The sequence below is a fragment of the Neovison vison genome, chromosome 4 (assembly GCF_020171115.1).
Source record: "Neovison vison isolate M4711 chromosome 4, ASM_NN_V1, whole genome shotgun sequence".
In the NCBI taxonomy this organism is placed as follows: domain Eukaryota; kingdom Metazoa; phylum Chordata; class Mammalia; order Carnivora; family Mustelidae; genus Neogale; species Neogale vison.
In genome coordinates, this window is record NC_058094.1 from 36,351,697 (window position 1) to 36,423,785 (window position 72,089).

The 72,089-nt window shown below is 40.5% G+C and overlaps 1 protein-coding gene across 1 annotated transcript; it reads left to right on the forward strand.

Moving 5' to 3' along the window:
* The first annotated feature begins 18,254 nt into the window (after window positions 1–18,254).
* YWHAZ (tyrosine 3-monooxygenase/tryptophan 5-monooxygenase activation protein zeta) lies at window positions 18,255–49,415 on the forward strand. Its single transcript, XM_044245201.1, has 6 exons — window positions 18,255–18,716; window positions 21,664–21,968; window positions 44,177–44,300; window positions 44,961–45,124; window positions 45,203–45,298; window positions 48,567–49,415. The coding sequence occupies exons 2-6, from the start codon at window positions 21,675–21,677 to the stop codon at window positions 48,624–48,626; spliced, it is 738 nt and encodes a 245-aa protein (XP_044101136.1). The 5' UTR covers window positions 18,255–18,716; window positions 21,664–21,674; the 3' UTR covers window positions 48,627–49,415.
* The last annotated feature ends 22,674 nt before the right edge of the window (window positions 49,416–72,089 follow it).

The window sequence follows — 72,089 nt, forward strand, 5'->3', positions numbered from 1 at the left end:
ACCTGCTTTTACAAAGAAGAAATAACTATCAGCACTGTCATTTTGAAATTCAAAAACAGACTCTTTAAGGAAGCAACATGCCCAGATCACCTGCGATGATACAAGGATATTGGGTGGCAAAGGACTTGTTGCTTCTTTGGAGCTTCTAAGTCCCTCTGCTCTCTGGGCAGCTCAGTGCGGCAGGAGAGAAGGAGGGCAATAGCTTAGTGTCCTTCATGATACATCCTGAGCACCTCCTTCAACTTCTCCTTGCGCACTTAATGTTTGAGCCTTCCAAAATGACAGTGTTGAATTGGTGTCCCCATTTAAAATGGACAGTTTCACATCAAGCTGCCATTAGTCTACATATGGCTGGCTTGGGCTGTGGACCTATCCCCTGGCCAGCCCCATCAGCTGCAGCGAAAGAGCACGGTTAGTCACTCAGCATAGAAGGCACAAGCCATGACAACTTGTACAGAAAATGATCACGCTACTTTGAGTAAAAGGCAGGTGTGCTTATGCTGGGAAGAGGTTATTTCCCAAGCAAACTGGGTCTCTTGGTGGTAGGGATGTCCTAGCCTTCAGGGTTATCTGCAACCTCTTGCCTGTGTATCTGACCAATCGTCAAGACTTCTCAGGACTTCTCTGTCAGATTGTTCCATTCTTCCCCTCTCAGAGCAGACAGACAAGCCTTGCTCAGAGCCCGGTGCAGGAAATGACTTGCTGTCCAGCTGTGGGGAGTGTGACTGTCCAATAGCCTCCAGCAGTCGGCTGTTTCAGGCTCTGCCTCAGCTTCTCAGGTCAAAGTATACTCTTCTTGGGAGGCTCCCACGCCAGTAACTGAACAAGATGGTGATGCAAACACCTAGCCATTTCCCCTCAGCTCAAGATTCCTCTAGCAAGCTATTGCTGTGACGGGGCTCCTCATGGGGCTAGCCAACTTGGTCAAATCTGATGGCCTTCTGACTGCACTGCCTGCCCAGCTCTGCTTCCTCCCCTACTCCTTGGTAGGCCTTTTCTTCTCAGTAAACCTTTTGTAGGTACTTCTCTTTCTCAGCCTCTACTTCCCGGAGAATCTCTCTTCCCTCAACCCTGAGGGTTTGTCAGATCCCATAGCAGGTTGTGGTGTCATTTGAAAAAGTCTCCCAAGATCCTGGACCCATCCCAGTGATTCTCATATTTCCAACTGGGAATGGTGGAAAGTACTGCTGACTTTTTCCTTGAGAGGAGGGGTGTCAAGGAAAACACAACTGATGTGTTCAAAACTTGAATAATCATCATGTGAAAACAATGAAAAATGGGTACAAATCATTAGGCTTGGGTTCCATGTCAGAATTTTTTTCTTTTTTCTTTTCTTTCTTTCACTTAAAAAAAAAAATAGCAGAAATATTCAGCAGCAATCAAATTAGTGACTGTCTAAGATGGGAAACTCCAAGCAGTCGGCTATTCAAAAGGCTGTATTTATTGAGTGAGCAATTGGGCCTTATGAATTCTAAAGTCTAGGTTCTATGATTCAAATGAGAATTCAACTTTCTTCACCTGCTGCAGGTGATACAAAAAAGAAAACTGTCCTTGACTCTAATAATTCACAATCTAATTAGCAGGACCCTGTCTCAAGCAGATCTCATTTAAAGTTATTCTATAGAAATAGAACTGTTTACAATACCATCTATTCTATACCAAATCTGTGTACTCCACCAATATGTAAAGTCATAAAAACATACTTAAAAACTAGAATTGAGCTACACACAACCACATACACACACATATTAGAAGCAGAGACCCCTTGCTCCTGTAATTTCCTCCCTCTACTACAGGTTTGGAACTTTGACCTCCAGGTCATGAAATAAGAACCATCTATTTCTTTGAGCTTTTGTCCAGGTAGGATTCAGACTAAAATGGAAAAGGGGAACCATCACGAGGTTGTATTGCAGGAGATTTTAATTTTGAAATAAAATAAAATGATTTTGAAAAAAATTGTAGTTCAAAATTAAGATTTTAAGAAGTGCAAAGGTGAAAAAGAAAAGAGATAAGCAGAAGTTATAAGATAAGGGACGCCTGGGTGGCGCAGTTGGTTGGGCGACTGCCTTCGGCTCAGGGCGTGATCCTGGAGTCCCGGGATCGAGTCCCACATCAGGCTCCCAGCTCCATGGGGAGTCTGCTTCGCTCTCTGACCTTCTCCTCGCTCATGCTCTCTCTCACACTCTCTCTCTCAAATAAATAAATAAAATCTTTAAAAAAATTAAAAAAAAATAAAAAAAAAGAAGTTATAAGATAATACTCAAACTCGTTTGTTGCTTTTCAATATGCTAATTAAAAATTAATATTGGTAAATAGCAATATTCATCCTTTACACTAATCCTTAGGAATTTTTTGATATTTTTTAATTGAATGGAATATCAATTGGAAGAAATCAGCTTCTAGATATTAGGCCTAAAGGGGAGAAAACCTAGGTATGCTTACCAGATCACATACTGTTCAAGTTTATACATATGAGTTTCAAAAAAATGTATAGGATAATATATATGTTGATATCTGCAAACATAGTTGATGGCAGGTTTAAGGCAAGGTGAGTTTTAGGATAGTTCAAGCTTAGAAGCACAAATAAAGATGGGAGGCAGGAGACCGTACTGCCTAAAATCCTAGTGCTTAAAAAACCAGTGTCAGAATCTGGCTTTGTTTGGATTCCTGCTTTGCCTCTTCCTAACTGAAGAATCTTGAGGGAGTTACTTTAATTTTGTGTGTCTCTGTTTTCTGTGAAATGAGAATAAAGAAACCTATTTCACATTAGTTATAAAGTACTTGGCACATAGCTTGCCACATGGTAAGTGGCCAATTAATAAAAATGACCTATAAAAAATGCAACATTAAAATAAAAACCTAATCACCTAATGATGACTTCTAATGTTTAAGTAGTTAAGCTATAGACTAGGAAGACTGAAATATGAAAATAATAGTTATTACTGATAGACCCTCTACTGTGAGCCAAGCATATTAGCAGATATTTTGCTTACAAAATACTAATTTTCATGTTATTCTGATATGATTATCTCCATTTTATAGATGAAGAAACCAAGGATCAGAAGTTCAGAGAGGGGGCAAGGTCCTCTACACCCCAATCTCTCTACTATGCCAATTGCCTCTAAGAATTGTGATGCAATCAAATCAATCTATAAATAAAATTATGAAAATTTTAAAAAGATTTTTATTTATTTATTTGACAGACAGAGAGAGATCACAAGTAGGCAGAGAGGGAGGCAGAGAGAGAGGGGGAAGCAGGCTCCCCGCTGAGTGGAGAGCCCGATGCAAGCGTTGATCCCAGGACCCTGAGATCATGACCTGAGCCGAAGGCAGAGGCTTTAACCCAATGAACCACCCAGAGACCCCAAAATTATGATATTTTAAACAATATAACTAATTGCAGACTTCCACATCATTCCTGTCAGATGTCACACAACATTTGTGGGAATATTTCCAATGGTGGGAAGCTTACTATCTTTGAGGTGGCACATTTCGCTACCAAAGGGCTTGATGCCTACAGAATTCTCCTTTATTTTAGTGAAATATGCTGTAATGGTTGATTGATAGCAGTGAAAGTAGAGGAATTGCCCTCTGTTGTAGTCGGTATGTTAACACGTTTTACAGTGTGATTAACTTGTATTGGCATCATAGATCTTGTAGTGCCTGGTGGACCCTGGTCTCAAGTCTACTGCCAGTTTTTAATCTACTGGATTGAAATGAAAAGCAAGATGCGAGAGCCCACTGTCCTCCCTCCCTCCCAAGTGCCTTACTTTCTGGATTTGTGGCACTTACTGCCGTTTCTAGAAGAGGCATGCATCAAGGCACATTTTTTGCAAAATAGAGAAGCTTTTCAAAGTTAGAAGAAGGAATGATTACCTTTGGGAGGGGTTGGAAAAATTACTAAGAAGAGTTACTCACTAAAATCCTAAAACACTGGCTTAAATAAGTTAATTCCTTCAACATGTAGTTAGCAGTTTGACCACCAAAATATCATGTTTATTTTAAGTCATCAACGAATGAGCAATAAGCACTATATGTTTTTCAGTTATCGATTATATACCCTTCTTTAAACAACTTAGTACTGTACATGGAAATCCAAATATATATACCAGATAAATTACAATACTTTACTCTCTCTCTCTCTCTTTTTTAATGAGGGGCAACATTTTGTTTTTTGTAAGACCTAAGATCTTTAGAACCTGGGAAGAAGTACTTCAAGATTCCTTTGAAGGTACGCTTCCTCAAAACACTTACTTGGTGTTTTTTAGACACATAACCAGTAAGACAAAAAAAAAAAAATTAAAAATGAGGAAAAATAAGAAGTTACACAAATGGCAAGTAAATACTTGAAAAAATGCCCAACATCATTTGTCATTAGGGAAATGCATTTTAAAACCACAAGGAGATAGCACTACACACCCAGTAGAGTGGCTATTATCAGAGATTGATAGTATTAAGTGCTGACAGGACACAGAACAATTGGAGCTCTTATATATTGCTTGTGGGGATATAAAATAGTACAGCCACTTTGGAAAACAGTATGGCAGTTTCTTTTTTTTTTCTTCTTTTTTAAGATTTTATTTATTCATTTGACAGACAGAGATCACAAGTAGGCAGAGAGGCAGGCAGAGAGAGAGGAAAGGAAGCAGGCTCCCTGCTGAGCAGAGAGCCCAGTGCGGGGGCTCAATCCTCATGACCTAAGCTGAAGGCAAAGGCTTTAACCCACTGAGCTACCCAGGCGCCCAGTATGGTAGTTTCTAATAAGATCAAACATATACTTACCACAATCCCTCAATCCCATTCTTAGATATTTATCCAAAAGAAAAAAAGCATATGTCCATGTAAAAACTGGTATGTGTTCACAGCAGCTTTATTCATAATAGCCAAAAACAAAAGCAATAACGAACAAAAAAAATAGCTGAATGTCCAATATCCAGTGAATGGATAAAGACCTTTAGTATGTCCATACATGGGATACTGTTCAGTAATAAAAAGAATGAACTATATAGACCAGCGCTAATAATGCCCAACTGATTTTTGGCAAAACTGCTAAAGAAATTCAATGGAAGGGGGTGCCTGGGTGACTCAGTGGGTTGAGCCTTTGCCTTCCGCTCAGGTTACGATCTCAGCGTTCTGGGATTGAGCCCCGCATTGGGCTCTCTGCTCAGTGGGGAGCCTGCTTCCCTCTCTCTCTGCCTGTCTCTCTGCCTACTTGTGATCTCTGTCTGCCAAATAAGTAAATAAAATCTTAAAAAAAAAAAAAAAGAAATTCAATGGAAGAAGGACAGACTTTCCAAAAAACGGTTCTAGATCAATTGGACATCTATAGTCAAAAAAAAAAAAGACCTCAACTTTGAGTCATAGCATCCATGATAAGTATACAGAATAGATAACCATTTTAGGGCTACTTATACCATTATTGGTAAGGATTAGGTATGACTTAAATGATATAAACCCCAAATTAATAGGGACTTAATGACATAAGGGTCTAGTCATTAACAACTAAAATGTGGATTAGGGCTAGTACCCCAATTCTCATAAGTTGTGAGAGCCCCAAGCCACTTGTGCTTTGATGTTCCCTTTCCTTAGAATTCCAGCTTGAACCATCCCTGGGTTCTGATCATTAGGAAAGAGAAGGGACAAAGCAGTGGTCATCCTTTTCCTTTATGGACACTTGCCAAGAGTCTCATGTGAAATCTCTCCTTCCACTTCTTGGCCATCAATTAATTTACAAGGCCCACCTTGGTGAATGGGCTGTGAGAAATATGATATTTATTTCAGGTAACACTATGCCCAGATGTATATTAGAAACTGCATTGCTATTACTAAGAAAAAAGGAGGAAGGTATATTGGAGAAAACTTTCAGACTCTCCCACAGGCTACATTTACATTTTCTTCTTCAAAGGTTCTCAAGCCTCTATCATCTTGAAAGCTCTGAACAAGAAATACACTTTTTCTATAAAAGTCTAAACCCAACACTTACTAACTGAAGTATCATTCATTCAATAAACATGGAAAAAACACAGAAATACTTTCCTTTTTCAAGAATCTGTGCTAGTCCAGGACCAACAAAAACTAAGAATTTGAGATCACCAAACCAGCCCTACAAGAAATATTGAAAGGGGTCCTCTAAGCAAAGAGAGAGTCTAAAAGTAACATAGATCAGAAAGGAACGGAGACAATATACACAAACAGTCACCTTACAGGCAATACAATGGCACTAAATTCATATTCAATAGTTACCCTGAATGTAAATGGGCTAAATGCCTCCAATCAAAAGACACAGGGTATCAGATTGGATAAAAAAACAAGACCCATCGATATGCTGTCTGTAAGAGACTCATTTTGGACCCAAAGTGAGGGGGTGGAAAACCATTTACCATGCTAATGTACATCCAAAAAAAGCTGGGGTAGCAATCCTTATATCAAACTAATTAGATTTTTAAATAGCATCCTTTCTTGATTAAAACTCTTCACAGGGTAGGCATAGAGGGTACATATCTCAATATCATAAAAGCCATCTATGAAAACACACAGCGAATATCATTCTCAATGGGGAAAAACTGAGAGCTTTTCCCCTAAGGTCAGGAACATGGCAGGGATGTCCACTATTACCACTGCTATTCAACATAGTACTAGAAGTCCTAGCCTCAACAATCAGACAACAAAAAGAAACAAAAGTCATCGGAATTGGCAAAGAAATCAAACTCTCACTCTTTGCAGATGATATGATACTTTATGTGGAAAACCAAAAAGACTTCACACCAAAACCGCTAGAACGCATATAAAAATTCAGTAAAGTGGCAGGATATAAAACTAATGCACAGAAATTGGTTCATTTCTATACAGCAACAACAAGACAGAAGAAAGAGAAATTAAGGAGTCAATCCCATTTACAACTGCACCCAAAACCATAAGATACCTAGGAATAAATATAACCAAAGAGGCAAAAAATTTGTACCCAGAACACTATAGACTACTCATGAAAGAAATTAAGGAAGGCAAAGAAATGGAAAAAACGTTCCTTGCTCATGGGTTGGAAGAACAAATAATGTGAAAATGTCTATGCTACCTAGAGCAATCTACACATTTAATGCAATCCTTATCAAAATACCATCACCTTTATTTCAAAGAAATGGAACAAATAATCCTAAAATTTATATGGAACCAGAAAAGACCCTGAGTAGCCTGAGGAATGTTGAAAACAAAGGTGGAGGCATCACAATTCCAGACTTCAAGCTCTATTATAAAGCTGTAATCATCAAGACAGTATGGTATTGATACAAAAACAGACACATAGATCAATGGAACAGAATAGAGAGCCCAGAAGTAGACCCTCAACTCTATGTTCAACTAGTCTTCAACAAAATAGGAAAGAATGTCCTATGGGGAAAAGAGTCTCTTCAACAAATGGTGCTGGGGAAAATTGGACAGCCATATGCAGAAGAATGAAACTGGGCCATTTCCTTACACCACACACAAAAATAGATGCAAAATGGATGAAAGACCTCAATGTGAGATAGGAATCCATCAAAATCCTTGAGGAGAACACAGGCAGCAACCTCTTCGACCTCACTCGCAGCAACTTCTTCCTACACACATCACCAAAGGCAAGGGAAGAAGGGCAAAAATGAACTTTTGGGACTTCATCACAATAAAAAGGTTCTGCACAGCAAAGGCAACAGTCCACAAAACCAAAAGACAACCGACAAAATGGGAGAAGATATTTGCAAATGACATATAAGATAAAGGGCTAGTATCCAAAATCTATAAAGAACTTATCAAACTCAATCCTCAAAGAACAAATAATCCAATCAGGAAATGGGCAGAAGACATGAACAGACATTTTCTGCAAGAAGACATCCAAATGGCCAAACAGACACATGAAAAAGTGCTCAACATCACTCGGCATCAAGGAAATACAGATCAAAACTTCAGTGAGATACCACCTCACACCAGCCAGAATGGCTAAAATTAACAATTCAGGAAATGACAAATGTTGGCAAGGATGCAGAGAGAGGAGAACCCCCTCCTACACTGTTGGTTGGAATCCAGGCTGATGCAGCCACTCTGGAAAACAGTATAGAGGTTCCCCATAAAGTTGAAAATAGAGCTACCCTATGACCCAGCAATTGCACCACTGGGTATTTACCCCAAAGATACAAATATAGTGATTGAAAGGGGCACATGCACCCCAATGTTTATAGCAGCAATGTCCACAACAGTCAATAGCCAATAGCCAGAATAGCTACTGTGTTTAATCCCTACCTTCTTGTAGCCAAATTATGTAAAGAATCTGGATGTCCATCAGGAGATGAATGGAAAAAGAAGATGTGGTATATGTATACAATGGAATATTATGCAGCCATCAAAAAATAAAATCTTGCCATTTGCAATGATGTGGTTGGAACTAAAGGGTATTATGCTAAGCAAAATAAGTCAATCAGAGAAAGATAATTATTATATAATCTCGCTGTTATGTGGAGAAACAAGGCAGAGGATCATAGGGAAAGAGCTAAAAAAATGAAACAAGATGAAACCAGAGAGGGATACAAACCATAAGAGACTCTTAATCTCAGGAAACAAATTGAGGGTTGCTGGAGTGCAGGAGGGTGGAAGGGATGGGGTGTCTGGTGATGGACATTGGGGAGGATATGTGCTATGGTGAGTGCTATGAAATGTGTAAGCCTGATGATTCACAGACCGTACCCCTGGGGCAAATAATACATTATATATTAATAAATTTTAAAAAAATCATTGCTTTGTGACAAAAAAAAATCAATGGAAGAATAAAAAGAATAAATGTGGTCTTTCCAGAACCCAGATCCATCGATGGTGTTCTGTTTTCCCAAAGATGATGAAAGTGATCCATGGTCATCTTGCACATTTCACTGATATTCCAGAATCTCCTGGTTCCAATAATATTTACTTGCCCTTCTAGAAAGTCCTTTGAGAATTTTCAGCAAAGGAGAACAGTAGGATATCATAGTCAAAGCCTCATAATAGAACATGCTCTGCTTTCTGGCTATGCAGAAGACATCAGGTGTTTTCCCTGTGTTTAACATTCCCTTTATTCTTGGTCAAGTGCAACACCCACTTCTCCCTGACCTCTGACTCTCAATTTACTCTAATAAAACAATCAAGACTTTTTTTTTTTAATCCCTACCCTCTTATAGCCACAGATGCTGCCTAGCTGATATATTTATATATTTTAACTTATTTATGCTGCTCGTATGCATAAGCTCTTGCTGCCTGTGCTGCTGTGATAGGAAGAGTCACCAAAGGAAGGTGACCTCTTCTTATAAACTGCTAAGATAGATCTTTTAACAAATGGTGGTTTAGAGAAATAGTTGTATGCCTGTGTCCTTTCCTTTCACTGATCACTTACTAATTCAAAAGTGCCTCTAGTTGTTATTTATCCTTTTTTTAATTGTTCAAGCCTGAAGTTTACAACTATGTATTAGCCTGACTGAAAAAAATCAATGTTTAACAAATAAGTGAGGCATTAACTGTATGAAAGTTAGTCATGTCAAAAACACACATCTGACTCACCCAGAATAACCATCTTACGTCCTAGAGAGGGGGTCTGATATAAATTTCTTATCAAGTTGCTGAAATATTGAAATATTTCAGGGATTCCTGAGGATTTCATGGCCAAGAAAGTGTGTGAACTCCTAAAAATAATTTCAAGTCGAGAGCAATTGCCCAGAGGAAGACCAGGAAAACTAGAAAACAGAAATTCTGCTCTTAGGTCCAGGAAAAATTTTATATCAGGGCCTGGGAAAACTGCCAGAAATTCACTTTGCCCTTGATTCCTTTTCCAGATGCCTGTTTTACTAGAGGGGGGATTTTTTTTTTTTTTAAGTGCCTTCTGATATGTATGCATTCTTATTGTATTTTAAATCCTTAATGAATTCCAAATGTTCCCTTTGCTTATTCTTGGGTACTCCGAGACTGAAATACATGCCAGAAAGGAACAAATTCTTTTTCTGACCTCCTACTCCATGATTGCCACTGATCACTTCTGAATTGTAAATTATGCACTTTTGAAACTGTGAGCTCCCAGCTGCCTTTACCTTCCTCAAGCCATTGTCACCTCGTGACAAGCTTGACTGGACAAGCAGGTATGGTAGTACCTGTCTTTTTTTCTTTTTTCTTTTTTTTTTTTTTTTTTTGGTACATATAAGTGCCTCTCATATGAAATGACTCCTGAATTTAGACAAAATTCCTGGTATGTATTATAAACCAGTACCTTCATCTCAGATTACCACTAATCTCAGTGGTGACTTCCAAAAGCTGTTCTAATCCTTAACATCAAATTAAAGTCTTTACCTTTGATTTTACAAAATATAAAACTATGATACCTTAAAAAATTTAACAGGTCAAGAGAATTAGAAGACAAGCCACATACAAGAGAAAATATTTACAAAAGACATATATGATAAAGGACTGCTATACAAAAATATACAAAGAGCTCTTAAAACTCAACAATGAGAAAACAAAAAACCAGATTGAAAAGTGGACCAAAGACTTCACAGACACCTCACCAAAGAAGATCTACAGATGACAAATAGGTAGATAAGATGTTCCATATCATATCTCATCGGGGAAATGCAAATTCAAACGGTGAGGAAAAATAACACCAATAACAACGAGGAGCTGCCACTACATACCTATTAGAATGGCCAAAATCCAGAACCCTGACAACACCAAATGCTGACAAGGATGTGGAGCAACAGGGACTCTCATTCACTGCTGGTGGGAATGCAAGATAATACAGTATCTGTGGAGGACAGTTTGGCAGTTTCATATGAAACCAAAACATACTTTCATTATACAATCCAGCAATCGTGTTCCTTAGTATTTCTCCAAAGCAGATGAGCTTTATTTATAATTGGCAAAAACCTAGAAACAAATAAATAAACTGGTAGTCCAGACAATGGAACATTATTCAGCACTAAAACGAAATAAAAAGCTAGGAAGGAAAGCTATGAAAAGACATGGAGGAATATGAAATGCATATTACTAAGGGAAGAAGTCAATGAGCAAAGGTTAGATACTCCATTACTGCAACTCTATGACATCCTGGAAAAGACAAAACTATGGAGACAATATAAAGATCAGTGGTTGACATGGATACAAAGGAGAGATGAACAGGTGGAACAAAAGATTTTTGTATGATACTATACGGTATGTGTGTATGTATGTATGAGATGATTTGCATGATACTGTAATGGTGGATACATGTCATCATACCTTTGTCCAAACCCACAGAAAGTACAACGCCAAAAGTGAACCTTGATGTAAAATTTGGACTTCAGGTTCACAATGATTTGTGAATTTATTTTGACAAAATAAACCATTCAATATTAACAAATCAATTCTAGGAATTTTAACAGATATACTACTCTGGTGCAAAATGAAAACCAGGGAGGCTGTGCATGAGTTGGGCTATGGGTGAGTATATGGGAAATCTCTGTGCCTTCCTCTCGATAGTGCTGTGAATGTAAAACTGCAATAAAAAATAAGTTCTAGGGGTGCCTGGGTGGCTCAGTGGGTTAAAGCCTCTGCCTTCGGCTCAGGTCGTGATCCCGGGGTCCTGGGATTGAGCCCCACATCGGGCTCTCTGCTCAGAAGGGAGCCTGCTTCTTCCTCTCTCTCTCTGCCTGCCTCTGCCTACTTGGGATCTGTCTGTCCAATAAATAAATAAATAAATCTTAAAAAAAATAAATTCTATAAAATATATGTTAAAAATATATATACATATGTTTAGAAACACAATTTAACTGAATAGATTTTAAAGATCCAGTTGGCTTTATTCAATAATTCATGAATTGGGTAGCATCCTATCTGGCATATACAAAGAACTCTACAAAATGAAAGACTTTTATAGGCAGAGGGGGCAGGGCAAAACAAAAGGGGGTTAGAAGCAAAGAGTGGGTTGTTTCAGGCAAGGTCACCTTCTTTTTGGGGATGGCAGGGGTCTATCAGGTGGATTACCTCTGGAGTACTGACCAGGAAATTCCAGACTCACTGGTTGAGATTGCATTCCTGGGAAAAGGTGAAAATACAATTATATTAGGGATTAAGTCTTGGTTCAGCGACGTGGGCTTAGTACAAGTGACTCCATTTGGGGCCTGTTGTGTCTTTCAAAAATATATATATATAAAAGTGTGTGTGTGTGTGTGTGTGTGTGTGTGTGTGTGTGCATGTATACATACAATTGACTGGAGACGTGAGGGTTAAGATAATAAAAATGGTGTCAAGCTAAATTCATCTTCCCATTAAAATATCATGAAGGAGTTTTTTGAAAAATAAGAGTCGGCTATTTATAAGAGGAGTTTTCACTTACAGTTTGGAGGAGGCTAAATCTAGAAACTTTATCATGGATAATTTATCCTTTGAAAAAGAAGAGTAAGCGTTCCTGACTGACTCAGTAGGTAGAGCATGGGGCGCTTCATCTCAGGGTTGTGAGTTCATGCCCCACATTCGGTGTGAAGCTTACTTAAATTCAAAAAATTTTTTTGAAAAAAGGAGAGCGAAGTTGTTAGGTAGAAGTTAAGCCTTCAAACTGTTACTCAGTCGGAGTCTACAACCCACCAAAGGTGGCAGCAAGAAAGGACAGAGGGCTAGGGAGGCAGGGGAGGCAGGTTACAGAATGTGATGCCTAGGCCCCAGAAATAAGGAGCTTCAGATAAAGCAGCCTGTGGAAGCCCACTGAGAGCCCACAGTATTCATCCTTGCAGTTTTTACATTTATCAAGGCTGATTAAAAAAGAACCACGGAGAGGCTCTGATTCTTGACAATGCAAATTCTCATCGCAGACAACTGGACGGTGAGTCAGGACAAGATCTTGTTACAGTGGCTGCTCAGCAGGTGATAAATGTAAATGCCTGCTGGATTCCAGAATTTGGCCAAGGGAGCATGTACTGGCACGCTCCTGCAGCTTCAGACCCAACAGTTTTCAAGAGTATGGTAAAGAGAAGCAGAGGAAATTTCATCTATCTGTTGGCCAACTCAGATTGGAAGGCACTTCCCTCCTTGACATGTAATAGGAAAACAATCATCACCACAACATAAGAACTACCAAAAATTCTACAGTTCAAGGAAACACATCGCTATCTGAAGATTCCAATGAAGGGCACATATTTGAAAATGACTTACTGTAGGTAAAGAATACTCTAGAAACTGTCTGTGTCCTTAATAGAATGCAAGGAGCCATGATGTCTATCAAATAGTGACCCATCAATTAAGAATGCAAGGAAACTAAAAATTTCACTGGGAAATTAAAAATTTCATTGGAGGCCAGAAAGCAAAATAGACTCTGTTGATAATCAAGTCAGTAATTCATAGGAATTAGTGTGAGTTTTTTCAGGGAATCTTCCTCACCTTTCTATGGACAGTTGGTGCTTACAGCTCAGATTTCCCCACACACACATAGCTGTTACTTCACCGTCCTTCACTGTAATTGCATTTAATGTCTGTGTCTGTCCAAGACTGTGAGCTCTTTCAGGGAGGGACCATGATCTACACATTCTCATCCCCAGTGAGCAACATAACCCCTAACCAGTGGGACCTCTTTAATGAAGTGCTTAATGAATTTATGAAATGAGAGCTCACAGTTGGCTTGGTTTTGGCTTATGTCTTTGACTTTTAAATCATTGTGCAAAAAAACCCATCTATGACCAAAGTATCATAGAACATAGGGCCAGAGTCTGGCCTGTGAGGCTAGAATTTAAAAGGTATGGGCTGAAAAAAATACAATTTTTTTTTTTTAGAAAAACAAAGCTAAAGTAACAGACAAAGGAATGAGGATGGCATCAAGAGTAAATTGTTTTAAATTTCATTTTCATTCCAGTATAATTAACATGTGGTATTAAATTAGTTTTGGTTGTACAATATAGTGATTGAGCAATTCTATATAGTACTAGTGCTCATTAAGGTAAGTGTAATCTTGGGGCACCCAGCTGGCTCAGTCAGTAGGGGCACATGACTCTTAATCTCAGGATCATGAGTTTGATTCCCACAGTAGGCATAGAGATTACTAAAAAATTTTAATTAAAAAGATAAAATAAGTTTATCCCTCAATAAAGTCTAAAATGATCTATATATTGACCATATATATATTATATATATGTGCCCACTCTCCTCTAAAGCCTCGCAATCCTCTCCATTCAGTTGGCAGAAAGAGGTCTATTCAGGGACTGAACAGAGGTTCAAATGGGAAGATTTTATGGGACAGGCCTACAAGTGCAGTGTGTCGCTTTGGTCATACACCATTAGTCAGCGCTCACTCACATGGCCACACCAAACAGCAAGAGAGACCCGGGCAATGGAGTCCAACTGTGGCTCTGAGATAGCACGATGGGTTTGGTCAAGAGCTGATGAGTCTGTCTCTGGCACAAACTCCAGATTATTCCAACAATAGATAATCATAATCTAGAGTACTATGTGCAGCTCTCTCCTTTCTTACTTAACGTTTGCAATAATCTGATGGTATTGAGTATTAGTATGTGCAGTTTAGTAGCCTAAGGTCACATAGCTCTGATAGACAAACCCAAGATTTGTACCCAATTCTGATTCCAAAGCCCACTGCACTCTGCTGCATTTCTCCAATTAAATCATAATGTTAGGGGCGCCTGGGTGGCTCAGTGGGTTAAGCTCTGCCTTCGGCTCAGGTCATGATCCCAGAGTCCTGGGATCGAGCCCCACATCGGGCTCTCTGCTCAGTGGGGAGCCTCCCGTGTCCCCCACCCCCCCGCCTGCCTCTCTGCCTACTTGTGATCTCTGTCAAATAAACAAATAAAATCTTTAAAAAAAAATCATAATGTTAAAGTGAGACTATAACCTGACTGACTGGCGATTAAACTTAAAAGATCACCTAACTGTTGCTTCATCAGTACAGTCCCATCTTTTGTGGTTTTTCCAATTTGAATAATGCACCTGTGCAAATTCCCCTGAACTCTTATTTTAATATATAGCTTAGATATGAAGAGGTCACAAGAGTCCCTTGTACATGAGTGGAGCCTATTCACTGCCTCATCCCTTAATTCTCATTAGCACTAACAAACTAACATAGATTTGTTTCCAGAGGGAACATCCTTATACCTCATTTTTTCTTTTTAGAGATTTTTATTTATTTGAGAGGGAGAGAGCGAGAGAGAGAGAGGGAGAGAAAGCACAACCAGGAGGGGCAGAGGGAGAGGAAGAGAGAATCTCAAGCAGGCTGCATGCTAAGTGGAGCCCAATATGGGGCTCAGTCTCAGGACCCTGAAATCACAACCTGAGCCAAAACTAAGAATCAGGTGCTTAACTGACAGCAACACCCAGGTGCCCCTTATCTCACTTTTTAAAGACAACTTAAGGGGCGCCTGGGTGGCTCAGTGGGTTAAAGCCTCTGCCTTCGGCTCGGGTCATGATCCCAGGGTCCTGGGATCGAGCCCCACATCGGGCTCTCTGCTCAGCAGGGAGACTGCTTCCTCCTCTCTCTCTCTCTAAAAAAAAAAAAAAGAAAAGAAAAGAAAAAAAAAAAGACAACTTAAATATATCATTTATTTTATCTTCATAACCTTTTGAACAGTAAAGACATCAGATATGTCCACTTATTAATAATAGTTCTATTACTTTGTGCAACGAATGATGCTAAGCAATATATGATTATTACTTACATATCTCATAATTATGAAAGACATATCTTATATGTAAGTTATTATATATTTACATCTTATATATTATATATAAAACTTTATTTAATCCTCAATACGACTTAATAAGTTAAGTGTTTTAATTACCAGTATTTTATTGATGTGGCAGTTAAGGCATAGAAAGTTGAGTAAATTGACTCAGGCAGCAAAGTTGAGCAGTGAAGAAAATAAAACAGATCAAGCTACATGAAATTCTCCCAGTAATTTTTCCCAAGTTCAAGTTCATAGTTCTTCTTTATTTTTTGGCATTATCCTTGCCATATATATTCCTATTCCTCAAAATACCTACTACTTGAGGCTTTTGTGACTCTATTCTTGCTTCCCTGCAACTGCATTACACCTTTATTCCATGAGCTCAAATTCCTTGAGTATGTAAACCTAGTAATTCCTGTTGTTTCATACACACATGCCTTTCTATTTAAAACATGAAGTGAACACCTAATTTAGCTGTTTCCTAAAGTAAGTCCACAATTTATTTATTGATGCATAGAAATCCCTATACTTCCTCTAAAACAAAAGAGAATATATTCTATCTAGACACATGGTTGAGATTAGAGAAACATCGATTTCCATTTTAAGTAAGATTTAACTTAATATATTTATTTATTTATTTAAGTAATCAGTACACCCCATGTGGGGCTTGAACTCATGACTCCGAGATCAAGAGCTATAGGCTCTTCCAACTGAGCCAGCCCTAACTTATCTTCTGTCAAATTTCAGGTGCCATGCCTAGCACAAAGCCAAAGACAACTTAAAAGGGGGGGGGGTGTGAAATATTATTTTAAATGAGTCACTCTCTTAAAGACTTTACTTGGGAGTCAAAGAACGGGGACTTGAACATCTCAGAAATAAAACCCCGATCAATTATGTCTAGTATGAATCTGTTCTGATGTGAAGTTGGGAAAAAAAATAAAACACCCTGAAACTGAACTGGTCACTGGAAAACTCCCTTCCTGGTTTATACTTTACTATCTAAATGCCAGCTGGAACCTCAGGCAAAACGTAATTTGCAGAATAGTCTGGGGCAGAAATACTGTATCCAACGGAACAGAACATACAGTACAGACAAGGTGCTGGGAGAGTGAGGACGGATTTTATGTGTCCGCTACTGATAAATTCAGTCCTCAGCACAATTTGAGGCTGAATTAGTGAGGCTCCTTTGTCAGCTGTTCTTTAGGCAGGCCCCCTAGTAGGTGCTCAATAAAGGTATGTTGGGAGAAATAGACAAACCAAGAAACATACTCTTGACTACAGAGAACAACAAACTGATAGATACCATTGGGGAGGTAGGTGGAGACATGGGGGAAATAGGGAATGGGCATTAAAGAGTACACTTACCGAGATAAGGGGGAAATGATTTTCAAAAAGGATTTGTTGGAAAACTCAGGCCAAAATGGCGTTTGCAAAGAGGTGGTAGGAACAGTTTTGAGTTTTCATTGCTAACTATATAAACTCTAGATGAGTTTTGCAACTGATTTTGCAGGTCACTAATCTTTTCGTAGCTCTAACGTTCAAAGGGAGAAGAGGCAGAGGCATTTTACACTGTGCATGTATCTCTCTGAACTTCCTTAAGTTGACTGGGTGGCGGCTCTACCGTTTTAGGCTGGCCCGTTGGTAGGCACCTGCAATTTCCGCTCCTCTTTCCCCCTCTTCCTGGCTCCACTGCCAGCTGGGTCAACGGGGGCCCTGGGAAATAACACACCCCTCAAACCTTGCTTCAGGAGAAAACAGGTAATGATCTTTATGTTTTAAATCACTGCAACATGAACTCTTCCAGTGGATGCTTTATTTGGATAGAAAAATCTAATCTACGAGGAACGAGTCGGTACGATCCAACCTGTTCTTTGCTCAGGCCTCCACCATCCCCGGAGCCCTCCGTCTAAGAAGGCAGCCGTTTCCCCGCGGGAGCTGAAAGCGGCGGCCTCTCCTTCCAGGCCTCACCTCCCACCAGCTCCGCCCCAGCCGACCCACCTCACCCCCACTTCGCGCCCCCATTGTCCCCTTCGCAGCTGTCACTGCGCACGGATCCGGAGTCCCCGATTGGAAAACTTTCCCGTCACTCAGCCCATATACTCCGGGGCCAGACTCCTCACTCTCTTCCGAGCCTTAAAAGGTCTAAGGCCGCTTTCCTCCAGCCGGCAGGTAAAGCTGCCGCGGAAGGGAGGAAGGGAGGGGCCGCGCGCTCAGGTAGGCCCCGCCTGGCGACGGAGTGAGGCGGGCTGGGGGTAGCGCGCCACACCGCCCCTCCTCGACCGTCTGACCGCGCCCTCCCCCGCCGCCCCCAAAATTCTGATCACAATGCCAGAGCGGCAGAGCCACTCGCGTAATGCAGCCCCAGGACAGCCCAGGAGGCAGTTACCACCGCGAAGCACGGAGGGCGGGGCAGGTCAGGGCGCGGGGAGGGGGGTGGGGGGGGATGTGAAAGGTCCCGGATGTTGCTGAACCGGAGCCCCTTCCAGAGGGAGTGACTGGCGCAGGCGCAGGAGGGCCGCAGGGAAAGCTAAGGTGGGGGTGGGGAGGAATTTCCTTGCTGGTTTAGAGGAAGAGTGAGTCTGTAAAGGTTGCGGGGGATTCGAGAAGGCGAGGTAGGAAGGCACTGGTAAGAAGGAGGAAAAAAAAAAAGGGAAGGCGCTTCCTGCCCAGGCTCACTCTCCCAAGAGCAGAGAAGTTGGGAGCTGAGCGGGGTGCGGAGGAGCGTTGGTAGCGGGAGAAGTGGTACGCTCCTCCGCTCGCCCTCTAGCGCGGGCGGGCAGGACGCGCGCGCTAGGGAGCGGCGGTTGCACTGGGCCCCCAGAGCTGTGGGCACCAATCAACGGTTGCCATAGCAGCGTTTGACGTCATCGTGCGTGTGGTGCCCCTGCTGTCGGGGCTGGTGATTGGAGGAAACCCCGTGTCTGCGGAGCCGCTGTAGCCTGTGAGCAGCGAGATCTACGGACAGAGTCTCAGCCTCGCCGCTGCCGCCCGGAGACTGCTGAGCCCCCGTCCGTCCGCCGCCACCCACTCGGGACACAGGTAAGGGACCCGGCCGCCGCCACCTAGTCCCATTCCTTCCTTCCCCAGACCAACCTTCCAAAAGCCTGAGGGCCGTCCCCGCTCCACAGCTCCTCAGCCCCGCTCGCCCGGCGGTAGCGGCGCTGGGCTGAGGCGGAGTCTCCTCAGGCGGAGACGGGCGGCGGCTTTTCCGCTGGGTTCGGGCGGGCGGCTCGCGGCTGCCTAGGGCTACTTGCTTCCGGACCGATGTCTTGGCCCCGATAAGCGCCGGTTCCCAGCCCCCGTCCCCCGGCTGGAAAGGGCGCCCACACGCGAGATCCCCGGGGACCCGCCCGGTCGCCGGCTCCCGGGGGTGACTGAGGCTCCTCTGGGCGCGTTCGGTTCCCACCCGCGCCCCCTCCCCGTCGTCGCCCCGCTCCCGCCCGAGATAATGACTTGGCGACTGCGGGCATTGCAGTGGCGCAGGTGAGGCCGCCCCCTCCCCTCGCGGCCCTCCCGGCCCTCCCCTCCCCCTGCTTCTCCCGCTCGCTGCTCCGCGCAGCCTCCGCGCCCCGCGCTGCGGCGACTGCACCCAGCCCTCCCCCACCCGGGCGGCGGCGCGTTAGCAGGGCCGGGCCTGGGGACCGGGCCGCGAGCCGAGGCCGGCCCGGAGGCGCCCGCCAGGTACTCTAGGGCGAGGCCTCGTTTCTGGCACGAGGGGGAGCCGGCTCTGGGGTGGGGCTGGCCTGGGACCTGGGGCCGAATTTCCTGGGTTCCTTGGCGGGGTGGGGGATGGGGCTCAGGGTTTTTTTTCTTTCTTTCTTTTTTGTTTTTTTTTTTTTTTTCCCCTCACCTCATGGTAAGTGGGGGGCTCCGAGTCCTGGTGGGGATAGAGAAGAGAATGGGGGAGGCTGTGGACCGGCGTCTGGCTCGCCTGCCCGGAGGGTCGCCGTGCTGGCTTTTTAGACGGTGTCCCCCTCACGGGGCGGGTGAGGCTGAGCGTAACAGCCGGCGGTGGCCCAGCTCGCCTGGGTGTGGCTCTTGTCCCCTCCCCCACCTGCTGCAGCTGTCGGGTCCCTAAAACCTAAATGAGCACCAGTGGTGTCCGGTGGCGGAGGAGACGCGGGTGGGAGAGTGGGGTGTGTCCGCCGCCCCGCGGGTCGTGGTTCCGCTTCTGCGGGCGGCGCTGGCGTCTCTGCCCCCGGGGCGGGCGAGCGGCTCCCCCCCTTCCCCCGGCTCGGGCGGGGGCGCGCTGCTCCTCCCTCTTGCTCTGGTGGGGGGAATTAACACTCGGCAGTAGGTTGGGCTCCTTGACACAGATCCGCCATGACAAAGAGGGAGAATCGGGGACTTGGGCGGAGCCAAGTAGGGGTGGTTGCGGATAGCGCGCATGCTAGGATTTGCACTTTAAAAGTCAAGGTCTGTTCTTGCTCGTTTCACCTCAGTCTGCGTCTCTCGTCGGTTAAGGGTTAAAATGGGTGCGGCGACTCCTCTCCGCAATACAGAGGCGAGGCCTTGGAGTACTACTCTGTGAGAAATGCACTTCCCCTTGTACCCGAAGGGTTGGGGAGAGAAACCTTTGTACTGGTGTTTGATAATTTTTCGTTAGAAGCAGCATTAACCTGAGAGCGTTTTGAGTTCCTAAGGGAAAAATCAGTCATTTCGGGGTGTGTGGGGGGAGGGTATGAGATCATAAATTTTAAATAGTTTTGCATTGACACGGTATACCTCACAAATAAGCTAGCTGATTACGTCTTTACCCTGTTCGATTTGGCTTTTTAAAAAAGTGTTGTGGGATTTCCCTAGGAAGGTAAAGGATGTGATACTGGAGAGTCAATAATTCTTAGACAGTGGCAGTGGCTCTTCTGTTCACCTTTTATGAGAGCACTTCAGACTGTATATTTACCTTTAAAATCACTTACTCTGTTGGATCAGAGTATGGCTTAGTATCTTTCTGTGCTGTTTTAGCACCATCCAAAAGGGTATCTTTAAGGAAAAGCATAACGTTTAAATTAGAAAGGGTCTAGGGAGCTTAAAAATGAAAGGATTAGGTGAGAAGTTAACGGTAAAGGCAGCTTGAATAATTAAATTTTGACTGGTAGAAACAGTGTAATTCTATATTTAAATTGGAGCAATGACAGAAAACACTGATCACACGAGATGCACTTCATATATCATACATTTTAGTGTTTGTGATGGTAAGTTGTAGGACTCGGTATGTGTTAAGCATGTATGCATAGAACAAGATACAGGTAATGAGGCTCTAGGGTCTGTTAGCGATTGTGGGTGCTTGTTTTATATTCAGAATGCCTTAAAATCAAGCTATTTGATCTATTCTCCCAGAAAATTGTCATGTTCAGCTGGCAAGTGTTGCAGAGATCAGTGGGTTTGGGGTGGGGGTAATACCAATAAAATAAAAAACTTAAACACTTCTGACAAGAATAACAAGTATTATTAAAGTAAAAATACATGAATTACATTAAACTGACCTGAATTACATTAAACTGACCTGAATGATGTTTCTGGAAGTATGGTACAGGTTGTAATGTTGTTCGCCGACAGTGCTTTCTCAGTAAAACAAAACAAAAAAAACTACTTAATTTTGGATCACTTACGATATTGGAATTGAGATTTTGGCCAGGTAAGGTAAGGGTTGGATTTTAAGGTAGCCTCATTACCAAATGTGCTTTGGCTTTATGTGAAACTAGAATCTTCTGGACAGAGATGGTGCAGTGCAATTTTAGTTTTGCTTCTCATTTGTTTTATATTAATGTATTTAAATTTGACTCCTGAATGTTGAGTATGCCCTCTTCCCCCTTCCCCCCACATTCTGGCCATCCTTTTGTGAGGCTGCAGTCAGTTCCTCATGCGAAGACGCTTCCATGGGCATTTAAGTTTGAGGTGTTAATATAACTTATTTATAAAAGGTATAATTTTGAGTATATTTATTTCGATGGAAAAATCTAAATGCTGCTTTTTTTCCCTGCAGAACATCCAGTCATGGATAAAAATGAGCTGGTGCAGAAGGCCAAACTGGCCGAGCAGGCTGAGCGATATGATGACATGGCAGCCTGCATGAAGTCTGTAACTGAACAAGGAGCTGAATTATCCAATGAGGAGAGGAATCTTCTCTCAGTTGCTTATAAAAATGTTGTAGGAGCCCGTAGGTCATCTTGGAGGGTCGTCTCGAGTATTGAGCAAAAGACGGAAGGTGCTGAGAAAAAACAGCAGATGGCTCGAGAATACAGAGAGAAAATCGAGACCGAGCTAAGAGATATCTGCAATGATGTACTGGTGAGAATCATTCAGACTAGCTTCATTATAAAATAGGGCTCCTATAATGAATATCAAGTGTTACTTTCAACTTCTTTGGTTTTTCTTTTTTTTAAAAAATTGAATGTTCTAAATTTTGAAATCTTCAGGGTGTCCTTACTAAAAGGTATTAAACAGTTGTAGTTAAATTGGTATGAAATAACTGCAGTACTGATTATCAGTTCAGGTAGACTAAGAAAGACTGGTAGTGTATTTTGTACTAATTGGAAAACTTTTACAATTTCAGTTGTGGTTAAGGTATTTATAGTAGTTACAGAGCTCATTTTCTTAAGCGTACATTTGGGGATTCAGGAATTTTAGGTAGCTTGTTTTATGTAAGAAAGATGTAATAGGAGACTCATTATAGATCTAATACTCTCGCTGGTTTAGCCACTTAACTATGCAGAAGACTATGGCTTCAGAGTTGCTTTTTGCCTCTTCCTGCATTAAATGTTAGAAGTATACAAAGATTATGAATAACAAACTTGATTTTTCTAGGTTCAATCAGGCAGTATTTTAAGAAGTTAGTACCTACTGTGTTGAAGCCCTGCTTCTCTAAAAAGCTTAAAAGAACAGAACATTGTATTTTAGCTAATTGTAATCAACCTTCTTTAAATGATAGCTTTCTTATTTGGAAAAGTTTAAATCTCAGGATAAATTGGTAGGAGATCCAGTCATTTAGCATGTAACATAGATACATTAATACTTTTCCTTTTTAATGATCCAGGAATGATTTTACTAAATGATTACCTGTAGGGCTTCCACGTTATTCATTGGGTCTCAGTATGGCAGTATTGAGTATCTCATTTTTTCTGGACAGGTTACTGATTCTGGGCCTCAGAATAGAAATCCAGGTGCACACTTACTTGAAACTTGTTCATGGAAGGGCTACTCTAATGAGCAATACAGGATTATTTCTGATGTGGTTTTAGGTTTAGGGCTTTTGTTTAAGTTATGCTGATAATAAGATTCCTTTACACAAGTTTTTAATTACTAATGGGATAGCTTTAAGTCCTGAATTATCCTCAAATGATAATTTCTTTAAGCTATATTTTAAAGAAAAATATTTTTTATCTTTACATGGGCTTACAAAATCTTCTCTTGTAGTGTCTGTCTTGGGTGGGGTCTTGTGGTTTTCTTTTTTTTTTTTTAACATGAATAGGAGTCATTTCTAAGGTGGGAAAGGATTTTTTGTGTCTCTATTAAGGCTAAATAACATGTTTATCTTGTGGTTTGCTAAGGTAATAAGAATATTTAAAATTCAAAAAATATGTCTTTCTATAATAAAATGTGTTGGATTTTTCTCTCTTGCTCTCTTTACGGACTAATACCTGTGTACACGTTACTGAATTTTGTTCACTCCGGTGTATTTTCTCCAATTATTACATCTGATAGGTCAGATAATTTTTATTTTGGTTTCAAAGAGTTGGTTGTTTTGAGTTACAGTTTAAGACAAAAGCCAACTTTAGGAATAAAAGGGGATGAGTAACATTTACTCTTTACTAACAAGCTTCTTTGCTATTCCAGGTAGGTATTTGCATGTTTTTCCTACACAAAATACAAAGACTGTGGCAGTTTTTATTTTGCTTCCATTTGATTTCCTTATCCAAAAAAAAAAAAATTTACTGCATAAAATGAGTGGATGGTAATAACTAGGTAATCTCTAAATAGCTTCTTTGTTGATATGATTTTTAAGGGGATTTGATATTGGTGACTTCCCATGTTCTTCAGAATAGTACTGGCCTCTTGCTAAGTCTAAATGAAATTTCCACCTTGAGCGTATCTATAAATGAGTTTAATTCCTTTGCCGTACCAAAGCTAAACAGATTTTTGCTTCCAGCCTTGGTCTTTTAGTGATCTAAAAGCTAATCTTTTAGTTCTGCTCTGTTAGTGATCTTTGGCTAGTTCATGCTTTCTGACATAAAGTATCTACTCAAGTATTTGCTGAATAAATGAACAAAAAGTCTTCTTTTGGAAAAGAGGATAATAGAACTGGTCCAGCAGCACTGCTAATTTTCTAAGGCCTTTTCTGTTTCATCTTGGGAAAACTCGGTATTTACAGATATTGTGGTTTTTCAAGTAGACCTATCATCTTTTTTCAAACAGGTCATGCTGATCTGAAAAATACCACATAAAATCCCATTTCCCCCTTTGAGTAAAATGGAAGAATAAAATACAGCAGAATAGATATTTCTCCTAGAGAAAAATCTTTTTGATGTACTTGATGATTAGTGAAAGTCTGCCTTAATAATATTTTAAGGTCTTAACATGGTTAAAGAAAGAAAGAAAGAAAAATATAATTTTTAGTATAGTTTTTTCCTAAGCTTTGATATCCCCCCGCTGGCCATTTGAGAAAAATAAGGAGGTAGTCCCTTTTCGGAATTAAGTTACTGCTCAGTTGCATCAGTGATGAACCAGACTTAAGTATTCTGTTAAGTTTTTGAGCATCTGTATCGTACTGACCAAAGACCTCTTTCCATAAAAAGGAGCTCAGTTTTTCTGAAGAGCTCTTTAGTCTTTTATTAAATGGTTACTGCCATTCTGGTTATAAGCATTTATCAAGTGTTTAATTAATATCATTTACTAAACAGAGAAAGGGTAGTCATGTTACTTTGTGCAAGAGTTATAGAACATTACTGTGGGAAATGGTCATAGGCATTCATAACATGGACTTCTCTTTTTGCAAGAGAACTTGGTTCTTCCTTATGTTGTTAATTTGAAGTTTGCCATATGTGAACCAAAATCTCTCTTGGTAGTGGGGTGGGGACTAAACAGTAGTGATCTCTACTACTTCCTCTGCATAAATAGACAAGAAGCAGCCAAAAACTGGATAGTTTTGTCTTGAACGTGAAATGACAAAATACATACTAGAAAACCCAGTTCCAGCTCAAAGAAGAATGTAGTGGTGTAAAATGAACACCACGTTCTGAGTCAGACCAACTTTTACCATCTAATAATTGCAAGGCCTAAGGAAATTATTCAGTTCTCCGAGAAAACTGAGTTCAGTTAAATGACAGTAATGTCTACCCCCATAGGATTGTTACGGAGAATGAAAGTGAGGAGTCTCTTAACGCGAGTCCAGGAATGGGATTTAAAAGATCTAGGAAGCCTTAAAAACTATTTTTGTGGGGCAGAGGGCCCATACTGACTAGTGAATTTTCCATAGTGTCATTAAAAAATCTGAAAGGCACTGGTATAAGGCAAAAAACAGCTTACAAGAGGTGAAGCAGTAAAATCTTGTATCTAGCATCTAACAGTTGGCAGCAGTAGTTGAGTAATAGTAATACTTAGTTAACCTGAGTCCCATTTTATATGCTTCTCTACATTTTTATTTGCCCAAGGCAGTTTTAAGGTGTGGTTGCTGGGCACTACTTTTATCTGTAGCCTACAGAATTGCTGTTAAGCAGGAACAAGCTAGGAAACCAGGTAGCTTTGGGTGCTTTGCTGGTCTGAATATATTACATGCCTTGGGCTTTAAAAACTGCTATATGGATTGTAAGCTGACAGTCACTAGACAGTTTATTTATGGGAATTGGGTTTCTCAAAAGAATTCTACAGTGTTATACTCAGCTTTACTACTTAATATATTTACAAGTTTTTGTCAGATGGATTTTGGTATGTTTGAAAATACAAAGTCCTTTTGTTGCTTAGTAGATACCTCCAGTTTTCCAGGGAGGAATACATTGGACAGAGTCGTTTTGATAATAAAATTCATTATTTTTGAGGAGTTGTCATGATAAGCAGTAAATATTGCACCTGATGAGCAACTTCATACAGTTAGAAAGTCTAAGGTGTATGAAGTGGAAATGAAAGGAAATAGAGGAATGAAAATAGAAAGGTAGGTGTTTGCTCTTTGGTGGGAAGGGGAAGAATAACCAACAACTGAAGAGCAACAGGCTACCCTATCCCTTTTCAGTATAGCAGTACTTCACTAAGAATTTCTTTCTGCCGGTTACAGTAAGAGATACAGATGATAGGAGATCTTTAGTTTTAGTGATGAGCTGTGATGGTGATGATGAAAATGGGATTAATGTGTTAAAAGTGAACTAAGAGGAAAAGTTGAAAGGATTTGAATTTAGAGTGAAAAACCTGAGTTAAAATCTCAAGAATAGGAAGTACAGACACACATAAAAAATGATTCAACTCCTAAACTACCTGAGAAAAAGGAAGATATTGTACGTGGCCCCCCCCAGAGGCATTTTGAATTAGAAAGGTGGAAAATAAGCCACTGTTGAGTTATAGTAGCTCACCAAGAGTAATTTTGTTTTTCATTTTTTTCTTTTAAGAACACTCAACTTTACTAGTAAAGAAATCCTAGTGGTAACACCTCAATAGTGGTACAATAGAAGCATCTTAATTGGCTAATTGAAAAGTAGTTTTTATATGATCATACTTGTTTTAAATATTTGCTTTAAATTAAAAAAAAATTCATGTATCTGTTCATTTCTAATGTGAGACCAAGACTTTTCAAATAATTGACTTAACTACCCTTATCAATGTATCCTTTACAAAATACAGCTTGAGTCTGCATAGTAGAGTGAGAGCTTAAATGTGTGGTATGCATTTGCTTCAGCATCCTTCTAGAAATGTGTAATTTTTTTCTTTTCATTGTTCAACCCAAGCTGTTTTTCTGTATGTAACTCCATTTAAAAACTGGTTGCTCCTCCCAAAAACCTTAGTTCTTCCAAAGCACTCCATTTAGTTTTTATAATAACATATCTTTTCACCCTTGTATATTCTAACATTTAACATAATACTTTAAGTAATTATAGCCAGTATAGTGGCATGGTTTGGGAAATGAATATCGGACTCTTAATCAGGTATCTTAATAAATAATCAGTAACTGCTGTTAGAAGCTGAGGGGGATTCCAGAAAGTAGCTGAAAAGTATATCCTCAAGCATTTAGTCTAAGTCATGGGTATTGTTGGGTTTGCTTACCTAGGAGTGAAGAATATAATGTAATCCAGGTTATCAATTAAGTGAAATTTGGTTAATCTTGCATATTAAGGGTTTTGTAGAAGAGTTGTGGCATTTCAGATCATTCTGTTTGAATGTTGGCAGGGGGGATTGCTTTCTGTAAAAGGCTTTTTCTCAGTAATTTTCACAAGAGATGGGACTAGGAGAGCTGGTTACTGGCTAGATTACACTATACTGTTTACATACCTTGTATAATGGTATAGCAGCTAAGGTGTGGGGGACTTCAGAGGCCCTGGAAAAACTTCAGGCCCTGGAAGGTGACACCAAATTTTGCCTCTTAGAAGGTGATTGGTAGACATGCAAAAAGAGTTGTTTTTATAAAGAAAATATGCTTTTAGAATTTTACAAATTTTTAAAGATTCGATCTGGTTCTTTGGACTCATTTTCTTTTACTAATATCAGAATAGATTCTCAGTGCCTGTATAATAGATACATATATTAATCATTGTTTATGTACTAATCTTGTTTTTTTACTTGGGGTTTAGCCTATGAAGGACTTAGGGTTTTCCCCCCATGAATATATAGTATCTTCATAGCTGGTGAGTCGTTCTAGCATATAAAGGGAGCCCAGTATATGACATAGTTTTGCCATTATAATATTGAGTTAAATGTTACTGGGCTATTGAGATTCATTTAAGCATACATTTTTGATCCTAAAGTAAGTAAGTTGGCACATTCATAGTGAAGAATGCGTATGGATATGAGAAATTCTCTTCTAAAAGTTAAAATTAAAGATGTTCTAATGTCAGCCACATTAAAAAAAAAAAAAACTTGTCTATTGAAATTACAATAGATCTTAGAATTTTTCCCCCTAGTATTACTAAGGTCCCTGTTGTGATTTCATCCTGGTTCTTGTACTTTCTTTGGTACGACAGTTTTACATTGAGAATGAACAATGCGCTTTAGGGGATTTAGAATTGCTGTAAGTTTCAGTATGCCAAAAGCCAGAGTTCATCTTTCTTTTGAAGTTACCTCTCCTTTCTGTCAACTTAATTTTGGTAGTTCTGTGCTGCATACAGCTCTTAATTATTTCTGTAAAGCACAGGTTCCCTTGTCCTTCTGTGCGATCTTTGCCAGAATCCCATATATAGAGCCTTTCGCTGTAGTTTGGTCTTACTGCTGTCCCTGAGACAAGAAACTGCTAATTCCCATCTTTATGGCCTGAGGGTTTCTGCCTCATTACTCTGATTTAGAATTTACTTTAATTTTGCTCATCCCCCCCCCCCCAGCTTCAGGGGATTGATTCCATCTCTTCATCCTCCTTGAAAACAGAAGGGAACTTTGATGTTTGTGGTATTTAATTTGATATTAAGCATATTTTTTTTTTTAGGTATTTTTTAGGTAGCACAGATTTTAATTTGGCTTGGGAGGAATGGAGTGTTTAGCCACTATATCGCAGCAGTTTCCATGGTATTAGCACATTTCTGTGCAACAGGTCATTCTTAATTTGTTCTTTCTGAATCAGAAACGTGTATCTGCAAAAATGTAGTACCGGTTGTCATTTGTCATTGATTTAGTTTTGCATTTAATGTGACATAAGTAGTAACATGTTATAGAATAGTCTTTTTTTTTTTTTATTCATGTATTTGACAGAGAGGATACAAGCAAGGGGAGCTGCAGACAGAGGGAGAGGGAGAAGCAGGCTCCCTGCAGCAGGGAGCCTGATACAAGGGGCTCATTCCCAGGACCCTTGGATCATGATCTGAGCCAGATGCAGGTGTTTAACCAACTGAACCACTCAGGCGTTCTATAGAATAGTCTTATATCTTGCCACAGTTCATTTTTGTTTTCTGTTGGCTTATTTATTTATTGCTACAGTTTGGCTCCTGAGGCAACAAAGCATGGATATGTAGCTGATTGGGTATCAGTATGATCCTATGATATGGACATGCACATTTGTTTACACTCGAATAAATTATACTAAAAGGTTTCAGCATATAAACTTATGCAACTCTGTTTTGATAGTATTTGTTGTGAGCATTTTTCCCTTCTCCCCCCAAATAAAAATACGCTTACAGTGGTGTTAGCCACAGGTAGGATGGCAAGGTAAGACTGTAAGGACAGTCTGTCAGATGTTAATATGTAGAGTTGAATAGACCAAAAATAAGACTTTGTTTAGTGGGTTGACACTGAACATGCCTGTTCATTTCTTTTAAATGTAGGAAAGACCCTATTGCATTTAATTTGCAAGGAGTACTCAATTTTGTTTTATTGGGATTTTATTTACTTGAATTGTTTAAGTGGTTTAAAATGTTTTTTAGTGGAGGTTAATTCCTATCTTAGAAAACAAGTTTTGGGATCTAAGAGGATTTTGTTTGTTTTTTTTTAATTAGCAGTATTACCAAGGAACCTAGTCTGAGTTGAGTGGGTTTCATCTTAATGGATTAATTACAAATGCTTTTCTGAGAAAAACCTACTTGTTGATCCAAGACTCATGAACTATCTGGCTTATAACTTTTTTGCTTCTTTAAACATATAATAAACACGATTGCCTAGAGTTTAGGGAGGACATAGACATAAAATTGGACCACATTTTAACATTTAACCCAGAGACATTTGGTGAAATCCTACCCCAAATGATTTATTTGTAAAATGTGACTCTGTGAAATTGACAGTTGAGGGCAGTATTACATATAGGCAGGCTATAGTATACTTAGAACAAATTCTCAATTCAGTAATTTGAGTATTTTACTACTGTGTTTGGAAAAATATTCAGAAATAGGACTTCCTGAAGTGATCCTGTTCTTTGTTATGAGTAATGAATTTTCCCTCCAGTTTCCCCTTTGGTTGCTTTCATCTGATAGAGGGTCTTTTCATCAAACTTGTAAGATCACAGGGATAAGACTTAAAGAATGATCTTGTGTAGTTTTTCTAAAAATAAAGGAAGCTAAAGTGTGTACTACCTTTAAAGGGATGATAGAATCTAAATCTAGCTCAGGCAATGCAAACTTTTGGGGTTTGAAATTTTTATTCATTTTATGACTTGGGGCAAGTTATTCCATCTCTGTGACTGTTTCCACATCTTCAGAATGGGAATGATGATAGTATCTACCTCAAGGATGTTTTTTGTTTTTGTTTTTGTTTTTTTTTTTTTTTTTTAAGATTTTATTTATTTATTTATTTGACAGAGATCACAAGTAGGCGGGGGGGGGGTGTAGGCAGGCTCCCTGCTGAGCAGAGAGCCCAGTGTGGGGCTCAGTCCCAGGACTGCAAGATCATGACCCGAGCCAAAGGCAGAGGTTTAACCACTGAGCCACCCAGGTGTCCCTACCTCAAGGACATTTTGAGAATTATTGAGTTAACACACACCCATGGTGATAATAAATAGCATATATACGGCTTACCTTTTTTTGTACCTGATAATTGTTTCATTGTGGTTTGATTTATTAATTTCGAGGTTAAACATAAGACTTAATTAACTGCTTAAATTCCTTTTATTAATATTTATTTCATAAGCTCCCTGTGCTTTTGAAAAAGAAATATATGAGATATGTAATATACATGTATAGAAATAAAAGAAATACATATTTAGTAAAAATTTTAATAAAAGCCCCTGCTCTTAAAAGAATCTTGATAACTTAGGGAAGTGGTCACATACACAAATAATGTAACAGAAAGACTTCAAGTTTGGTTGACTATAAAAGAGCTGGTCTTCAGCTTTTTTTAAAAAGCAACTGATAAAATCTAGTTCCACTAGGAAGTATATAATCCTAGACAGTGTGCATATGCACATTAAAAAACACTAAAAATGATGTGTTTTAAGCAAAAAGTGTTTTGTGGTGGAAATACTGAGAAATGGGGCCTTGGTTGGTGGTCAGCCCAGATCAAAGTTGATGCCAACTATAAAAAGGGTTCTGTGTCAGGGAAGGCGGAGGAAAGCCCCCGAGAATGGTAGAAAAATTTTAACAGTTCTTTGGTGCTCTAAAAATTCTTTTTGATACTTCTACAATTTACCATTTTATCATTAGGAGCTACATTTTGAATGTGAGGTAAAATCTAGATTACCCTGGGATTATTTTGCCTAGTATTAAGGATCCAAAGGTAGACAGTTCTCTGAACCTGATTTAATTTATCAGTTTTTCATCCCACTTACTGTGAGTCCTTTCACCCAGTTGTTTTTTCTAAAGACATACATACAAAATGTTTTAGAAAAACAGGCTTTTTTTTTTTTTTTAAAGATTTTTATTTATTTATTTGACAGATCACAAGTAGGCAGAGGCAGGCAGAGAGAGAGGAGGAAGCAGGCTCCCCACTGAGCAGAGAGCCCGATGTGGGACTGGATCCCAGGACTCTGGGATCATGACCTGAGACGAAGGCAGAGGCTTTAACCCACTGAGCCATCCAGGTGCCCCGAACAACAGGCTTTTTATCAGCTTTAAGTTTACTGCAGGTACCTTTTGATTCATTTTAGGGAAAATTTAAGGAGCAGCTACTCAACTCAAAGCAGCTTTCAACAGGAATTAGGATGAGTATTTAAGGCTTGCTTTAACATTGCTTAACACCAGGGTTAATATATCTTGGTTTTCTCAAATTCGGTGTTGATTTTTTTTAGAAACTGAATGGTGAAGATTGCCATTTATTTATAATGGAAAATGCATTCAGCTAAGTGGTTACACACCTTTGTGATCCCATCCTTGAAGTTAAGCGGCTCTGTCTTTTCCTAGATGACCATATTCATAGGACACCTAAAATTTTACTCTTGTAGGCCAACATTGCATAGAAGGATGAGTTTAAGTCAAAATGTCTGCAAATTAATTTTTGGCAGGCCTGATTCATTAGCATTTCTGGTGGAGCATTTTTCTCATTGGTTGTTAAGAAGCAACTGCGGTTGAAAGAGGCCATTCCAGCCACAAGGGGGAGCAAGAGACTAATTTCCAAGTTGGTGGGCCCCAAATGCAACAAAAAGCCTGCTTGCTTGGTGTAAGAATGATAAAAGGCTCAGTGGCTCTGCAGAATAAAGTGAAAATTCTGGTAAAATTCTCTGTACAAGGAAATTGTGCAAGACTAGAAATTCGAACTTAAACGATGTGCTTAAAATTGGAATTAAATTTCTTACTGAGGGTGTTACTAAAAATGACTTCAGGATGTTATGAGTTTTGTAATTAATAAATAAATTGGAAGTTGAGCTTTATGGAATCACTGAATTTTAGACTTGAAGCTGCGTCCATTCTAGATTTTTTATTTTTGCAGGTAAGGAACTGAAGCTCAGAGGTTCAGTGACTTACATTAGGTCATAGTATTTTGTCTTTTCCTGTATCACCTTAGTTGTAGATTGAGACATGTTTACTCTGGGTAAATGTGTAAGATTTAGGAGGGATTGAGGATTGTGCGAATAACTGGATAAAATTAACAACTTCAATTTCACTAAAAACAATGGCTTCAGTTTTAGGCTGTATTTTAGGATTCTGTACCTAAATGAAAGTAATGAGAATCTCATTTGTGAAAGCCTTTGTGCCTCAGCTTCCTGCACCCTTTTTTTCTTTTAACCACTGGCATTTTTCATGCATGATTTGTATGAAGTAGAATATCTGTATCCTAACCTCTCTCTATTTGTTCTCATGGAAGAGGGCCATGGTAGTACAGTCTAAAATAGGAATGGGTTATGGAAGCTTGATCTTTCCCATTCACATATTTGGTGAGGTTAAGTCCAAGGAGACATCCTCTAGGTATATTTTCAAATTGCAGTCTATAAATGTCTCACTAGGAGTTCTTTTGCTTTGATATTCAGGGGCTATTTACTATTTGCTAATGACATTTTATGTATATTTATTTTAATAGAAATTAAATTTAGCATTATTAGGGGAATACTTTTTAAGAAAAAGTGGGAGCCTGCTTTCTGTCCCTCATATTTTTGTTTACAGATGTATCAGCACTTGTTTTCAAGCTTTTTCTCTCCTAAATACAACTTTTTACCAATCCAGTAAGGAAGTTTGAAAAACACAATTTAGCAAAAAAGGTTATAAAGGTGGAGAACAAACTCACGGGTATTGTCATGTTTTAAAAGTAGTCACTCTTTAAAAGAATTTTTTTAATTTATTTTTATATAATATTAAATAACCAAAAGGAAAAATAACTTTTTTTTAACCTGTGTTAAATTCTTTCTAACCAGTTACCCTATTTTGAACTTTAGATTTTGAAATAATTCCAAACTTAGGGAAAAAATATATACCCTTTACCTGACTCCCTAAATATTAGCATGTCCTATATAACCACAGTATAATTGTCAAAATTAGCATTTTGTAAAATAACTGATGAAATAAACTCTAACCTATACAGTTTATTCACAGGTAATACCACTTATAATCTCCTGGTTCACTGTACTGGTCTTAATTTTGTTGATTGTCCCTCAGTTTGGATTTCTCTGGTGAGCTCTTAATAATTCAGATTGTGCATTTGAGGAAGAATTCCATTTCCTAGAAGTGATAATTGTGCCCTCTAGGAGACCTATGATACTGTCCTGTTAGTTAACCAGTGTATCTAGATCGGATACTAATTTAAACCACTGAGGACTTGTAGAAATCAGTTGAGTTTTTTAAAGATATATGCCCTGTTGTATGATTGTTCTGTCAAAGGTTATGAACTGAATGTATTTTGCCAAAGTACTTTCTGAATGGATTATGTCATTTTCTGATGGATTCCTCTTTGAAGAGGGGAAGATATCTCTGTTCTATAACTTGTAATTTTACTTGGAAATACATAGTTCATTAGCTAGCTGGCTTCATGTATTCTAATTGGCAAGCCCAGATCACAGCACATAGGCCAGTGATTTTAATTGAAGTGCATAGTCCCTGTTCTTTAGGGCTGAATAAATGTATAAATACTTGATAACGGGTGTTCGTTGATTTTTAGAGCTTAGTCTAAGGACCCTTTGTCTATAAATTCTTCTCATTTAAGAAAGAAAGGAAGAAAAAGTAAACTTGAATTTAAAGAAAAACTAAGGAATAGCGGTGGGATAGGAAGTGCATTAGAGAAGTTTCCCTGGAATAAAATTTGGTTTTGAAATTAATGTTGGAGTGAAAAGCAGGAAGACTTTCTCTCTGGATTTTTTTTTTTTTTTAAAGATTTTATTTATTTATTTGACAGACAGAGATCACAAGCAGATAGACAGGCAGGCAGAGAGAGGGAGAGGAGGAAGCAGGCTCCCTGCAGAGCAGAGAGCCCGATGCGGGACTCGATCCCAGGACCCTGAGATCATGACCTGAGCCGAAGGCAGCGGCTTAACCCACTGAGCCACCCAGGCGCCCCTCTCTCTGGATTTTTGTCCCTCTTAGTGTCCTTCAGGGTTATCACATAGAACCTTGGAGCTTATCCAGGGGTCCTGCAAGCCTATTAGGATATATATGTACCTAGCCTGCCCCTTGGCTGCTATTTCTGAATATAGTTGGCCCTTGAATGATGTGGGGGTTGAGGTGCAGACCACCCCCAATGCAGTTGAAAATTGTGTAACTCCCCAAAAACTTAACAGCCTGCTGTTGATTGGAAGCTTTACCAGTAACATAAACAGTCTTTTAACACATGTTTAGCATGCTATATGTTTTGTACAATGTATTCTTAAACTAGAGAAAATACATTGTTATTAAGAAAATCATAAGAAAGAGAAACATGTCATTTTTTTTAAAAGATTTTATTTATTTGGCAGAGAGAGATCACAAGTAGGCAGAGCATCGGGGGTTGGGGGGAGCAGGCTCCCTGCTGAGCAGAAAACCCAGTGTGGGGCTCACTCCGAGGACCCTAAGATCATGACATGTGCTGAAGGCAGGGGCTTAACCCAGTGAGCCATCCAGTCACCCCCAGAAATGTCATTTTTGAGCAATGTCTTAAGTCTTCAGAGAGAACAATATAGTTTTTTTGGGTTTTTTTGCAGAGTAATCATGATCTAATGTATAATACCAACCTTAAGAATTGGTATTATACCAATGATAGACATATAAAATATGTCTTTCATATTTTAACTAGAAGTTCAGTGAGAGGATCAACTCTTCATAGTTTTCAGGTTGCTAAACTAAGTTTATTTCCTCCTTTACTCAAGATTATTCTAGGTTTCTTCTGTTTGTATCAAAGTGAAGCTGTTTGAACTATGCATATGTAATTCAGCCTGGGGATTTAATATTTAAGTGCTTAATATGTATAAAACTTGAGTCTTTAAAGAGCCTATAAGTAGGTTAAGAATAGATACATATGTGAGAAGTTGAAGGTATAAAATTAAATTTTTTTATTTTAAATTGTAATTACTCTGGATAATAATTTAGGTGGTACAGAGCACATAGGATACGAAGTAAAAAAAATAAGGATTTCTGATTTTTGTCCTGCCTGCTCAGAGGTAATCTGTTTTAGTACTAGTCCTATTTTTATCCTTCTGGGAATTTATCTTTCCTATGCAAACAATTCTATCCTTGAAGAAGACTCATGAGTTAGTATTTATACACAAAGTATTCTGAGGGCACCTGGCTGACTCAGTGGAGTATGGGACTCTTGATTTTAGAGTTGTAAGCTCAAGCCCCATGTTGGGTGTAGGGATTGCTTAAAAATAAGAAACAAGCAAAACCAAGGAAGCCTCCCCCCCCGGAAAATAATTCTGTAAGTTGTGCATACACGGACTTGCACACATACATGCACTTCGGTGTGTGTCTTACGCTTCATTACATACTGACACACACCTCGTTTTTTTTTTTTAAGTGTTTTATAGTGTTATATGTGGGGGGTCATATAATTTATTTAACTAGTCTATTATTGACAGAAGTAGGATATTTCCTTTTTTTCTTTAATTAAAAGCTCTTGGGGCACCTAGATGTCTCATTTGGTTAAGCATCAAACTCTGAATTTCAGCTCAGATCATGATCTTAGGGTTGTAGGATTGAGCCCCATGTTGGGCTCTGCTCAGTGCAGTCTCTTCTTGTCCCTCTCCCTCTGCTCCAGTCTCTGCTTGTGCTTGTTTGCTCATTTGCTTGCTTGCTCTCTCTTTAAATAAAACCTTAAAAAAAAAAAAATCTTCACTTAACACTAGAGGTATAGAAAACGAAGGCCCTTAACTGGATAGTTTTGAGAATTAGCTTTAGGGAGAATGTTGAATTAGAGCTGGATATTGAAAGGTGGATGGTATTTTAACACAGATAACTTTAAATCAATAGTTCTTAAGAGTGATGCGTAGGCTCCTTCTAGAGGGGGTCTGTGAGGTCACAATTATCTTCATGATAATACTGAGTCACCATTGACTCCACTGTGTGGACATTAGGACTGATGGAAAAACTGCCGGTCCCAATACTAATAAAGATAGTGGCACCATACTGTATTAATAATTTATATATCCCTCACCACCAGCCATCTAGTTTGGTGGGGTGGGGGGGTAAAATACTGGTTTTACTTACTGTTCTTGAAGCTATAAAATCATTACTAGCTCTTATGTAGATATCTTTTTCGTATTCTGAGGCATAATGGGAAATCTAGCAGTTATTTCCAGGAAAATTTGTTTTGTTTTGTTTTGTTGTTATTTTATTTATTTATTTATTTATTTTTTAAAGATTTCATTTATTTATTTGACAGACAGAGATCACAAGTAGGCAGAGAGGCAGGCAGAGAGAGGGGGGGAAGTAGCTCCCCGCTAAGCAGAGAGCCCGATGTGGGGCTTGACCCCAGGACCCCGGGATCATGACCTGAGTTGAAGGCAGAGGCCTCAACCCACCGAGCCACCCAGGTGCCCCAAGGAAAAGTTTTTGTGATTATTTGAATCATGAGCTTAACTAGCTGCTCCCTTATTTTCCCCCACAGAACACTCGTCAAACAATGACAGATAGGCAAGCTCGTTATTCATATTTGCGTATTTGGCAGACATCTTGAAAATGAAGGAGTGAGCTTGTCACTTTAATGAAAACAAATGGTATTTGGGACCAGTGATAAAAGTTAAGCTTTGAAGCATAAATAAGAATTTTGGAAAACTCCTATTCACTTCCATGATCTTGACAGCTTTCCAAATTTTCTTAATGAGTATAAAGCAGTCCTAAAACCAAAAGTCTTTAAACCTTAAATTAGGGGGCTGTTGTTATTACTTAGTTTTTTTCCCAGAACATGTATCTATTTATTTTTTAATTTTTTTTAAAGATTTTATTTATTTCGAGAGAGAAAGCCCAAGCAAGGGGAGCAGCAGGCAGAGGGAGAGGGAGGAGCGGGGAGCCCAGTGCAGAACTCAATCCCAGGAGCCTGGGATCGTGACTTGAGCTGAAGGCAGATGCTTAACCGACTGAGCTACCCAGGTACCCCAAAAGTGTAAGTTTAGAGAGCAGTAGTAAGTACTGTGGTTGGGAGGAATAAGTTAGCATTTTTGAAACATAAGGAAATAGAGCACCTGAGAGGAAGGGAGTCTGGAACTAAGGTGGGTTTCTGGGTTGGCTGGTTAAGGTGTCATTTTAAAGTTAATTATCTGTAGTCCAAGTATTTCCTTTGATAACTTATACTTGATTAGTTTAGACAGTACTTGAAAGAAAATGGTTGGAGAATGCTGGATCAGATTATATTGTTCTGTCCTCCAAAGGGTATCCCTTCTTGCTCTCTTCTAAATGCTTTCTATATATTAACTCATGTAATCCTCTCAATACCTTTGTATATATCTACTGATAGTTTTACAGTTGAGAAATCTGAGGCCCTGGGAGATTTCAGAACTTCGTCAAGGTGATGCAGCTAGTAAGCAGTGAACTGGGATTTGACTTTAGGCAGTATGCAGGCTGTCTCCATAGTTTTTTACAAGTCATGCTATAAAAAGAATAATAAAGGAAAACAATGCCTTCCCTTTAAAAAAAAAAAAAAGATTTTAGTTATTTATTTGATAGACAGAGACCACAAATAGGCAAAGAGGCAGGCAGAGACAGAGAGGGAAGCCGACTCCCCACTGAGCAGAGAGCCTGATGCGGGGCATGATCCCAGGACCCCAGGACCATGACCCGAGCTGAAGGCAGAGGCTTTAACCCATTGAGCCACCCAGGCGCCCCGATACCTTTCCTTTGATATGACAGTACTGCTTTAAAATGAAAGCTTTTTGCATGTTATTTCACCCCCTTAATAGTTATACAAATTTAGATTATTGAACTCAGTGTTAAAATGAGATTATTTGAATGTCAAAATCTTATATGTTATATCTGAATCGAGTGCCTGCTCTCAGGAACTGTGATTGGTGCTTTTCTGTTTACACTGTCATTTATTCCATAGCAGCCTTTTGAAGTAGTTCCTGTAGATCATTTTATATAAATTTTCATTTAGTTTTATAGATTAGCTCTGAGATATAAATTTGCCCAGTATCTCAAAATTAATGATGAGCGAGGCATTCAGAATCTGTCTGATTTTAGAGTTTATGCTTTATTACACCAGGCTGATGTTCTAGGAAATGCTTGGATACCCAGAGGTTAGGGTCTTGCACCAATTCCGGTAGTAGTTTTGATGATCTGGGTGGCTTCTAGTCCAATTGTTGGCTGAAGTTTTGATGTTTTCCTTTTCCTCTTAATTTCAGACTGGAATCATACTAAAGGACCAGTAATAACGATATATCAGTAGAATAGAGATAGGTTTTTTAGTTTATAAACCTTTTATTAGAAATATTTGACAACAGTCAGGATTGAATGTTGAAGTTCTTGTTATTGAAGGCAGGTTGAACCTACCCGAGGAAGGGCAGTCATATTCCACAGTCAAAGCATTGATGGTATGTAGCTCATCCTTTGATCAAAGCATGTGTTAGAAACTTGCTTATATATTCTGCTTTGGTAAATTGACAGGTTGAGGGGGGATCATTACTTGACCCCGTATATCTTAAGTGTTTTTACAACCTAAGAGGTTAATTGTATCTGTTAAAAGAAAACTCTTATCTCTTAAGATCTCAAGGGTCACATAATTCATTGATTGATTAGATTAAATGTCACTGCCTTCTCAAGAACATAACATTTAGCATTGGATTATGAGCCATTTACAGAAAGATGTTGGATATGGGCTTCTAGTAGCATCTTGCTGCTTCCTGTCCCACTTTACCTTACTAGGTTGACTACTGTATAAGGTCAGAATATGTGTTAACTCTAATTCTGCAAATTAATCATAGATATTTTTGCAGATGTTGGCCATGGCATCTTTAAAATACAGTGTTGTCATCAAAAGCAGATTTTTTTAAATTACCGAGGCAGTACTGTGAATTTTTAAATCAAATTATATTTGAGCAAGATTCATACAGATTATGTAGCCTTAGGGTTTGAGTGTAAGATGTTCTTTAATTTTGTGTTTACTTAAATATCCTTTTCCATTTTAATTACATTTGTCTTAGAAAGTTACTGTACTGTGTTACATGAAGAATTTTGTAAATGGAAGTACATCAGTGGTCAGTTTACCCTTTCTTTCATGGTTGGAAGTTGTAATATTTCATCTATCACTTATATAATGCTGTGTTGCCCAGAGTAATCATCACTTTCATTATACTATAATAGATGAATGAAACTTCTTTAGAAGGTTGCATTATGTATTTAGTAGGATATTCTCTTAAGCTTCTGTATGTTTTGAAAATAGCTCCTACTGGTCCTGTCTTCCATTTGACTTTAAGTTTGTTCACCTCCAATTTTTTCCTTGTCACTGCTGCTTTCTGGTAAATGCTGCTTCCTTTTTTTCATTTTCTTCTTATTCTTTCCATCTTGGTCTTTTCCCTACATTTGGGTCTTTTCTGTGGCTTCTAAATCTGGAAAATGTAGCTTTTATTTCTCTTTGGTCAGTTTGACAAATTAACATACTTAATCACCTCTTTAGTACTAAAACTAACTTAATTGAATAAACTCTATCTCTTCCATATCTTATGTTAGAGCTGAATGAAATTTTATAGAGATGAGTGAATCTCTAAAAAATACCCCAAGTGATCACCTTATTTTTCCTTAAAATCTCTGTAAGAGTAGATGGAACTATTTGACTAGGTGGCTTACTCCAAGTTTGGACCACTCATACAAATCTCTTCTTAATGAGCAGAAATCTCTCTTGCTAAACCTAACTAGTCTTTTCTGGAACCACCCTTTAAATCATCATTTAAAGTTTCTAGCTTCTCTACCATTCTTGCTTGCTTTCCTGGATCTTCTCCAGTTTTCTACCATTCTTGCTTGCTTTCCTGGATCTTCTCCAGTTTGTGAATGCCTGTCTTGATACGTTTTTTTGAAGAAGCAATATACTGTAGATTTGGTCTCATTAGTACATTATAGAACTGAATCATTTTCCTTAATTTTGATTCCTAATTGTATTAGTAATGTTTTAGAATCACATTACCCTTTTTAGTAGGCATAGCATCGTATTGGGGCAGAAAAAAATGTGCAATTATAGTAGTACAGGTCAAATTGCCTAGTTGGAGTTGTACCTTTGCACATTAGTTGTGGTTTTGAGCACATTGCATAACGTAGCTGGGCCCCATTTTCTTCTGTAGGGTACTTTAGTTTATCTCATGGGTGGGATTATGAAAGGATCAAATTAAATAATTTAAGTATTGGAAGTGTCATCTTTATTATTGAAATAGCTTTGTAAACTTTTGTCTGTTGCTAGATGACCATTCAAAACATAGTAACTTAAAACAATGATTTATTATTTTTTATGATCCTCTGGTTTGCCTCAACTGCAGCTCTACACATGGTATTGGCTGGAGTCACTCATGCTGCATTTGGCTGGGGCTGAAATATCCTAATGGTGTTACCTGACACGTCACATTCCTGGGGCTAGCTTGGCCTTTCTCTCCAGCAGGGTAGTTAGACTTTTTATATGCTGGCCTAGAGTTCCAAAAGCAAAAGGGGAGGCTGCCTGTCCTCTTAAGGTTTAGGCTCAGAAATGGAACTCAGTCCCTTCCACTGCATTCTCTTGTCAAAACAAGTCATGAAAGTTAGCCCCAACTCAGGAGAAAGGAAGTAAATTCCATATCTTGACAGGAGGAGGAATGGTGTATGTGGACAGGGACGGCAAGGGAATTAGTGGAGCCTGTCTTTGGGGACCGTTTTTTTCCTAGTCTACTGAACCAAGTGTTAGCCCTTTATTTAATCTTTAATATCTAGTTTGTCTTCTTGTGTTTAAGTTTTAATGGTTCTTAGAGGTATGACATCAGAAGATGTGATAGACAAAAGTATGCCATTTATCCTGTTCTCAGCTTTTTACTTGAACAGCTTTATTGAGGTATAACTAACATACTAAGAACTTCACATATTTGTAGTGTTACAGTTTAATGAGCTTGCTTTCTCATCTTGTAGTCAGCATTTACTAGAAACATTTGTTTGCCACTGTTGATACTTAATTCTTGGTTCTTCTAGTCTATTGGTGGGGCAGTAAGCTGCTTGGTTACTTGCCAAGGAAGGTCTTGCCTTCCTATTACTTGTAGTTTCTGGTTAATATTTTTTAAAGTTGTTTTTGTTCTTGTTTTCGGTGTTATGGCTTAATGCAGTGTTCACTTTGGGGGGTGAGGTACTTAACTATTGTTTAAAAAATGTTCTTTGTGAGTTACTGTAGTGTAAAAACAGTGTTACTGAGGATACAGAATTAGTTCTCATAAAAGATGGGTTACTAAAAAAAAAAAAAGATGGGTTACCAAGGATGGGTTGTAACATTTCTTGTCACCTTGCCTTAGTAACTTCTACAAGTTGATGTACTTTAAAGTTTTACATCTTAAGTGATTGACTCTTGACTGCACCTGTTTGTGGTCTTCCTCTTGGCATAAAATGGGTTAGTCATTGAAAAGTGAAGGACGTGAGTAGGCAATGTTATTCTCGGTTTCATTTTTCTTCCTTGCTAGATCACTTATGGACAAAGTTAGAGATAATCTTATCCACCATTATATTCTCAGTATCTAGCATAGGCATTTAAGTATTTAGAGAATTAAGTGAATGTGAAAAATACATTGAAGTAGTAAAATATGAAATAGAAATGCATAGGTGAAAAATAACTTTCATGGTTGGGATTAGTTATTGTTAGTTGTTTTATTTGAAGATATTTTAGTATATAATCTTAAATATGTGAATGAGCCAGAGACTTTTGTATATGGAGCCTTCTTTAAATTTATGTATTATTCTCTTGCTGTTTGAAATTATTTGTGAATTCTGGCTAATCACATTATGCTTTTTCTTTAGTTAGACTTTGTAGTCGGAGCTTTACCTTAGCTAGTCAGAAATAGAATTTACCCTTTGTCTTCTGGAATGCCACCATTTAAACCTAGACTGACGCCAAAGCCATTAGGCTATACCATTTTCCATAGTTGAATGAATAATGTATTTGTATTAGGATATAAAACTTGAAAAGACCTACTCATTTGTTTCTTAAGTGAAAAATTGATATTCACTTAAGTGAAAAATCTACTTATTATATTAAACAGAACTATGTTCTCTTTTTTATTATTATTTTTAAAGACTTAATTATTTATTTGACAGATAGCAAGAGGGAACAAGAGCAGGGGGATTGGGAGAGGGAGAAGCAGACTTCCTGCTGAGCAGGGATCCTGATGTGGGGCTCTATCCCAGGACCCTGGGATCATGACCTGAGCTAAAAGCAGGTGCTTAGCGACTGAGCCACCCAGGTACCCCACTGTGTTTTGTTTTTTAGGCAGATCCCAAAAGAGCCACCATAATTAGTGTTCAAAGTGCTTATGTCCTAAAGAGCATGGTGTTCAAAGGACAAAGCACTTGCAGCTGATAGGTCTTTGAATAAGAAGGTACAGGTATAGTGTAATATGAAGTTTTTGTTATCCTAACCAAAGTGTTCATCTGATTTTAGGCCACTAGTTTCAGATATTGGTTAGTAACCACAGGAAACATAGTACTTTGACTTCTTACCTTGAACCCCTCCAGTAATGCAGTGCAGCTTGGCCTTACTGCCATGTTGGCCCCTATCCATCTCATGTGGTATCTGTAGTTTCAAACTGTTTTGTATAAAAGTAGACTAAAACTGCTGCATAACTGCCAGAAAGATAGAAACCAAGAATTCGAAAGCTCTTCTTGTAAAAATGGACTAGTTTGGGACTAAGCCCAGTTGAAAACTGATTTTCACCTTGATTCCTGGGGTGTGTTTAGCTAGGAGGAAAATTTGGGGTGGTGAGAATGATTTTGTTATTTAGTATTTTTATTAACATTTGCCTAATTGTACTACTGGAATTCTTTTTCCCTCTTAAAAAAAAACCTACTAGTTTATAGTACCTTCTCCCCTTAATACAATGATCTGATTTTTTTGCTTTAAACCAATTGTAGAATGTAATTATTATTAACTAGCTTGTTAGGATTTAAATTAGATTGTTAATAGTTTCAAAAAAATTATACAGGATGAAACTTTAGCTGGTGTGATCTGTAAATGTGCATTTTATTAACTAAAAATCACTTTAAGGAAATTAAAGGTTCACTCTTCAGATCTGTAATTCTCATAAACCTATCTACCACTCCCCCCCCCCATTTATTTATTTGAGAGAGCGAGCAGGGATAGGGTGAGGGAGAGAATCTCCAGCAGGCCCCCTCCTAAGTGGGAGCCTGGTGCAAGGCTGAATCTCACCATCCTGAGATCAGGACCTAAGCCAAAAACGAGGAGTGCAGTGCTTAACCAGCTGAATCACCCAGGTGCCCCATACCACCGTCTTACTTTAATTAGGAACAGTGAAACTTCAAACAACTTTTTACCTCTTGTGGCTTTGCTTGAATTGTGTTCTTCTAAATAAAGTTAATTTTATTCTGCTTTCTTGGTTTGGGACTCTGGTAGTATCTCTTACATTATTCGTTTTTGCTTGAGGCATAATCCTCCAGAGTCCCAGAAGTTTAATCTCTTGTGTGCTTTCCATCCTAATGACTACCTTGAAAATGGAAGGTTTGTCATCCTGTTAGAAAAAGCTTGTTAGGAGCTGTCACTGTTTCACATTCACTGAAGCATATGGTCATTATCAGGATGTAGATAGAGAGCACTGTGCAGGGTAGTCACATACTCCAAATGCGTCCTTAAGTAATGAACTCAACCTTAACTTCACTTTTTAAGTATTGCTATCCAAAGCATTCTGCTTTTAAACCACAAATTCATGAGTCTACTGCAGTCAACTATTGTAGTACTGGCAATAATTGGGTATTAGAATTTTATATTGGGTATTAGAATACTTAGGCTATATTACAACATGCTGTTAAGAAATGAGAATATTTTTATTATTTTTTTTTTTTATTCAGTCTTGTAAGTATTTTCTTCTTACTGTGACTGTTTCTTTTCTTCCAAAGTCTCTCTTGGAAAAGTTTTTGATCCCCAATGCTTCACAAGCAGAGAGCAAAGTCTTCTATTTGAAAATGAAAGGAGACTACTACCGTTACTTGGCAGAGGTTGCTGCTGGTGATGACAAGAAAGGTAAACTGTTTTTCAACATGTTTGTTGAACTTCCATAAAATAACATAGTATGGAAGTAGTCTCTCTGAAATATAAACAGTTGTAGGGGGTTCTTTTTGTTGTTTAATTGCTTAGAACACTAGTTCTAAGAAGAGCAGTAATTAACTTTTCTCTTTTTTAGAGAGAGGGGCAGAAGGCGAGGGAAAGAGAATCCTAAGCAGGCTCCATGTTGGGCTTGATCTTCAACTCTGAGATCATGACCTGAGCTAAAGTCACCCACATGCTCCAGTAATTACCTTTTTTTAAAGTCCTGCGAATGTGTATCTACTGCCTAATACGGATATTCTAAAATGCTAGCTTGCTGAAAAACCAATTTTGTGCATAGGAATGTTTCCTCACAATTTTAAAAGATCATGATCACAGTGTAACTATAGAGCAGTGTGAACTAGTTATTAAAAATATAATAATTCTGAGATGATCGCAGGAGTTGTTTTTGTATTGACATTGACTAATGGTTAGTGTGGTGTTCTTTGAAAAGATTTTTTATCTTTAAGATCCTCATTCAGTCAAGGTTGCTACAGCTTAATATTTCAGAGCATACATTGGATATTAAAGGTCTGGCTTGAGGAGTGAAGATGAAGTGCAGATTGTCAATACATTTTGGCACATTTTATTTTCCAGGGATTGTAGATCAGTCACAACAAGCATACCAAGAAGCTTTTGAAATCAGCAAAAAGGAAATGCAACCAACACATCCTATCAGATTGGGTCTGGCCCTTAACTTCTCTGTGTTCTATTACGAAATTCTGAACTCCCCGGAGAAAGCTTGCTCTCTTGCAAAGACAGTACGTATTTTACCTGTTTTCTGGAAATTTAGTAATCCTTATTATTTGAGCACTGACATGTCCTTTTTTGTATCATAGGCTTTTGATGAAGCCATTGCTGAACTTGATACATTAAGTGAAGAGTCATACAAAGACAGCACGCTAATAATGCAATTACTGAGAGACAACTTGACAGTAAGTACATAACAGCATCATGAATGTCCAGTGTGGTTGAAATTACATTCTTTTATAGATTATTACTAAGAATATTTCTGGACTCTGTGTTGAAGATGAAATCGTATTTGCTATTAAAACTATGAAGAAAAACCACCTTATAGAAACTGAAATACTAGATCAAGGACCAAAAATGTGTACTTTAATTAGTTGCATATCTGTTGTTAGAGTTTTAGTTCTCAAAATAATTTCGTAAGCTATGGTTTTGGACTTCCAATCACATAGGCTGTTTCATTTTCCATTTCAATTTGGTTATTTCCATTTGTTCCATTTTAGTCACAGAATAGTTTTTATTATCAAAACTGTGTAAGTTCTCTTCATGTTTAATTTCCATTAAAAATGGTTTTCTTGGGGCATGTGGGTGGCTCAGTCAGTTAATAGGCATATGCCTTTGGCTCACTCAGGTTGTGATCCTGGGGTCAAGTCCATGTCACGTTCCTTCTCCGCGGATAGCCTGCTTCTCCTCCCATTTCTCCCAGCTCATGCTCTCTGTCTCTTGCTCATTTTCTGTCTCAAATAAATAAAATCTTTTTTTAAAAAGTGATTTTCTTGATAATAAAGTTGCTTCCATATTTAGACAGCTGTAGTACTCCCATCAGTAACTTCAGTTACAAGATTTCAGATACTCTATGGAATTCAAATAGAAACGTTTTGCCTAGTTAGCCTCTTAGTTAAAAAAAAGGCATGTTATGGAATCTCATGCTTATCCTTAACATTCTCCAGACCGAGAAAAAGAACCACAATGCCATTAACACACAGAAAAAATTGGCAGTAATTCTTAATAATGCACATCTAAATAGTACTCAAACCCCAGTTTTTTTTAATTGTCTATTTTTTTAAAAGGTTGTTTTTTTTTTTTGTTTTTTTTTTGTTTTTTGTGGCGCCTGGTTGGCTCAGTGGGTTAAAGCCTCTGCCTTCTGCTCAGGTCATGATCCCAGAGTCCTGGGATTAAGCCCTGCATCAGGCTCTACTCATCCGGGAGCCTGCTTCCCCCTCTGTCTCTGCCTGCCTTTCTGCCTACTTGTGATCTCTCTCTTTGTCAAAAAAATAAAATCTTAAAAAAAATTTTTTTAAAGTTTTTTTATATAAATTGAGATCCAAATAAAGTCTACACCTTGCAAGTCTACACCTTGTGTCTCTTTAGTCCCATAGGTTTTCCCATTCTCCTTCAGATAAATAATTGAAGTTTTGAGCCTTAGGTGTAAAAATTATCAAGTGCCTGCTATGCCAGGTAATAAGCTAGGAGTGAAGACTTGCAGTGTAGAGCTTGAGAACTGTAAATCATTTTATACATTTTGCTTCCAGCTTTATTCTAACTCACTGTCAATTTTCTGAACCAGGTCTGTATTCTCGTGTTGAGTTATCATCAGAGTTTTTTGAACCACATTGTGTACTTGGTTATTATTAAACACCTAAAATTATTTTAGGATGTGTAACTGGAGGCTACTTAAAACCTTGGGGGATTTTTATTTTAGTCAAGAGAGTAACCTGTAGTTCCTTAAAGAATGAATTTTTATGTCGAATGAAAGAAGCACTTCACTTTGTTAGCTGTTTTTAATATAAAGAATTTTCATATTTTCTGGTCTGAAGTGATGAGATAGTTGTCATTCCTAAAAGGTAGAAATTGAGGTCTGTTAACATTGTCATCATTTTCTGAGAGGGCCTGACCTGAAATAAATACTACAGCTGATTTTGGTTAGTATAGCATGAAAAAGCATACTTGCAACAGCTGGGTGAAAAGAAAACCAAGATTGCATTCTGATTCTGTCACTGGTTACTGTGTGTCTTCTCTAAGCCTTGGTAATATCACCTGTTACCATTATAGGTGGATTGGATCATTTATCTGTTTGGTTTTTATTTAAAGATTTTATTTATTTATTTGACAGACAGATATCACAAGTAGGCAGAGAGGCAGGGAGAAAGAGATGGAGAAGCAGGCTCCCCGTTGAGCAGAGAGCCTGATGCAGGGTTCTATCCCAGGACCCTGAGACCATGACCTGAGCCGAAGGCAGAGGCTTAACCCACTGAGCCACTCAGGTGCCCTGGATCATTTATCTGTTAAGAAATTTTGCCATAACTACCTAGTATTTGAGATTGAATCTGGTTGACTAATACTGCCAACATACTCTAGTAGAAAAATGTGTCAAGTATTTTCAGGTATTAATGGAAAATTCAAGAATCCTTGAAGGTTAAAACTGGGAAGAGATGTTAAAAGACAGTTTCATCTTACAAAACCCCTGTTTAACAGGAACACACAGACTTGCAAAGGTCATTTAGCTTAAATGTATGACCTTGGATGAAGTCTTGCTTCCAGGGCAGAGATCTCTTTGGTTAATAAATAAAGCTAATGCGTGATTTGGGAGTTAGAAAAATATTACTGCGGGGTTTTTTTCCCCTTCATTTTTTATTATATAAGCAGTAGTCCTTTTATAATTACATCTGAAAGTCATTAATGGGCTGTGTTAAAAGACTTGTAAAAAATACTAATTTTTGAAGAAACTGAAATAATTTTGAGGGTTTTTGTTTTGTTTTGTTTTTACTGCCAATAAATTAACATTAATGAAAAAAATTAATAGAATCTGTAGTCTTACCACTGTTGGACAATTCAGTTTTTACCTCTTATAAGATGGGGTTCTGACCATACTGTTTTCTGTTCATCTGTCCTACAGTTTCACAAAGGTATGTTTTCCTAAGCTAAAAACATTAGAAAAGCTAAATTTGTAATTTAATTCAGGATTGATACCCTCACTCCCGAATTTCATGGAATGTGAGATTGTCTTTGGAGTAGGAATCCTAAAGTTTTATGAAAGGAAAGTAGTCATCTTGAACTTGAACTTGGGTTAAATTAAGAAGATTCTAGTTTGGATACACTAAACACATCCATCTCTCGTGTTGGGGCTTTTCAGAGCAGTTTGATATTCCCATAGCTTATTAATACTAGTATTTTGTAGCACTTTGGTATTTTTTTATTTTGCTTGCTTTTCTGTGGTAACCAAGTTTCTTGTATCCGACTTGGTTGAAAACAACTTGTTTTGTACTTAACAGTGTTTACCACACAAAAGTTAGGGAGAAAATGAGGGTGTTCTGTATCTTGAAGCTGTCTTCTTTGCTGTGATCTTTTAAAGAAAGCTTTCAGCGAAAGCTGTGTTTACATTCTGGTACCATGACAAATTTATTAAGATTTTTTTCAAACTGAAACATGCTGAAAAATCTTTCCTTCTTTTACCAGTTGTGGACATCGGACACCCAAGGAGACGAAGCTGAAGCAGGAGAAGGAGGGGAAAATTAACCGGCCTTCCAACTTTTGTCTGCCTCATTCTAAAATTTACACAGTAGACCATTTGTCATCCATGCTGTCCCACAAATAGTTTTTTGTTTACGATTTATGACAGGTTTATGTTACTTCTGTTTGAATTTCTATATTTCCCATGTGGTTTTTATGTTGAATATTAGGGGAGTAGAGCCAGTTAACATTTAGGGAATTATCTGTTTTCATCTTGAGGTGGCCAATATGGGGATGTGGAATTTTTATACTAGTTATAAATGTTTGGCATAGTACTTTTGGTACATTGTGGCTTCACAAGGGCCAGTGTTAAAACTGCTTCCATGTCTAAGCAAAGAAAACTGCCTACATATTGGTTTGTCCTGGTGGGGAATAAAAGGGATACTTGGTTCCAGATACAGGTGTAGTTTTTGTGTGGGTACTTTAAGGTTTGGAGCACTTACGAGGCTGTAGTAGAAATGGGTATTCTGTAGATACCGTGTATGGAACCATGAGAATCTGTGGAATACTCAACTCTCAGTGTGCACACCTTTGATTACAGTTGCAGAAGTGTTCCTTTAGTTGTGACCCAATTTACTCTGGATAAGGGCAGAAACGGTTCACATTCCATTATTTGTAAAGTTACCTGCTGTTTGCTTTCATTATTTTTGCTACACTCCTTTTATTTGTATTTAAATGTTTTAGGCAACCTAAGAACAAATGTACAAGTAAAGATGCAGTAAAAATGAATTGCTTGATATCCATTACTTTATGTGTATCAAGCACAGCAGCAAAATAAAAATCCCATGTATTTAACTTTTCTTTTTCATTTTCTTTTTTTTTTTTTTTAGGGTTTTTGGTTTGGTTTGGGGGTTTTTTTGTTTGGGTGGGGTTTTTTTTGTTTTGTTTTTGTTTGGGGTATTTTTTGGTTTTGCTTTTGTGGATTTTTTTTTTTTTTGATACTTGCCTAATAACATGCATGTGCTGTAAAAAATAGTTAACAGGGGAATAACTTCAGATGATGGCTAGCTTTGTTTAATGTCTTATGAAATTTTCATGAACAATCCAAGCATAATTGTTAAGAACACGTGTATTAAGTTCATGTAAGTGGAATAAAAGTTTTATGAATGGACTTTTCAACTACTTTCTCTACAGCTTTTCATGTAAATTAGTCTTTTGGTTCTGAAACTTCTCTAAAGGAAATTGTACATTTTTGGAAATTTATTCCTTATTCCCTCTTGGCAGCTAATGGGCTTTTACCAAGTTTAAATACAAAGTTTTATCGTAACAAAATACTACTAATATAACTACTACTGTTCCCAACCATGTCCCTTATTCTTCCTCTTCTCTAAAAAAAAAAAATAGTTTTGTTTTGTTTTTGTCTTTTTTTGTTTGTTTTTTTCAGAGACGGGATTGATTGGAAAAAAGAAATATGTTCCATTTAAAGTTTTGGTATATGGCATTTTCTAACTTAGGAAGCCACAATGTTCTTGACCCATCATGATATTGGGTAGCATTAACTAAGTTTTGTGCTTCCAAATCACTTCTGTTTTTAAGAATTTCTTGATATTGTTATAGCCTGCCTTCAATTTTGATCCTTTATTCTATTTGTCAGGTGCACAGGATTACCTTTTTTAGCCTTCTGTCTTGTCACCAACCATTCCTACTTGGTGGCCGTGTGTACTTGGAAAAAAGGCCGCATGATCTTTCTGGCTCCACTCAATGTCTAAGGATACCTTGCTTCCTTTGCTTGCATCCCACAAACTATTTCCCTCATCCTATTTACTGCAGCAAATCTCTCCTTAGTTGATGAGATTGTGTTTATCTCCTTGTAAACCCTACCTACCTGAATGGTCTGTCATTGTCTGCCTTTAAAATCCTTCCTCTTCCTCTCTTTAAATAATGATGGGGCTAAGTTACACCCAAAGCTCACCCCCAAACTATTTCTTCAGTACCTTGCAGAAAACACCAAACAAAAATACCATTTTAAAAGAGGTGTATTTTTTTTTTCTTTTAGAATGTAAGCTCCTCAAGAGCAGGGACAATGTTTTCTGTATGTTCTATTGTGCCTAGTACACTGTAAATGCTCAATAAATATTGATGATGGGAGGCAGTGAGTCTTGATGATAAGGGTGAGAAACCGAAATCCCAAATAACTGTTTTGTTGCTTGTTTTATTATGACCTCAGATTAAATTGGGAAATAGCAGGCCTTTGGCACAGTTGTCCCCCAGATACTACATTCAAATAAAAGTGCAATGGAGGCCTTGGGGTCTTTCTTTCAAGGAGAAAAAAATCTCTTAATGCATTAGGGCAAAATAATCCTCTTCTTGGCTCTTTTTTTATTCATTTCTCCTGGCCCCCAGGCCAAGGACATGAAGTAATCATTTATAGCTAAGGCGCATTAAGCTAAACTTGAGATGGATCTCATTCAAGTATAAATTATAAATAAAATCTAAAGCTTGTCATATTTGCCTATTTATATGCATTAGTCTTCTAGTTTGATTCTGAAATAAATTGTGATAATACTTCATTAATATTAGCTGTTAATGTTTCTACGTACTAGTGCCCAATAGACTGAAGGAAGATTCTTGCCTTGGGATTTGAATAATAAATTTTTATAACATTTCTTTAATTGTCCCAAATCCAGGCTTCATGTCTGTTTTTGTCAATATAACGATATTTCCAGGAATTTGGAGAATATAATAATGTATTTTCTGTGTGTGGAGTATTGGGATTGTTTAAAAAAAAAAAAAAAAGATGTCCACTTCACAGTTGTCCTTGAGAGAGGAGCCACCGTTGAGGTCAGTTGAAAGTATGGACTTGGCTGCAGCTCTGACTTATGGTCCTAGCTTTTCCATTTAATTGTTTTGCTACTACTTCATACCATAAAGATCATAGATATGGGTGGGGGTGATGGGGGAGTATAAGAGAATTAAAAAGAATGTCAAGTAGTTTAACTTACAATTTTTTTTTCTTCCTGTCTTCCCTACAAAATGGTCAGTAATCCTGCCATGGCCCAAAACATATTTGGAACTAGTAATGGCCTATTTGGAATCTGTAGTCTTGGCTTATTTGTGGTTAAACCTCAGTTTGAGAGTGAAACCTTGATTGGGTAATTGAGGAACTCTGACCAACAGTGAAAAGCCATGGGGTACAAATCCAAGAATTTTGTAGACTTCCCAGCAGTGGCGGTATCATTGAAACAGTTTGAGGTCTACATTAGGGGAGAATGGCACTTCATTTGGATGCAAGTACATCATCACTGCATGAGAGCCTACAGTGTTAGGAACTTCCTAACTGGTGCTGTGTGCTCAGAGTCTTACCCATTCCTGCAGAGAAATATCAAGGAACCACAAATGGCTTTATTTTCTTGTATGTGGGAAAATAAGCAGTGGAATTGAAACATCTATAGTTTTAAGGTGGTCACTGAAACGGCACTTGGAAGATGGCAGGACTTGGGTCTTTTTCTGAATGTGATATTAATGTCAATAAACTGCCCTTCCATTCTCTGTAGTGTGGCTTAACAGCAGTCACAGTCTTAACTGGTTAATTGTAGCTCTCCTTTTATTCTAAAGGCCTAAAAACAAAAAAGATACTGCTGGGTCTGCGTAGGTACTTTTAAGAAACTTCACAACAGGCCTCTAGGAAAACGGTACTCTTGACAAAATGGTATTCAAGATCTCACCACAATAGATCGACTTCGAAAACTTGAAAAATAAAAATGTTGCTGAGTACATCAAACTCTAATCATGCTACTCAACCTGGATTCTTTTAAGGCGTCTTTATATATGATTGTCAACCCCCAAGTGTTTCAGAACTTGAAAGTCACTGAAATAGCAAGACTTGATAAGCTAACTTTCTGGAAGACATCTGCACCTGCTCTGTATCATTACCATAATTACTCAGTTTATGAGGATGTCTGTCATCCTGGACAAGCAAGCATATGTGTCTTTTGGATATAGAAACCAAATTGAAAGTGGATATATTTAGGCACAGCTATTACCAACCCTAGGTAATGCCAGAGATTCACTTAATAATACTTTTTTTCTGTATTTGAGCTCATTCTATGAAATTTCTGAAAGCCCAAGCTTAATCTGTCAAATGTTCTCAATAGTTATGTATGAATTTCCAGGTACCTTTTTTCCATATTCGATCGAGCTCATTCTATGAAATTTCTGAAAGCCCAAGCTTAACCTGTCAAATGTTCTTAAAAGACTTCAAGTATGAATTTCCAGACCTTAGAACCCATCAGTATTTTAAGTAGGTGCTTGGCTTTTTGTTAATGAATGCTGGTTTGAGCCAGCCGCTTTTCAAATGTTCAAGAAGGGCTTCTCGGATTTATTTATGTTTTGAGTCAAGGCTGAATGGGATCCAGACGGGGGTTCCAGCTTGTGCAAAGGCATCAAGTTATGAGAACTTCCATGCACTCACAAGTGAGGGACTCTGTAGAAAGAAGAAATAGTCTCCCCTGTGCTGTAATATTGAGTGTCCTTGCTGCCAAAATCTGGGGGGTGGGGTGGGGTGGAAAACTATTTGGCAAAACGTAGTGTGACATTACATTTTGAGTCAAAAAAGGCTATTTCTAAAACAACTGTTGGTCTGCAAGACAAGTTCGTGGTTCTGCTCAACAGATGATTCCCAAAGCAAGGAAATTAAGGATAAAGTTTACCTGTCCTAACAGGTTTTTCATGTTAATAACATGTATTTTGGAAGCAGGTACCATATAACTTCAACTGTGTCAAGAGAAGAAAGTAACAAGTTTTTTTGTGCTTTAAGAAAATGCTATTTGCACTTCTAAATTGTGTCATGCACAAAAATCAAATCCAGAAGAATGAGAGAGTTAAAACTTAAGATGTTCAGAAGATGTAGGTGATTGGATCTCTCCAATGTGATGTGAGATGTGAGAAAACATCTCTCAAAATGAGCATAGCCTAACTAGGAAAATTTAAACTCAGACTCCATATATGAACCTCAATATAAATTCAACTACATCAAAAATTTAGATAACTGGGAGTGGAAAAGTACATAACTTTAAAAATTGGTATACATACGTAAACAAAAAAATAGGAAAGTGGGCAAAGGTTTTGAACGGGCATTTTTGGGGAGGAGGAAATACATGGCCAGTAGATCTGTGAAGAGAGGTTTAACCAGGGAAATGCAAGCCAGGACTACAGTTAGATACCACCATTTTACCCCCACATAATACTGTTTGAAAGTCTGGTCTTACCCAGATGTTGGGAGATGTGGTTTGAGACCTCCCAGTACTGATGGGAGTGTAATTACTACATCCCTTTGGAAAATAATTTGGCATTATCTCATAAAGTTGACATTCACATCCCTATAGTTGAGCAATTCTCTCCTGGATGTATTTCTGGAACACTTGCCATGGTACACCAGGAAATTTACAGCTGTTCTATTTAAATAAGCAAAAAATGAAACAATCCAAATGTCCATTGAAAGAACAGATAGTTATTTTACCCAATGACATAATCTTCATTAGTGAAAATGAATATTTAGTGAAAATACAGTATGATATCCTTATTAGGTTGAAAAATGAACAAGAAGCTTAGGCATACATATACATGATAAAACCTCTTTCCCATGGATATTTCTGAGAAAATTTAGAACAGAGTTTACCTATGGAGAAGCAGGGAGACAAGCTAGGGCAGAATGACATCAGTAAATGTAGTTTTTTTTGTTTGTTTTGTTTTGTTTTGTTTTTTTAAAGGTTTTTTTATTTATTTGACAGAGAGAGAGAGAGAGACAGAGATCACAAGCGCGCAGAGGCAGAGAGAGAAGCAGGCTCCCCGCTGAGCAAGGAGCCCGATGCGGGGCTCGATCCCAGGACCCCGAGACCATGACCTGAGCTGAAGGCAGCGGCTTAACCCACTGAGCCACCCAGGCGCCCCTAAATGTAGTTTTTAGTTAATGTGACCATTGTGGGAATGGGATGGTGAGTTCACAAATACTTGTTAGAAAGCAATCCTTTCAAGCACAGGGATAATACAAGGATTATGTTTAATCCAGCTCTGGGCACTAGAGATCACAAAAGAAAGGAACTAAAGGGGAACAGTACAGTGGGCCAATAAATTCAGTAGTCAAAGGCTTGCTTGATGGTAATAAGAGCAGGAGAGAACATATGAAAAGTAGTCACCAAGTTTGGTAAAATAGCACACAAGATGGTTAATTGCTGTCCTATTCATTACACCCTAAAATTGTCCTACTGTCCCTTCCATTTGACTCTGGAGAAGCAGGGAGCAAGACCTGGAGATTTGGTCAGAGGAGGACAGCCAGGAAGGCTTTATCAGGAAACACTGAAACAAGTGAAAAAAGTACAGGTCTCCAAAGTGAAGGAGTAGGGAGTCTGTGAGAACTTCGGGTAGCACATAGCTTATCTTTGTAGGGCCTAAAGAATTTTATGTCCAGCAGCCAAAACACGTCAGCGAATTCAGACTGAAGATTCCGTGCTTCTCAACCTTTGGAGGAAAACCTTTAGAGGAAATGCACTGCATTCAGTCCTGAATTGCTGAGATAACTATCCCACCTCCTGAATAACCAAGTCAAGATTCTCACTATTTTTTCTCCCATTCCTCTGTGATTCTTCAAGAGTTTAACTGGTTTCTGTAGGAAAAGTCTACTGATGATGAGAGTTGAAAGTACAGAATCTATTCATAATCCTTAAATAGTACTAGATAAAATATAAATATGGTTGTTTGTTCTTTTTTTTCTTTCCCAGATTTGCAAGGGAGCTTCTCAGAAAGTCATTTTTATAGATCTTAGTCCATTCTTAGAGAACTTTATAAGGGGTCAAAGTTGAGCCCAAAAATTTAGAAGTGGAAGAGTTTGGAGAAAGCTTTGGAGTGCTGGGCTTTGGAGTTCCTCTGCACCATCACCTGACTGCTCAGTGAAGGAGGGGACAGTGTTCCAATGCGGACACTTCACAGACTATTCCAGAATCTAACCTATGTGGCCCAGAGTGACACTAGTTAGGCTCATTGGACATTCTCCAGTCAAAAGCTGTTGTCTAGCTGACTTTGCTGACAGCAGAGCAGGGAGAAGTAACTCCATTAGAAATGGCCTGCCCTCTCCAGGTTTGTGGAGGCAAAGAATGTAGACATGTTTCTAGCCCGCAAGGGGCAAGACCAGAAACTTGGCTTCAAAGGGCTGCCTGGACACTGGAGTCTACGGGGCAGTCAAGCAGCAGCTGGCAGAGAGAGAATTGGTGGCTGGCCTCTAGGGATCAGGGAGTAACTAAGAAAGTTGGTTTTAACATCTGTCCAGGGCAGAGAGAACAATGGCCCAGTTCCCTTCCAGTCAAGTTAGACCTTTCCAGCCCTCACAGATGCAACTCGGGCGGAGCCATGCCGTCAGCCACTGAAGAAGGTGAGGCAGTGGAGAAGGAGGCTGACCACAGGCACCCAGCCCCTGGACCACGGAGAGGAGAGGTTGTCACAGGAAGCTCTGCTCACTTGTCAACAATCTCAGCTCCCAGTGGAAAGTGACCGCAGCCGGTCCACAGGTGATAAACTGAAAGAGTAACACACTGGGAACTCGAGTGAAAGAGCCTCCTGAGAGAAATCGTAACACAGAGACGTCTGATAGGGTGAAGACCCTGAGAGAAAGAATGAAAGCCAAAATGAAAAAAGACACTGAAAAACAAAAACAAGGTGACACTAGGGAGTTGAATAATCTGGCAGGTAATCCGATTTAGAACTGAAACCCAGTTCTAAACTAAGAAAACATATTCCTACTCCCTACTTGTTGTTGGTTGGTTGGTTTTTCTTTCAAGTCACTCTATGGCAAAGCCCTAACCATGCGGAAGTCTACCTGTCCCAGGGACATGATACAAAACAGTTTTATCCTGAGAATACAGTCTCATCATTCTCTAAGAAATAAAAATTCATATTTTAAGATCTAATATAATCTGTGTGTCTTATTTTAAATAACTTGATTGGATCATACAGCAAATACTTGAGAGCAGCTTCTCTTCAAAAGAAGGCTTTTCAATGTTGTGGAATTTCAGGTGATTTGCAGTTAAAGGCCTGCATATTCTTTGGTTGCATATTCTAAACTATGGCAGCAAACAGTAAGCTTTTTTATTTTAAAAAATTTTAGGCCTGGGGCGCCTAGGTGGCTCAGTGGACTAAAGCCTCTGCCTTGGGCTCAGGTCATGATCCCAGGTCCTGGGATCGAGCCCCACATCGGGCTTTCTGCTCAACAGGGAGCCTGCTTCCCTGTCTCTCTGCCTACTTGTGATCTCTCTCTGTCAAGTAAATAAATAAATAAAATCTTTTAAAAAAAAATTTTTTTTAAGCCTACAGAAAAGTTGCAGAAATAGTACAAAGAATTATATATACCATTTTATCCAGATTTTCCAAATTTATCCAGATATCCAAATCTGGATAAATTTCCAAATCTATCCAGATTTCCTAATATATACACACCCTATTACTGTTTATATACAAGTATCTTTTCCAGAATCATTTGAGAGTAAATTGAAGCTATGAGTCCTCTTTACCTGTGTGTATTTCAGTGTTTCTTAAAAAGATAGTTTCATATAAAACTACATAATTATCAAAACCAGAAAATGTACGCTGATGGGATGGGTTCTAGTATCTAATCTACAGACCTTATCCAACCTAGGGATAGTCCTACTAGTGCCGTTTGTGGCAGAAGAAAGAAAACTTCCCCTGGGCCTAAGGCCTAGTCCAGGATCTTCGGCTGCATGTAGTTGCAGTGTCTCCTCAGTCTCCATTAATCTGGAACAATTTCTCAGTTTTGACTTTCATTAATTTGTAGACTCTGTAGAATGTCCCTTTGTTTTGTTTTGTTTTATTCTATCCTGATGTCTTCCCATTAGTTTCAGGTTATGCCCTTCTTCCAGGAATTCTCCTGACGTGATGTCACATCCTTAGGCCCTTGTAAAAGGAGGCACATGACATTTCTTTGTCCTGTAACTGATGCTACTAAAAAAAAAAACAGCTGCTCAAGAAAATGGAGGACATTGGGGCGCCTGGTTGACTCAGTTGGTTGAGCAAGTGCCTTCCGCTCAGGTCATGATCCTGGACTCCTGGGATCGAGTCCCACATTAGGCTCCCTGCTCTGCAGGGAGTCTTGCTTCTCCCTCTGACCTCTCCCCTCTCGTCCTCTCTCTCTCTCAAATAAATAAAATCTTAAAAAAAAAATGGAGGACATATTATGCAACATCTTCATTGGTTTAAAATTATACAAGTAACACACACTGCTAAACCACCACACTCCCCTTGTTAACAGACCTCTTCCACCAGCAGCAACTATCCTGATCTCCAGCAGGAACTCCTGATGGCAAAAACCGTCCTCAGCCAGAACCTGCACGCACAAGAGGACACGGGGATGAAGTACTCTGTGCCTACTGCGGGGAGGCATTCTGGAGACCCTCCAGCCAAATCCTATACGTACTACAGACTGCCGTCAAAGCTTCTAGAGAGCGGCCACTGCCCTGCTGATCATTCTGCTCTCAGCTCTCCGCATACAACCTGGCCCAGAACAGATAAGCTAGCAAACGTGTGTGCATAAGCCCTGACTCCCTTCTAACACCTGTGCTAACAAAGATTTCCCTTTCTGAATTTGTAAATAGCTCACATAGTGACTTACTCAGAATAGATGCTAAAAAAAAAAAAAAAAAAAAATGTTGGATTAGAGAGAAGGAATCTCATGTGTGGTAATCTGTTCTCAAAACCTTATTTCCAGAATCAAGTTTGCTTTGTATTCTAACAGCTACTTCATTTTTAATATTAAAAAAAAAGTCATAGAGATAATGCTAACGGTAGCATCCCTTTGAGTTATTGGTTAATTTGGAGAGGACTTCAGAGATAAATGCACTTGGCTTCTAGTCCAAGGTCAGTTTTACTGTACATGTCCGTCCTCGGGATTGGTGGGGGCTGCTCTTGTTCACATGGAGGCACGGAATTGTGGCCTTTTCTGCTCCCTGACCTCCACCAGCATCGGTTTTGCTCTTTCTAACCTACAACCAGCGTGTTCTATCTACCTTCATGTGCTGTGCTTGCAGTAGTTCTGACGCTCATTTGTGGTCGCAGGATTCTGTTGGGACTCAGTCCTCTTTGAGAATATGGAATTCATCTCTAGGTATGACTGGGTCAGGCTGGGACCAGAGCCACATATACCTGGTGACACGCAGAAATACAAATGAAACTTCTAGGGTTCGTGTGTGTGTGTGTGTGTGTGTGCATGTGTATGTGAGACAGAGACAGACAGAGGGAAGGAGAAGCTAGACCCAGTTTGCCAGCTCTGATTTGGAAAAAACAGCTTCATGTGTGGAGAGAAGCAATATCCAACTGTTCCCACACCGGCAATGAGTCTTAGAGTCTTAAGGAATAAACACTCTAGAACGGTGGTTCCTAAACTTGGCTGCCCATTAGAATCACCCCAGTTAACACCCAAGACCTACTACCTATCAGTATCTGGGGTAGGACCTACGTATCATTCTTTTGAGCTCCCATGTGTATAAAGCATACATGAATCAAACTGCCTTTGGAAAGAATCTTACTCTCTGGTGTTGAACATTCGTCCTGGGCCACTGGGGAGATCAGGCCTCAGCCCACCTCCCACTGCTTGCTTGTGCTGCCTCGCTTCTGAGCTCAGTCTCCTCATCTGTTAAAATCCCAGAAGAGGAAGGGGATTTGTAAGAAGCTGGGATCTCGAAGTCATGGCTGGGAGGGGCTCAGGCAGCTGATGGCTTCCAGTATTGTTGTTTGGAGCCTCTGCTGTCCTTCAGGTGTAGGAGCTGAAGACATAAATAAAAAGAGAAAAAAAGTCATTGCTTATTCATGTCATCTCTCTAGAACTGCAGAGTGAGATGTTTTCCACATCCGAGACTCTTAGGCTGGAAGAAAGAGAGAAACAACCCACTGTGGATTTATCCTCCAAAATCCAGAGGAACTAGTATTAGATTTTCATGATAAAAATGGAACAGGGAAAAAGTACCAAAGGCCCTTCACACCGTCTCACATTTAACACACGTGCCTTGTGAGAAAGCGAACAGGTGCCTCTTACACCAGCACAGAATTAGCAATCCCACAAATCAAATTCCTTCTAAGCCCCCACAACAGACTTTAAAAATTCAGGATGACCGGATGTGCCTGTGCTTGCTGGTCCTTTAACATCAGTATTACCGTAGTAATCCTTTACACTTGCGAGGGGCTTTGAAATTTGAAACCATTTTGACAATTCGGAACTTCTCACTACCACCTTATGAGCCTAATGGGGCTGATAAGAGTTTCCCCATCTTGACACTGAAAAAAAACCCTGTTTAGATAATTAGCTGGCTTGTTCCAAACCAGATATCCCCGCTGGCCTGGCTGAGCAGCGCTGGAGCCTGCGTTTGAAGGGAGAGAGCAGGTGAAGGGGAACAGATGACGGCACAGTCAGGGAGGGGAATGTGGGAGGCATATCTGGAGAAACCAGGGATCCTGCATGGAAGCAGAGAGCAGGCAATGGGCATGGAGAGGCAGGCTGGGACCCCAGAAGATGTGTAGGGCATTGGACCTTCCAATGAGGAGTCACAAATATCCCTTAAGCTCCAGGGAGCATTTTCTGGAACTTTCAGGGCAGAAAGACAGCTGTTTATTTCAGGCGTCGTGAGCTGCTTCCACTGCCCTCTGCCTCCACGCACAAGCTGAGAAGCCCAAGGGGGCCCGTGCCCCCAGATTTATATCTGTGATAGAGAACTCCTAAAATGAGACTCTCCTTCCAGACACAAAGGGGTTCTGAATGCACCCACAATGGTGGGATCTCAGGCAGTGGTGGAGGAGAAATATTGTGACTCCCCCACCAGCTCACAGATCATGCACTCACTTTGTACTTCTCTTGCTGTTGTGAGGGGTCCTGGAGAGGATGCGACCTCTGGTTGACCCGTGAGCGGGACCCCCACCATCAGAGGCTCCTCACCCCCTCCCATGACCTTGCAATGTGGGCTCCTCCTGCCTGTCCTGCTCCCAGAGGCTGCTGCACGGACATGGCCTTAAGATAGCGCTGTGATGGTGAGAACACCCACAGATACCCCTGACTGAACCCAGATAAGTCCTCTAGATCGATGTTGAAGATCTGGCTGGTGCAGAGGTTTACTCATTGGCCCCCACCCAAGACAAGCCTAAGGAAAGTTCCACTGCTTATCAGACCTGCCGCGGCCCCATCTGCGGAGGCCGGCCTCCTCTCCTGCATCTCTCTACCATCCATGCGTCCAGTGTGTGGGGCCAGGGTCCCAGTACCCCCCGGGAAGCTCTGTCTGTTATTTCATTGTGGAGTCCCCACGGGACACACATTTTGTTAGGCTGGGGAAGGCATACCCAGTGTGGTTTCCCCTCGGTGATTTATATAAAAGAAACATCTGCAGACTAATCCACTGTCTTAATCTAGGGCTCCAGTGACTTTCACCTACACAAGTCAAGACTTAGTTACAGCTCCTTAAGGGAGCAATCACTATGCAGTTTCTCTTTCTTCTTTGTTACACACTCGCTTCTAATTTCCTGCACACTCTCTTGGGGATCCTCAGAAGGGAATTAACTTCCTTTATCTTCTATTGCTTAAGATTAACTGTAGAACTCCGCGAAGCAAGAGATCCCCGCCCCCCCACCGCCCCACAAAATACACTTTGAGGCCACAGAGGAAGATCACGGGCAGCCTGCAGACCTCCAGCTCTGCTCGTGGTAAGGGAACAGCCCCTTCTTGGTTGAACGGGCAACCCCTGATCCAGTTTCCAGCCTCTCTAACACCATGTATTGTAGAGATCTTGGAACGCAAACCCAAGACCAGGAAGAAGACTCAAAAGTACCTGACAACTTCCAAGAGCTTCCCTCCCCAGAATGTGCTACCCAAACACTTTCAGAGAATATTCACGAGGATGCCAGAAGGGACCTCGAGGATCTTCGAGTTCGACCCCTTCATTTTACAAATGAGGAAACACGACCAGAGAATGGAGGTGACTGGCTCAAGGTCAAGCAGCTGGGGGACCCAGCAGAGGAAAGAACCCAAAGGTGAGATAAGGATTTCGTGAGGACGGGAATATGGTTCCGGGTACATTCCCACTACCAGTGGAACTAGGTTGTCTGCACAGAGAGAGCTGCTTCCCACTCACACATGAACCCTGAAGCTGCCTTCATTTGTTGGCCGTATTCTTTTACTTCTTAGGAGAGAGTCACAATCTGCCCTATTTAGTACGGTGGCAGCCACTCACCAAGTGTGACTATTAAGAACTTGAAATGTGGGTATTAAGGAGGGCACAAATATTTGCATGGAGCACTGGTTGTTGCACATAAACAACGAATCTTGGAACACTGCATCAAAAACTAATGATGTATTTTATGGTGCCTAACGTAATCCAATACAAATTAAAAAAAAAAAAAAAGAGAGAGAGAGAGAGAACTTGAAATGTAGCTGGTCCAAACCGAGACAGGCTAGATTTGTGAAGGATGGAGAAAGAATATAAAATATTTCATTGATGATGTTTTAATCTTGATTACAGATAGAAATGGTCGTCTTTGGGGCATATCGAGTTAGATAACATACACTTTTAAGATTAGTTTTACTTTTTAACGTGACTGCTAGGAAATTCTAAATTACACGTGTAGCTTGCATTCTGTTTCTATTGGTGCTGTTCTAAAAGATAAAAAAATGGGATGCCTGGGTGGCTCAGTTGGTTGGACGAATGCTTCGGCTCGGGTCATGATCCCGGAGTCCTGGATCGAGTCCTGCATCGGGCTCCTGGCTCCATGGGGAGTCTGCTTCTCTCTCTGACCTTCTCCTTGCTCATGCTCTCTCTCACTGTCTGTCTCTCAAATAAATAAATAAAATCTTAAAAAAAATAAAAATAAAAATAGGGCGCCTGGGTGGCTCAGTGGGTTAAAGCCTCTGCCTTTGGCTCAGGTCATGATCCCCAGGGTCCTGGGATCGAGGCCCGCATCAGGCTCTCTGCTCAGCTGGGAGCCTGCTTCCTCCTCTCTCTCTGCCTGCTTCTCTGCCTACTTGTGATCTCTGTCTGTTAAATAAATAAATAAAAATCTTAAAAAAAATAAAAAATAAAAAAATAAAAGATAAAAAAATCACAAATCTCAAAAGATATAAAATGAACATGATCAAGAATTTTCGAAGGCTCATTAATTAATGAAGGAACCAATAAGATACTATGACCAGCACAAAGGACATATGAAAAGCTAAGCTATTTATAGACAAATTAACATTAGAATATTAGGATACATTTACTTGGTTAGATATAAAACTGGTTAATGTCCAACAGGCCATACAACTTAGGTAGGCATTTTCTGTTCTAGTCAGTAGAAATTACCTGCATCTCTCCTGGACAAAAATATACAAATTAGCAGGTGACCTCACTCTAACCTGGGACTTCTGATTAAAAGGAAACAATGAGCTGGACTACATTGCACTGCACCAATGTTTCCAAAAGAGATATAATACAAACCACATTTTAAAAAAAAGATTTAATTTATTTATTTGACAGACAGAGATCACAAGTAGGCAGAGAGGCAGGCAGGGAGAGGGGGGAAGCAGGCTTCCTGCTGAGCAGAGAGCCCAGTGCAGGGCTCAATCTCAGGACTCTGGGATCATGACCTGAGCCGAAGGAAGAGGCTTTAAACTACTGAGCCACCCAGGTGCCCCATACAAACCACATTTAACTTTAAATTTTCTAGTGGCCACATTTCGGGAAAGAAATAAAAAAGAAACAGGTGAAACAAATTGTAATAATGTATCTTATTTCACCCAGTACCTTCAAAATATTATCACTTCCACATGTAATCAACATAAAACTAGCAATTAAATGTTACAATTTTTTTTTCCCCCGAACTAGGTCTTTGAAACCTGTTGTTGAGTTTTTTCACTAATAGCATATCTCAGTTCAGACCAGCCACATTTGAGGGGCTCCCTCCCCACACCTGGCAAACTGGCCATGGTGCTGGACAGCACAATCCTACACAATCCTCAGATGGTCTTTGACCTGCTCTGATACTCAAAGGATTGAAAGGCAGCCGTCCACCTCACCTGCCTGATTTCCAAGTATTGGATGGTGGGTTTTTGTTTGTTTGTTTGTTTGTTTGTTTTCCTGACGGTACCCAGATCTTCCTTTGCATTAGGTGGGCTCTGGGGATGTTCGGCATGGTTACGTTCATGCAGTGGGTCCAAATGCGGGCTGTGGAGGCAGAGCGTCGGGACAGAGTCCTCACGGGGAATTTGGGATGGCCTCTTGCACAGGTCTAGAACCTAGGAAATGCTGGATCATGTCCACTCCCCTCACCCCCACCTCTCCTCACACAGCTGCAGTTAGGGTGGCAGAGAAGAACTCGAGGAGTCATTTGGACACACAGAATGGTGGTGACTAGCCCCAGCCTGGGCTAGAGGCTGAGAAGCCTTTCTGGAAACTTCCCACGCTTGTAGTACTTACGTAGAACTCTCTGTAGCCTTCAGTGGGGCTGCAACACTCAGCTTCCTCCTTCTCTTAATTCTCAGAAAGGCTGAGAAAGGGAAGAGCAGCTGCTAAACTTCCTTGGGCAAACCAAGTCCCCCTAGGACCCAGGAGGAACCCAGAAGGGCCGGCTGCCCTGCCCATTCCACAGGGGACCCACAGCCCTGGCTGAGCCCCACAGAGCCAAATGTCCTTCCCTGTCTTGGGACAGTACCTCTCCTAAGGGAGTAAGTGAGGCCACGGCAGGCTAAGAGGGGGCCACAGCCTTCTGTCCGAATGCACACAGGGAGGGTTTCAGGTAAAGGCTGGTCTGACCTTCCGGCATTTCTGCCATCCCAGTTGTTCACACCCATTGCCTGTTCTGACTAACTGGTGTCCCCACCCCACCAGTGGTGGGACATGTGGTTAGTGCAGAGAGCACCTGGGGACATAGGTGGCTCTAACTGAGCCTCTCTGGGAGCCTCCAGCCACCATGACCTGTCCCACCTCCAGGCTTTCCTAGGTGCTACTTCCTTGCCAGGTATGCCCTCCCTCCCTTTCCACATCTTTTCTTGTCCCACCTCTGCCAGATTAAACAGCAAACCAACACATCACTCCTGGGGAACTTGCCTGGCCCATGGCCCTTGGTAAAGGGAACCCCAAAGACTGTATCGCTAGAAGTGGTCACCAGAGCCCCGAACAGCTAACCACTGGCTGGCTAGTGACTTCAGCGTCCTGGATGGAAGAATTCAGCTGGACCAATCAGATTGCTGTTTCTTTCTAGCATTTGAACTAATTCTGTAAGTTGTGGCCAGGTAGTGATAAAACACACAAAGACAAAGCAAAACAAAAAAAAATGTAGAAGTGTATCTAGATTCTAGGCTTGAGGTCTATGACCACCATTTCAGGGTCATTTTCAAGCTGAGGAGCAGGCAGAAGAAGCCTCTACAGAGAATAACAAAGAGACACAGAGGGAATGAGAAATGAGAGAGAGAGAGAGAGGAGAGGAAGGAGAGGGAAGAGGAGGTTGGGGAACCACTGGGCCTCTAGTCTTTCCAGTGTCCTGTTCCAGTTCAGTAACCCAGGGCTCCATAACTCATCTCCTGAGCTTGGGGTTCCGTGATATTCCTCAATCCTTGCTGGAAAGGCTTCTTTTTCACTTTAACTAGAGTGAAGAGATCTCTATTGTTTGAAGCCAAAAGAAACTTGGCTGGAATATTCTCCTTGGAGACTCAGAATGGATGACCGGCCCCCTCTGCCCCCCAGCTCTGCACATGTGCAACCCCAACATGGCCGCCAGCTGTCATGGCACTTGGCGCTCTCTCTCTCTCTCTCTCTCTCTCTCTCTCTCAGTTCCAGAGTCCTCCAAAGAGGGGCATCTCCTCCTTCCTTTGTATCCTCAGTATGCAGCATGGAGCTGACTCAAGATCTCTTGCCCATACATGATTATTGGCCAAGAGAATTAAATGTGCCTGTCTTTTTAAGCTCCAATAAAAATTCCTCATCTTTGCATACTCTTTATAGCTTATAAAACATGCTCATTCCCAGGCTTCCAGCTTAGAGATGACCCGAAAAACCTAACTGTGTGTTTCTTAGAAGTTCAGTGACTTGCTTGACTGTGCACAGTTGGTGACATACCTGGGACTGTAAGTCAGGACCCCTGACCCTTGAACTGGAGCGTTCCTGTACCCATAGCCTGTATCCTTGCATTTACCTCCTCCTTTATGAAATAGGTTGTGTGATCCCCAAAATACCAAGGCAATCCTCAAAGAAATCTTTTAGTCCCACCTCTGAGAGCCCTAACCTCACTCTAGGGACTGATCGGCGAATCTAGGGCAAGGTTTTCAAGGACATTGGCTCTCTGGAATTAGGGCAGCCCTGTCCGCTCAAAGCTTTGCACCAGCACTTGTCTCCCTGGTGCTCTCCTGGGTCTGTAACCCCTCACAGAACCATGAGAGTCGGGCCTCAGATCTCCACGGTGTCCCCATTCCCCGAATTCCCCCTCAACTCACCCAGTTCATTGCCAAAGCATTCCTGGCGACTCCCTCCCAACGCATCATTTCTCAGCACCGCTGAGAAGGCTGAATGCAATGTACAAGCTCCAGGAGCAAACGTCTCCCATTCCCTGCTCCCATTCGCCACTTTCCCCCTGAAAGCGTTAACGTGTGGGATGTCTGTTCCTCAAAATGTTCTCCTTTAATCCATATGCTCTTAATAAGAGATCAGTTCTCTGCAGGATTTTAAGCGGAATCCCCAAATTCTAAGGGTTTACTTTTAAGGGATATTTTTTTCTACATATAAGATATTTAAAACTACTGGGTACATCCCAATAATTAATATGATAGAAATCATTTTAGCATTTTGATAAGACTTAGAAAGCTATTGAATTTGTCAAAATGGCTTATTCTCATATTCTGCACTCAGTTGTGTGTCATGTGTCATTTTTGACAAATGCAAAATGTTTTCGGAAGCCCTATAGGAGGGGGAAAAAAAAATCCCCAGATTGTGATAAATACTTTGTCACACTCCACAAAAGCAGCTACATTTGTTTTTCCATTGATGTGAAATTCACATAACATAAAATGAATCAATTTTTTAAAGATTTTTATTTATTTATTTGACAGACCGCAAGTAGGCAGAGGCAGGCAGAGAGAGAGAGGAGGAAGCAGGCTTCCCAATGAGCAGAGAGCCCTATGTGGGGCTCGATCCCAGGATCCTGGGATCATGACCTAAGCTGAAGGCAGACACTTTAACCCACTGAGCCACCCAGGTGCCCCAAAATGATCATTTTTAAACGAACTTCTCTGTGTTTATGGTGAACACCACAGTGGCTTTTAGTATATTTACAGTGACATACAAATACCACGTCTGTGGAGGTCCACAGCATTTTCATCACCCCAGAAGGAAATCTTGGACCCATCAAGCAGTTTTCTCCATTTCCCTCTCCCTCCAGCCCCTGGCAGCCAACAACCCACTTTCTAACTTTGTGGATTTTCCTATTCTGGGTATGACACGTCCCTGGAATCGGAGAACATGAGACCCCTGATGTCTGGCTTCTCTTGCTTCACATGGGATTTTCAAGGTTCATCCACGGGGAGCATCTGTCTGTGCTTCACCTCTTTTATGCTGAACGCTGTTCCATTGTGTGGCTCTACAGAGCCTGCCCGAACTCCCGGGAGGGGATATGGAACCCACCTACCAATGGGAGGCATGTCAGAGAGTTGGTGGCCCTCCTTACAACACCACAGTAGGTAAAACCAAATCCTTTTTTCCTCTTGCACTTTTTTTTTGGCGGAGGGATGCTGTGCAGAGATAGTTCGAGGGCCTCCTCTCAGCCAGGCGCCGGCACCATGTCTCAGCATCATAGCACCATGAAGTGCAGATTCTTTTATGCCCATTTCACAGGAAAGACCCAGAGAGATTGAGGAACTTGTCCAGTGGCCAGGACTGCCAACCCCCGACCTCCACCTCCCTGGGCTGCTTCTAGATTTGCATTCTCTCCTTGGCTCCTGTCTTAGTCCAGTTGGGTTGCTATGATAAAATACCATAGGCAGGGTCACTTATAAACAGCAGAAATTTATTTCTCACGGTTCTGGAAGGCGGAAGTCCTAGATCAGGGAACCAGCACGATCAGGTGACGGACCTCTTCCGGGTTGTAGATTTCTCCATGAATCGTTACTTGGTGGAAGGGATGACAGGGCTCTCTGGGGCCTCTTTTGAAGTAATCGTGAGGGCTCCACCCTCGTGCCCTAAGGACCCCCTAATACCATCACTTTGGGCATTCGGATTCACAGACGCCTCTGGTGGGGGTAGGGTGAGGAGACACAAACACTCAAACTCTAGGTTTGCAGCTTCCTGGTTGCAGTCGTCTTGAGTAGTGCTCTCCCTGGATTACACAGCTCACCGAGTCCCTCTTCTGTATCCTCAGGTCACCATCCAAAGCTGTCAGCCTGGCCTCATTTCCTGCCCCTTCCCACCTTGAGCCTTGCAATCCGGCAACACTTAACTGCTTCCCGCGGACAGAACATTCAGGGCTCCTTCACACATGCTGTTCCCTTTGGCGGAAGGTCCTCCCTGTTTTTGTACTTGAAAACACCTCTTTATTCTCCAAGTCTCAGGTTCTCTGCTACAGCCTGAGCACGCAAGCAGAGACCCTGCCTTCCCATCTTGGCATCCCTAATACCCAGCATGGCACTGCCCCTTGACCTGCTCCCCCAGTGACACTGTACCCTATCCCTGGCCAGCCCCCAAGGCAGCTATCCAGACCAGGAGGGAGGTCCTGGGACCCAGGGCCGGGTGAAGCCATTGTGAAACATAGAGGATCTGAAGGGTAGTTGTGCAAGGGCTCTGTGGGGCCAGGAGAAGCTAGAGCGTTCCAGTTCTCTTTTGCAGAAATGCCCGTAGAACACAATTTCCTCCCTTTTCTGGTAAAGAGGGAAAAAACTCTCCAGAACTGTTCATCATTCTTTAGGCCATTCCTTTCCCTCCGCATTTACCTCCCCTGTTCTTATTCTGCCTTCTCATTTCCCCGTCCCTGGCTGGGGTAAAGGGGTGGGACCACTTCTGGAAGGTGGGAGAAGGACAATAAGGAGAAGTTGTAGAGCAAGAAAGAAAATCTTACTTTTTTTTTTTTTTTTTAAATCATTGAGGGTTTTTCGTTGTTGTTGTTCCCTTGAATTCTGCCCCCTGCAAACAAGCACAGTGACTCCATGTCCTGGTGTTTTCCTCACTCCCTGCGTTTTTCCCCTTTCTTGGGAAAATTTCCTGGGATGGGGCCATGATTAAATGCCAGAGTTTCCCGTGCTTTAGCCGTTGAGTCAATGCCAGAGAGAGTGGGTGTGTCTGCATGTGAACAAGCGAGCAGTAGCTGGGAAAACAGTATCTGAGGAGCAGGAAAACAAAACTTGTTGGGGAAGAGCCTTTAGCGGCGGTCTCCTTGCTGGGGCCCCTGCTCTCAGGCTCCCTCACCCCCAACCCTTGCTGCAGCCGGGTCCATCTAGTCTTCATGACTGTAGGAAATCCTACTCCTCAAGCTTGTCTCAGATCAGGCAAAACCACGGGAACTTAGGAAAACATTGCATTTCCAGGATGTTCAGTAATTCATTGATCCTTCTGTTTAGTCGACAAATATCGTTGAACACCCTTCATACTCCAGGCAGGGTGCTGGACCCTAAGTTTACCCCCAAAGAACCTGCTTTATGGGAAAATAGATGTCCCCCTACATCGCACATACTTCCTGCCTGGCTTCTGCCTGCCTGCCCTGATTCTTCATGCTGAAGAGTTTAGAGATCCCTAGTTCAGGGCTTGTGTTTCATAGGTGAGGGAAGAAAGTTCCAGAGGAAGGTAGACTGCAGTCTTCTTTATCGATGGGGGCCAGGAGGAAGTACAGGGAAAAAAAAAAAGCCAGGTCTGGTATAAACGGCTTGGTTATAGGCTGAATTGTGTCCCCCCAAAAAGATGTTGAAGTCCTAACCCCCAGTACCCACAGGTGTGACCTTATTTGGTAACAGGGTCCTTTTTTTCCTGCTTCTCCCGCCACCCCCACAGCTTTATTGAGATATAATTGACTTATAACACTGCGTGATGTTAAGGGGTACAACGTGTTGATTTGACATCTATTGCAAAATGAATAGAAATCCTTAGGACCCTTATTTGGACAATTACTTGAAAAATAGGATCATCGAACACTTGACCAAGTTAAGATGAGGTCACTGGAGAGGGCCCTAGTCCAATAGGACTGTGTTCTTAGGAGAAGGGGGAAGTTTGGACACGGAGACAGGGATCGGGGGGCGTTGCAAAGGGATGGATGGGAACCATGCATGAACACTTCAAAAATTACCAAAGATTGCCAACAAGCCATTAGTGTCGAGGAGACAGGCCTGGAACAGAAGAACCTCCCTCGGAGAGAACCAACCCTACTAACTCCTCCATCTCAGATTTCTCGCCTCCAGAACTGAGACGATAGAGCTCTGTTGTCTGAGCCATTCAGGTTGTTGGTGCTGTGTTAGGAAAGCCCCAGACCCCTTCGGAAGTCAGCCAGACCGCACAGATCCGAGCGGGGCATGGAGCTGTTGAGAAATGCTCAGACACGTGGAGGAACAATCAGGGGTCCCCAGGGACTCACACATAAGTAAGAAACAGCACTGGACAAGTCCATAATTCTGGCCAAGGTCTGCTGCAGCTTCCAGACCTGAGGGAGAGTCATGGTTCCTTGGAAAAGGATCTCCCGTCTCTGCCCACGGGGACAGAAAGTGGCCTCCACTTTATTGGGGGCAGAATCAATTTAAATTGCTGGCGGTTTGTCTTCCAGCTGTCAGCTCAGGCTAGAACATCACATATTTTCCATCAATAATTCACTTATCTCAGAAATAGAGGCCCTAGGGATTCCCTGGGGAGCTGGCTGGTTCCATTCATTATGAAGCGGGCACTTACAGGCTTGCCCCTGAGCCAGGAGAACCCTGCTCCAGGCTGGATGCCTTCCCCATTCACTCCTTCTCCCTGCCCCTCTGCCCTCCATGTTCATTTTCTTTTTTCTCCTCTTTTCTCTGAGGCTGCTTCCTATCCTCTGGTGTGGATACCTTCCAGATTTTACTGTTCCTGCCTCTCTATCTTTTTAGATGTAAAAGTCTAAGATGAAAGGTGTGTTTAAGAATTCTTTTAGTTCTCTGCCATGCTTAAAAAGGGTTCATGTGCTAAAAAAAAAAAAAGGGTTTGTGTGTAGGAACACATACCGGTTTTGTTTGTTTGTTGCCTTCCCCCCCTCCCCCAAGATGCTTGTGAATTGTTCCAACAGGGTGTCTCCGCTGGGCAGCTGGGAGAAGGATCACAGCATTCCTTCTGACGGCTCCTTTGTGCCGATTAGTTGCCCCTGAGCTGCTGGTAGCCAGCGAGGAGTGAATGGGAGGCGGGGCTATGAACTGGAGAGATTACACCCAGGGACAGCTCCTGGGACAAGACCAGTGGGCGGCAGCGATGGTGAGAGTTTTTGGTGGCATGTCGGGCAGTCGACAGGAATGAGTGTCTTTGGAGGAAAAGTGGAGTAACGTTGAATACGTCATGGTGATACCGGTTTGAGGGCACAGAGGGGCCCTCCTTGAAGTAACTAGGAGAACTGAACAGAGGAAGGGGGACGGCAGCATCAATGGTGCTGTAGTCAAGGGGCTGGGGGGCTCAGAGCTACTGTACTTTGACGTTGATATTAATCTGACTTAGAACTCATAGCCTATAGAAGCCTACAACATGACTTATATTCTAAATATAAGGCAATTTATTTTTATTTTTATTTATTTAATTTTTTTTTTTTTTTTTTTGGACGGAGAGAGACACAGCCAGAGTGGGAACACAGAGTGAGAGGGAGAAGCAGGCTTTCCGCAGAGTAGGGAGCCCGATGTGGGGCTGGACTAGGACCCTGGGATCAGGACCTGAGCAGAAGGCAGATACTTACTGAGCCACCCAGGCACCCAGTACAGGGCAATTTAAAAAAACAACCGTTGCTCACTGTAAAATATTTATTATTCAGTATTCTGGTGATCTACAGCTAGGAAACAAAATGTCCAGACACTGAACGGTTTCAAACAACCATTTATTTGGATCCTGATTTTTATAGGTCAGGAATCTGTGGAGGGCTTGGCTGAATGGTTTATCTCTGTTCTACATGATGTCATCTGGAGCAACTAGGAGATCTACTACCAAAAAGGACTTTTTACTCGAATGTCTGGCACATTTAGGGTCTCTTGGTCTTTCTCTTCCCAGGCAGGATCTCGTCCTCCAGGCCTCCAGTGTGTGGAGCTGACATTCCCACATGGTGGTCTCAGGGAGGCTGCATTTCTTACACGGCCACTAGCTTCAAGAGGCAGGAAGTGTAACAAGACAGACCATCCAGGGGTTTTAACAGGAACCGGCATTTGGGTCATTCCACTCTGTCATACTGATCCAAGTTTTATTTTATGCTGCAAAAACAAGGCCCCCCAAATCAGTTGCTTAATACCCCTCAAGTTTGTTTCTTACTCATGCAGAAAAGTCTACTATGGATACAGTC

Excerpts from the sequence above, each read along its gene's own strand:
- YWHAZ (XM_044245201.1), top strand. The coding sequence starts at position 21,675 with ATGGATAAAAATGAGCTGGTGCAGAAGGCCAAACTGGCCGAGCAGGCT. Across the intron at positions 21,969-44,176 it reads ATATCTGCAATGATGTACTG|TCTCTCTTGGAAAAGTTTTT; the intron begins GTGAGAATCATT and ends TTTCTTCCAAAG. Across the intron at positions 45,125-45,202 it reads CTTGCTCTCTTGCAAAGACA|GCTTTTGATGAAGCCATTGC; the intron begins GTACGTATTTTA and ends TTTGTATCATAG.